The sequence below is a fragment of the Salvelinus namaycush genome, chromosome 26 (genome assembly GCF_016432855.1).
Source record: "Salvelinus namaycush isolate Seneca chromosome 26, SaNama_1.0, whole genome shotgun sequence".
Taxonomy (NCBI): Eukaryota; Metazoa; Chordata; class Actinopteri; order Salmoniformes; family Salmonidae; genus Salvelinus; species Salvelinus namaycush.
The window spans coordinates 7,039,828-7,111,916 of NC_052332.1; the positions used below are offsets into that span (position 1 = coordinate 7,039,828).

Sequence of the window (72,089 nt, forward strand, 5' to 3'; positions counted from 1 at the left end):
TCGCATATCAGAAGAGCCAAATCTATTTATAAAAATAAAATACAAATTAAGATATGAATAATCAAAAGATTTAAATGAATAGAATTAACTAATTCAAAAAATGAAAACATTTATAAAATAATATAGGCCTAAAAGCTCAAGCGCACACACACACATTCGTTCTGACTGTTGTTAAAAGATTTTATCAAGGTTGAAGATAAATGATTAAATAATTCTACCCGGGAAACTTAACCATTAGGGATTAGAGGTTATGTAGCATAGACAAGGAGTAATTAAAGCTGATAAACATAAGTCCAAATAGGTTGGACTGGGGAAGAGAGGAATGTATGTGTGTGCCGAAAGAAAGCAAAGAGACTCCTTAACCTATGTTTGAACCGACCCGGCTATAACTGTGGGGAGATAAGATAGGACAGGGAGAATCCCTCCAGGTTTCCCTTATCTGGGGGGGACTGGAACTGTCAGCTGGGTAGTGATCAACTGTGGTGAGAATTGTAGAGACCAAGAAAGCTCTCCTAATGTTAGTGTGTATGTATGTGCGTATGTTAGGAGAAGGTTATAAAAGGAACGTCTTTGTATATGCACAGGAGAGCTCTCGTAAATAAACTTGGATTTGATCAATTGTGAGCTGGGAATTCTGTCTGTTTCATTTAAAACCAGAACTTTACAACCTCTGGGTTGCAGACCGATTAAGATCATTTAAATTTATGAACATTGATTACAAAATTCTATAACACTGTCTACTCAGACTAACAGCCTCACCTGTTGTTCCTATCAATCAGACACGCAATGTCAACCAATGAACCAAAGGTACGTGAGGGAGGGCTGAGCCAACTCACTAAAAGTCACACACTTAGCAGCCGAGGAGAGACAGGAAGGACAGCTGTGAAAACAACAGCTGGAAAATGAGTCGGAAGCACAGTAGCATTTGGATGAATTTTAATAATGTAGACAGTGTTAGAGCACAGTGTAGAATTTGCCAAAACAAAATCTCATATAAAGTCGGTTCTACGCACAACCTACACCGGCATATGCGAACTGTGCACCCAACTGTAAAGCTAGCTGTAGCGGAGCTTCGAGAAACTAGCGGGCCTGCTAGTGATAGTGGTGGAGCCAGCACCTCCACACGTGGAGATGTATCCACTCAGTCAAGTAGGCCTACTCCATGACCCACAGCAACGCAGTCCTCTATGGACCAGTTTATGCCAAAGTCTATGTCTGTAGCAAAACAAGGCCAAATTGATATTATATTAGCTAAAATGATTGCCACCAATTTCCAGCCATTTTCGATCGTGGAGGACAGAGGTTTTTAGACATGATATCAATAGTCTAAATATACACAATTCCAGGCAGGAAAACCCTTTCAAAATCACTTATTCCACAACTGTACGAGAGCACACAGGCCACAGTTTGCCTTACCACTGACTGCTGGACATCAAGGGTAACCACTTCTTACATGTCGGTTACATGTCACTTCATTGAAGAGTTTTAGATGTCTAGCTGTCTTCTGGAGTGCTTTGAGTTCAGCGACAAGACACACCTTAGAGAAGTTAGCAGAGGAACTGTTGAGAGTGGCCAGAGAATGGCAAGTAGATGAAAAAGTGGTCTGTTGTGTTAGCGACAATGCAGCTAACATAACCAAAGCTATGACATTTTTTAAATGAACCCATCATCTATGTCTTGCCCACACAATCAACCTGATTGTAAGAGCTGCTCTGATAGTGATGAAGCCCACTGTGGACAAAGTGAAAGCAGCTGTGGAATACTTCCACAGGAGCACAGTAGGTGCTGAAAAACTAAAGTCTACACAATGCCAGATGGGGATGCCTGAGCTGAGGCTTAAACAAGACTGCACTACAAGGTGGAATTCAACATTTTATAAGTTGAAGCGGTTTCTTGAGGCAAAGGATGCCATCATCTCTACCCTGGCCATTGTCAATGCACCTGCTGATGCTCTGACCCAAGAGGAATGGGAGATGGTGGAGGAGGTGTGCAGAGTCCTGGAACCCTTTGAGCAGGTAACTGTGGAGATCAGTGGAAGAGGTACAGTAAGCAGTTATTACCAATTAATTGTTTTACAAGTCACAAGTAAGTCTCAAGTCTTAGCACAGAAGTCCCAGGTCAAGACAGGAAAGTCAGAGTCAAGACCGACAAGTCTCAAGTCCTAAACTTTGAGTTTCGATTCCTGAACAAGTCATAATGTTCTCTTCGCCAAATGTAATACCATTTTATATCGCCCAAACTATTTTCTCTCTCTCTCTCTCTCTCTCTCGTAGGCTAACGTATGTCAATGGTTTTTGGAACAGCGGTAACATCAGGCAGGATTTAGGCTACCAACTGCCTAGCCAGTTGTAGCTCAATCTTGGGTACAAAGTTCACGTTCCCGCACTCACTGATTGTGTGGAGGCTCATTGATTTAACGTTACATTAGCCTACATGCTACACTAGCAAAGATATCAATTATATAGCTGTCGGCTCTATTAGCCACGACTTACCATTCTTTGTGCTGCTTCAAATGTCGAACAAAGTTGGAAATTGTTGCGCCTCCATCTGTAATTTTCTTCCAGCATGTTTTGGAAGTTGCAATCCATTTTCTGTTGATACAGTGTAGTCTTTATATCCGAAAATAATAATTTGGGGTATCATCTTTCCAAGGGCTCCATCTGAATTCACCCGCCGACGTTCCTCTGCACTGCCACGCGCAACTTTTTCTCAGCAGGCACAATTTGATTGGCTGCTGTCCGATTCAAAATGTAATCCGTTAAATGAAGAGTTGATGCGCTGTACACTTTTTTTAATAGCATCATTTTTAATATCTGGGCTTAGGGAGGGTATCAAGTCAGTTCGAGTCATAAGGCTCAAGTCCACGTTAAGTCACGAGTCATTGGTGTTAAAGTCACTTCATCGGGATAGGGGGCAGCATTTCGACTTTGAACAAATTGCGTGCCCAAACGGAATTTCCTCCTACTCTGTCCCAGAAGGTAATACATGCATATTATTATTACTATTGTATAGAAAACACTCTGAAGTTTCTAAAACTGTTTGAATTATGTCTGTAAGTTTAACAGAACTCATTTGGCAGACAAAAACCTGAGAAGAGGTCAAAACAGGAAGTGAGAACTCGATTTTCAAAACAGTGTCAAATGATACCACTTCTAGTTATGGATGAGCAAACACTTCCTAGGGCTTCCACTAGATGTCACCGTCTTTAGATTTTAGTTATATGATTCTACTATAAAAGAGGGGCTCATAGGAGCTATTTTACTGAGTGGTCGTCAGAAACTTTCAGTCTCTTTTGGCGCGCTCACGAGAGAGAGTGCTCTCGTTCCAATGCTCTTTCTTCAGACAATGAAATTCTCCGGTTGGATCCTTATTGATGATTAATGTAAAACACATACTAAATATGGATTGCATACATCATTTGACCTGTTTCTATGACCTGTAACGGAACTTTTTGAGTTTTTGTCTGGAGGGATTGCTCGTGCGTCATGAAAATGGATTCCTGGGCTGAACATGCTAACAACAAGTGGCTAAATGATGGGCTTTATGGAACTTTTCAGTCATTTATTGTCGATCTGGGAATCCTGGGAGTGCCTTCTGATGAAGTTATTCGAAGGTAAGTGCATATTTATAGTGTTTTTGTAGCTTTTGTTGACGCCAAAATGGCGACTATTTCTTTGGCTGGATTGTGCTCTGAGCGCCGTTCTCAGATTAATCTTTTTCTGTAAAGTTTATTTTGAAATCTGACACAGCGGTTGCATAGAGGATAAGTTTATCTTTAATTATGTGAATAACACTTGCATCTTTTATCAATGTTTATTATGAGTATTTCTGCAAAATCACCGGATGTTTTGGAATCAAAACATTACTGCACGTAACGCGCCAATGTAAACTGAGATTTTGTTTATATGCACATTATCGAACAAAACATAAATGTATTGTGTAACATGATGTTATATGACTCATCTGATGAAGATGTTCAAAGGTTAGTGATTAATTTTATCTCTATTTGTGGGTTTGGTGAAAGCTACCTTTGCTGTGAAAGAAATGCTTGTGCTTTTTTGGACTTGGTGGTGAGCTAACATAAATATATGTGGTGTTTTCGCTGTAAAACATAAAAAAAATCGGACATGTTGGCTGGATTCACAAGATGTTTATTTTTCATTTGCTGTATTGGACTTGTGTGAAGTTAAATATTTCTCAAAAATATTTTTGAATTTCCCGCGCTGCCTTTTCAGCGGAACCCCAGTCCTAGACAGGTTAAAGTCAAAGTCGAGTTACAAGTCATCATATTTGTGACTCGAGTCTGACTCGAGTCCAAGTCATGTGACTCGAGTCCACACCTCTGGTTATTACTACATCATTATGTAATCCAGTATTATACATGTATATGAGCAGTAGATGAGAATGTAGTATCAGTAGACAAAACACGAACCTGAACTAATAAGTTACTGTTCTCTCTTTTCAGCTATGTGTGTATGGGTCTGCAGCGAATCACAGCCAGCCGCCAGAGAGAAGCAAATGTAACCACAGGACATGTGACAGAGTTGATGGACACCCTATGTTCATCAATGGACAGAAAGTTCCACAGAATGGAATATAATCACGTGCTATCAGAAACGACTGCACTTGACCCCAGGTTTCAGAAGTTAGCCTTCCGTGATGCCAGAGCGATTGATGAGGCTCTTCAAAGCATAACCTCAGCAGCAGGGAGGGACAGCCCCAGCAGTCAGTTGGCTCAGGCACCAGGGCAACAGGAAGAAGAGCAGTAGCAGTAGTGCCACAACGAGAGAAGAAACCGCATCAGCCCCTCAAAAGTGAGGCAGCTTGCATTTCTGAATGCAAATCTCTCATAAAAGCAAAATATGGTCAGCATTGCTGTGTGCTGTTGGTTATAACATGGCAATAAAGAAGAAAAGAGGGACCAGTTTAATGTTTTAAGTGGGATGCTGCAGTTTTGCACATTGTTATTTATTTTTCTTTGATATTGTCACGCCCTGGCCTTAGTATTCTTTGTTTTCTTTATTATTTTTAGTTAGGTCAGGGTGTGACATGGGGAAGGTATGTGTTTTTGTATTGTCTAGGGTGGTTGTATGGTTTAGGGGGTTAAGTAGAGTAGATGGGTTTGTGTTTAGTGTAGGTGTCTAGCTGTGTCTATGGTTGCCTGAATGGTTCTCAATCAGAGACAGATGTCATTAATTGTCTCTGATTGGGAGCCATATTTAAGACAGCCATAGGCACTAGGTTAATGTGGGTAATTGTCTATGTTGTACGTTTGTAGCGTGTGTGTGCACTTACGTTTATAGCTTCACGATCGTTTGTTGTTTTGTTTCGTTTTGTTATAGTGTTCGTTGCGTGTTTTTTCCCTTCTCGAAATAAAAGAGAATGTATTTTGCACACGCTGCGCCTTGGTCCTCTCTCTCACCCATTGACGATCGTGACAGATATGGTGCAATATTCTAATATTATGTTGTTCAGATTGGATTCGTTTTGAATGGTTAGATTCATATGCACTTTGTTTATATACATTAAAAAGTTATACTTTAAATGCAAATGGTTAATAGCATTCTTTTTCATAACAAAACAATGCATTTTTATATACATTGTGGTTACGGTAGAGTATGATTTCATTTAATGATTTAATTAGAATTGTTTTAACACCAATCATAGTTAAACGATCGCAAACTGTTTGACTTGAAAAAATACAAAAACATATCTTTTTTTAAAAGAGCTGTTTGGGAGTCAAAAGAGCCGGCTCTTTTTCGTGAGCTGAGCAGAACGAGCCGGCTCACTGAAAGAGCAGGAATGCCCATCACTATCAAACACTATTAGAAAATAGAAAAAAGGGAGTACGCTGTCAACTGGGCCTGTCAGATTGAAACAGACAAAATAAGAGGTTTGGAAAACACTGGTTTAGAAGACTAGGGACTCTACTCAACCCGTATCGGGGATGTTTAGCATTACAGTGTGATTGAAATACACTACGTGACTAAAAGTATGTGGACACCTGCTCGTCAAACATCTCATTCCAAAATCATGGGCATTAATATGAAGTTGGTCCCCCTTTTGCTGCTATAACAGCCTCCACTCTTCTGGGAAGGCTTTCCACTAGATGTTGGAACATTGCTGCGGGGACTTGCTTCCATTCAGCCACAAGAGCATTAGTGAGGTCGGGCACTGGCTCACAGTTGCCGTTCCAATTCATCCCAAAGGTGTGTCGTTGAATATTCTAATCAAGTGAGAGAGACTGTCATTTCTTCAAACAATCATCTTTATTTAATATGTATTATTTATTGCAAAAATGAGACTAGGCAACCCAACACTCTTGACTGTTGGGCCGAGCAGCCTCACCTTTACAGAAAATGTTGTTTCTTATATTGCTGACGCTAAGAATGCTTAGTCATGGCTGGTTCCACTCCCCTCATGCAGATTGGGTGGCACCATATGCCACTTTGGGTTCATCTCCTGGTTATCTGCCTCTGGTGTTGTTTCTCAGATGCAAGAATGATTAGACATAATAAGGGTTTTATTCTATTCCTCCAGGCTCTCTATCTCGGTTACACCCACCACATCTTATCTATGGAATGCCAGCTGTAGGTTTTTGAGCTCCTCTCAGTTCACACAGACATAGATGAGAGTACTCATCAAAGCTATTATAATCTAATCTTGTAATTTTCCCACCATAGGTGTTCGATGGGGTTGAGGTCAGGGCTCTGTGCAGGCCAGTCAAGTTCTTCCACACCGATCGCAACAAACCATTTCTGTATGGACCTCGCTTTGTGCACGGGGGCATTATCATGCTGAAACAGGAAAGGGCCTTCCCCAAACTGTTGCCACAAAGTTGGAAGCACAGAATCATTTAGAATATCATTGTATGCTGTAGCATTAAGATTTCCTTTCACTGGAACTAAGGGGCCTAGCCCGAACCATGAAAAACTTTACAGTTGGCGCTATGCATTGGAGCAGGTAGGGTTCTCCTGGCATCCGCCAAACCCAGATTCGTCCGTCAGACTGCCAGATGGTGACGCGTGATTCATCACTCCTGAGAACACGTTTCCACTGCTCCAGAGTCCAATGGCAGTGAGCTTTACACCACTCCAGCCGACACTTGGCATTGCGTATGGTGATCTTATGCTTGTGTACGACTGCTTGGCCATGGAAACCCATTTCACGAAGAAGCCGACGAACAGTTCTTGTGCTGATGTTGCTTCTAGAGGTAGTTTGAATCTCAGTATTGAGTGTTGCAACCGAGGACAGACAATTTTTACGCGCCAAGCACTTCAGCTCTCGGCGGTCCCGTTCTGTGAGCTTGTGTGGCCTACCTCTACGCGGCTGAGCCGTTATTTCTCCTAGACTTTTCCACTTCACAATAACAGCACTTACAGTTGACCGGGGCAGCTCTAGCAGGGTAGAAAGTTGATGAACTGACTTGTTGGAAAAGTGGCATCCTATGACGATGTCACGTTGAAAGTCACTGAGCTCTTCAGTAAGGCCATTCTACTGCCAATGTTTGTCTATTTTTTTGTTATTTTTTATTTCACCTTTATTTAACCAGGTAGGCTAGTTGAGAACAAGTTCTCATTTACAACTGCGACCTGGCCAAGATAAAGCAAAGCAGTGCGACACAAACAACAACAGAGTTACACATGGAATAAACAAACATACAGTCAATAACACAATAGAGAAAAAGTCTACATAGAGTGTGTGCAAATGAGGTAAGATAAGGGAGGTAAGGCAATAATTAGGCCAATAGTGGCAAAATAATTACAATATAGCAATTAAACACTGGAGCAATAGATGTGCAGAAGTAGAGATACTGGGGTGCATAGGAGCAACAACAAAAAATAACAGTATGGGGATGAGGTAGTTGGATGGGCTATTTACAGATGGGCTATGTACAGTGATCTGTGAGCTGCTCTGACAGCTGGTGCTTAAAGTTAGTGAGGGGTCAGGACGTGACATCAAGGGCAGTCAGGTCTGGAGTGAAACCACGGGCTATATCTGTTCCTGGTTCTACATTTTTTGAATGGGGCATGCTTATTTAAGATGGAGATTGCACGGCTTTGTGCTCGATTTTACACTCCTGTCAGCAACCAGTGTGGCTGAAATAGCCAAAACCACTAATTTGAAGAGGTGTCCACATACTTTTGAATAGTGTATGTCGGCTCAATTGGAAATGACTTTAACATTTCTATTGCTAAATCTGTAACGCTTCAGCGATATAGATTCAATAGAGACATTTTTTTTATGCGCTGGCTATATAGTGGCCCGAAGACACTTTGGGTTATTTTATATCTTGTATTTATGCTGCAGTAGTTTATGTGTCGGGGGGCTAGGGTCAGTTGGTTATATCTGGAGTACCTCTCCTGTCTTATCCAGTGTCCTGTGTGAATTTAAGTATGCTCTCTCTAATTCTCTCCTTCTCTCTTTCTTTCTCTCTCTCGGAGAACCTGAGCCCTAGGACCATACGTCAGGACTACCGGGCATGATGACTCCTTGCTGTCCCCAGTCCACCTGGCCTTGCTGCTGTTCCAGTTTCAACTGTTCTGCCTGCGGTTATGGAACCCCTACCTGTCCCAGACCTGCTGCTTTCAACTCTTAATGATCGGCTATGAAAAGCCAACTGACATTTATTCCTGATTATTATTTGACCATGCTTGTCATTTATGAACATTTTGAACATCTTGGCCATGTTCTGTTATAATCTCCACCCGGCACAGCCAGAAGAGGACTGGCCACCCCTCATAGCCTGGTTCCTCTCTAGGTTTCTTCCTAGGTTATGGCCTTTCTAGGGAGTTTTTCCTAGCCACCGTGCTTCTACACCTGCATTGCTTGCTGTTTGGGGTTTTAGGCTGGGTTTCTGTACAGCACTTCGAGATATTAGCTGATGTACGAAGGACTATATAAAATAAACTTGATTGAAACTTGATATCTTGCTAGTTGGGTCACTCAGTTGGGTTATTGAGCGATGATCCACCGGATCAGGTCAGAAGACGGAGGTGTGGCTTAGTAGGGGTGTGACTTTCGGATTGTTATTTTTTGCCACCCGTGAGAGCAAATGTCATTCTGGTTCATTTTCTTCTGTTGAAAATGAACCATGTATAGATAAATCATTGACACTTGTATTATAATAAAGTTTACTTTAGAGTTTCTGAGATGCATATGTGTATTCTGGTGATGTGCTAGTTACCACTTTGTTATGATAAAATAATAACTATATTGTCTATTAAAAGATGAATGTATGTGTTTTTCCAAAACATTGCAGTTGAAAATGTGGCTTGCTTTTCTATATTAAAATATGTGCCAAAAACATCGAGGGGAATTCAAATTTGCAGAGTACAGACATAACATCATGCTCACCAATGATATTTACTCTCACAGGTGGAAAAAAATACCTATCTGAAATCCATGCCCCCAATAGGCCATGCCTCTGGAAAATAACCTATGGCTTACCTAGAAAAAGACCCTGGGTCAACCCACATGAAAGTGAATACAAACCCAACTGATGGTTATTTGAGTAATTTTCACCCCTTTTTCCTGATATACAATTGGCAGTTTTGTCCAATCACTGCAACTCCCGTACGGACTCGGGAGAGGCGAAGGCCGAGAGACATGCGTCCCCCGAAACACGACCATGCAAAGCTACAATCTTGACACACTGCTCGCTTAACCCGGAAGCCAGCTGCAACAATGTGTCAGAGGAAACACCGTACAGCTGGCAACCAAAGTCAGCGTGCATGCACCCGGCCGGCCACAAGGACTCGCTAGAGCGTGATGGGCCAAACCCTCCCCTAACCTGGTTGATGCTGGCCCAATGGTGCGCCGCCTCATGGGTCTCCCGGTCGACACAACCCGGGATTGAACCCGGGATCGAAGTGCCTTTGACCACTGTGCCACTCGGGAGGCCCAACTGATGGTTAATTTAACCCATGTTTGGTTAATCCAAAAAGGCTTGGCCTTTTGGGGGTGTGGCTTTCAATACAAGTGGTAACTACCCCAACAATGTGCTATGCATAGGAAACTTATACTCATGTGTAAGCCTTACATGCTGACCACACCGCTTGCATCGCGTACGTGAGCGTTGCAAAATAAATGTACACATACATGTTATTCAATCATTGCACCCACACTGCTCGCGCGCGCCAGCGAGTGTCTGCATTGCCAAGCGCTAAAATAGAAGTCAGTTCTATTTGTGACGCTGAACGCAGTGCAAGTCCTGCCTCTCCAAACTCCTCATTGGTTTATAGAAGCAGATATCCAACTGCCATCTCCTCATTAGTTATACCCACGTGGGTGATTGAAAGATTAACTGAGGTCGGTCAGTCGTGGTAATACACCTATGAAAGTTAGATGCCAATCGCCATATAAAGTCCAAAGAAGAAAAAGCCTGGAAGGAGGAGAGATGACTAGAAATGATTCGGTCGACCGTTTTATGTGTGGATGAATTGTCGGAGTAGAGGACCTTGTGCATTTCAGGTAAAATGACAACTCAACGTTTATATCCAAGGACAAATTAGCTAGCAACAGCAAGCTAGCTAAATAGGACAAATTAGCTAGCAAGTGCAAGCTAGCTAGCTAAATTGCCATAAATGTTTAATGCTTTTCAACCTGTTCCCAAATTAATATAATTGATTCAGAGTTTGTATTGATATTTGAACCTGCGTGTCGTGATGGCGTTTGGTGTGGTGGGAACAAAATCAATTTGGGCACGATGGCGCACGCGTGCGTCCGGTTTGGGCATGGCGTTATTCAAGCTGAAAAAGTGTCAGTGGTCAACCTTAGCATGAGTTGACAATACAACAGAACAGATTAACTAGAACTACATTTACTCTCATTTGTGGCTAAGTTATCTGAAAGCCATGCCCCTACAAAGCCATGCATTGAGTCTTCTGATCTGACCCGGTGGATAATAGCTCAAGAACCCAGCATCAACAACCCAACTTAAAGAAAACATTGCGGTTGTTTGTGACCCAACTGGCTGTTTTTTTAACTCAGCATTTTTTTAAAGTGTAGGGCATCATGAGAGGGCATGCCTGAACCGTGATGCGGGAGCTCTCCATTCAACACCTTGGACAGCGACCTCTGACAAGGCACCAATGTCCTTCTCATTTTCAGCACCATGGACAGCCCTGTAGAAGCACATGCGCACGTGCGCACGCACGCACGCATGCACAAACACACACACACACACACACACACACACACACACACACACACACACACACACACACACACACACAGACACAGACACACACACACACACACACAGACACACACACACACACACACACACACACACACACACACACACACACAAGTGTCTCTGTCCTTGGGGGTGATCTACCTTGCTGTTGACCCAAACAAGGGCATACAGGCCACAGTCATTGTGTCCTTCACCTCGCCTCTGCTTCCACTCTGGTCTGCTTTGTGTGATTGCACTCCTGGTAAAGTCACAACGGACACCTGATGCTTCTCATTTGTGGCAGGCTTCATTATTACTGTTGCTAAATAATTAGCCAGCGGCATAGCTAGAGGAATCTGGAATACACAAGACAATAGACACAGGAAACAAACATTATGCAGCATGATGAAATTAAATGCAACTGTCAGGGGGTATGTTGTGTGTGGTGGCGGGAGATAGTTGCAGCAGTGTGTGTGTGCGTGTATGTGTGTGTGAGAAATGGGGAGTAGAGGATGTTGGGGGTAGTTGTAGGGGTGTTGTGCGTCTCAGTGTGCCTGCCAATCACATTCTTAAACATGGTAATGTATTCGGTGCATTGCAACACACAGTCAGAGACCTCGTTCAGAACATGTTTTATCTTACTTCTTATTATTTTTGTTTCTCTTTCTTTCTCTTTTTCTCAATCGCAACAACTTTCCTTGTGGAGAACAAGGACGCATGTGCTGGCCAAGCACTCTCACTAAAAATAGAACCAATCATTTATTCATCGATTGAAACATCAGAGGACGAGAGAGAGAGCGAGAGAGAGAGAGATATGTCTGTCTGGCCTAAAGAGCAGGAACACAGACTTCATCAAAGAAATTGGAAATACAGACATTGTCATCCTACAAGAAACATGGTATAAAGGAGACAGGCCCACTGGTTGCTCTCTAGGTTACAGAGAGCTGATAGTCCCATCCAGCAAACTACCAGGTGTGAAACAGGGAAGAGACTCAGGGGGTAAGCTAATTTGATATAGAGCAGACCTAACCCACTCTATTAAATTAGTCTAAACAGGAACATTTTACATCTGGCTAGAAATCAATATGGACATGATTTCAACAAAGAAAAACGTCCTCATGTGTGCAACCTATATCCATCCCCCTTAGTAGAATCCCCGTACTTTAACGGTGACAGCTTCTCCATCCTAGAGGGGGAAATCAACCATTTCCAGTACTAGTCTGTGGTGACCTAACTGCCAGAACTGGAAAAGAACCTGACACCCTCAGCACACAGGGGGACAAACACATACCTGGAGTTGACAGCATTCCCTGCTACCTGGAGGTGACAGCATACCCACCTAGACATAACTACGACAACATAACCAACAAAAACGTGTCACAACTCCTGTGGCTCTGTCGGACACTGGGCATGTACATAGTCAATGGTAGGCTTCGAGGGGACTCCTATGGAAGGCACACCTATAGCTCATCTCATGGCAGTAGTACTGTAGACTACTTTATCACTGACCTCAACCCAGAGTCTCTTAAGGGTGTCAGTGGACTGACTGTGAACACTATCAGATCATAGCAAAATCAACCTACTTGAACAGAGCTTTGCTCAATCATGAGGCATCAAAGCCAAAGGAACTGAATAATATTAAGACATGCTGTAGATAGAAGGAAAGTAGTGTGGAAATCTAACAAAAAACAATTAGGCAACAACAAATTCAATGCCTCTAGACAATTTCCTGGACAAAATGTTCCACTGTAATAGTGAAGGTGTAAACTTGGCAGTAGAAAGCCTAAACAGTGTATTTGACCCCTTGGCTTCCTTATCAAATCTAAAAATATCAAGCAGGCTACCTAAGAAAATTAACAACAATGACAAATGGTTTGATGAAGAATTCAAAAACCTAAGAAAGAAATTGAGAAACCTATCCAACCAAAAACATAGAGAGCAAGAAAACCTGAGCCTATGCCTTCACTGTGGTGAATCACTAAAACAATACAGAAACACACTACGGAAAAAGAAGGAATAGTGTGTCAGAAATCAACTCAATGTAATTGAATAATCCATAGAATATAACCACTTCTGGGAAAATTAGAAAACTGAGAGATGTATGGATAAACCACTTTTCCAATCTTTTTGGCTCTATAACAAAGAACAAACAGCAAAATCATATACATGATCAAATACAAATCTTAGAACTATTAAAGACTACCAGAACACACTGGATTCTCCAATTAAATTAAATTAACTACATGACAAAGTACAAACCCTCAAACCCAAAAAAGGCCTGTGGAGCTGATGGTATCCTAAATGAAATTATAAAATATACAGACCACAAATTCCAATTGGCTTTATTTAAATTATTTAACATCATCCTCAGCTCTGGCATCTTCCTCAATATTTGGAACCAAGGACTGATCACCCCAATCCACAAAAGTGGAGACAAATTTGACCCCACTAACTACCGTGGGATATGCGTCAACAGCAACCTTAGGAAAATCCTCTGCATTATCATTAACAGCAGACTCGTACATTTCCTCAGAGAAAACAATGTACTGAGCAAATGTCAAATTGGCTTTTTACCAAATTACCTTACGACAGACCATGTATTCACCCTGCACACCCTAATTGACAAACAAACAAAGTCTTCTCATGCTTTGTTGATTTCCAAAAAGTTTTCGACTCAATTTGGCATGAGGGCCTGCTATACAAATTGATGGAAAGTGGTATGGGGAAAAAATATACATTATAAAATCCATGTACACAAACAACAAGTGTGCGGTTAAAATCAGTTATAGAACCCATTGCAGTTTATGGTTTTGAGGTCTGGGTTCCGCTCACCATCCAAGAATTCACAAAATGGGACACACACCAAATTGAGACTCTGCATGCGCAATTCTGTAAAAATATCCTTTGTGTTGTCACGCCCTGACCATAGTTTGCTTTGTATGTTTCTATGTTTTGTTTGGTCAGGGTGTGATCTGAGTGTGCATTCTATGTTGTATGTCTAGTTTGTCTATTTCTATGTGTTTGGCCTGATACGGTTCTCAATCAGAGGCAGGTGTTTGTCGTTGTCTCTGATTGGGAACCATATTTAGGTAGCCTGTTTTGTATTGTGGGTTGTGGGTGATTGTTCCTGTTTCTGTGTCTTTTTTGTATATCACCATACGGGACTGTTGCGTTTTCTTTCGTTTGTCCGTTTATTGTTTTGTTCTTTGTTTTCACGTTTTCTAATTAAAATGGATAATCATCACGCTGCATTTTGGTCCTCCGATCCTTCTTACTACTCCTCCTCAGATGAGGAGGACGACGAACGTGACATGTGTACAATGTAAAACACCAAATAATGCATGCAGAGCAGAATTAGTCCGATACCAGCAAATTATCAAAATCCAGAAAAGAGCCGTTAAATTCTACCAGCACCTAAAAGGAAGCGAATCCCAAACCTTCCATAACAAAGCCATCACCTACAGAGAAATGAACCTGGAGAAGAGCTCCCTAAGCAAGCTGGTCCTGGGGCTCTGTTCACAAACACAAACACACCCCACTGAGCCCCAGGACAGAAACACAATTAGACCCAACAAAATCATGAGAAAACAAAAAGATAATTACTTGACACATTGGAAAAGAATTTACAAAAAAACACAGCAAACTAGAATGCTATTTTGCCCTAAACCGAGAGTACACAGTGGCAGAATACCTGACCTCTTTGACTGACCCAAACTGAAGGAAATTACTATGTACAGACTCAGTGAGCATAGCCTTGCTATTGAGAAAGGCCGCCGAAGTCAGACCTGACTCTCAAGAGAAGACAGGCTATGTGCACACTGCCCACAAAATGAGGTGGAAACTGAGCTGCACAGTGTGCAATCACAGCAGCAAGATTTGTGACCTGTTGCCACAAGAAAAGGGCAACCAGTGAAGAACATACACAATTGTAAATACAACCCATATTTATGTTTACTTATTTTCCCTTTTGTACTTTAATTATTTGCACATAATTACAACACTGTACAGTACAGTCGTGGCCAAAAGTTTTGAGAATGTCACAAATATACATTTTCACAAAGTCTGCTGCCTCAGTGTCTTTAGATATTTTTGTCAGATGTTACTATGGAATACTGAAGTATAATTACAAGCATTTCATAAGTGTCAAAGGCTTTTATTGACAATTACATGAAGTTGATGCAGAGTCAATATTTGCAGTGTTGACGCTTCTTTTTCAAGACCTCTGCAATCCACCCTGGCATGCTGTCAATTAACTTCTGGGCCACATCCTGACTGATGGCAGCCCATTCTTGCATAATCAATGCTTGGAGTTTGTCAGAATTTGTGGGTTTTTGTTTGTCCACCCGCCTCTTGAGGATTGACCACAAGTTCTCAATGGGATTAAGGTCTGGGGAGTTTCCTGGCCATGGACCCAAAATATTAATGTTTTGTTCCCCGAGCCACTTAGTTATCACTTTTGCCTTATGGCAAGGTTCTCCATCATGCTGGAAAAGGCATTGTTCGTCACCAAACTGTTCCTGGATGGTTGGGAGAAGTTGCTCTCGGAGGATGTGTTGGTACCATTCTTTATTCATGGCTGTGTTCTTAGGAAAAATTGTGAGTGAGCCCACTCCCTTGGCTGAGAAGCAACCCCACACATGAATGGTCTCAGGATGCTTTACTGTTGGCATGACACAGGACTGATGGTAGCGCTCACTTGTCTTCTCCGGACAAGCTTTCTTCCGGATGCCCTAAACAATCGGAAAGGGGATTCATCATAGAAAATGACTTTACCCCAGTCCTCAGCAGTCCAATCCCTGTACATTTTGCAGAATATCTGTCTGTCCCTGATGTTTTTCCTGGAGAGAAGTGGCTTCTTTGCTGCCCTTCTTGACACCAGGTCATCCTCCAAAAGTCTTCGCCTCACTGTGCGTGCAGATGCACTCACACCTGCCTGCTGCCATTCCTGAGCAAGCTCTGTACTGGTGGTGCCCCGATCCCGCAGCTAAATCAACTTTAGGAGACGGTTCTGGTCCTTGCTGGACTTTCTTGGGTGCCCTGAAGCCTTCTTCACAACAAATGAACCACTCTCCTTGAAGTTCATGATGATCCGATAAATGGTTGATTTAGGTGCAATCTTATTGGCAGCAATATCCTTGCCTGCCCTTTTGGTGCAAAGCAATGATGACGGCACGTGTTTCCTTGCAGGTAACCATGGTTGACAGAGGAAGAACAATGATTCCAAGCACCACCCTCCTTTTGAAGCTTCCAGTCTGTTATTCAAACTCAATCAGCATGACAGAGTGATCTCCAGCCTTGTCCTCGTCAACAACCTCTAACACCTCCCAAACCCGGATCCGGGATCCCCCCCATCACAAAAGCTGACTAGCATAGCCTAGCCTAAAGCCACAGGGATATCATATAATAAAATGTTCATGAAATCACAAGTCCAAGACACCAAATGAAAGATACACATCTTGTGAATAAAGCCATCATTTCTGATTTTTAAAATGTTTTACAGGGAAGACAAAATATGTAAATCTATTAGCTAACCACGTTAGCAAAAGACACCACTCCCATACTCCACCATTTTCTTACTGCATCAGTAGCTATCACAAATTCGACCAAATAAAGATATAAATAGCCACTAACCAAGAAACAACCTCATCAGATGACAGTCTGATAACATATTTATTGTATAGCATAGGTTTTGTTAGAAAAATGTGCATATTTCAGGTATAAATCATAGTTTACAATTGCAGCCCCCATCACAACTCTCACTAAAATGACTAGAATAACTACAGAGACCATCGTGTATTAGCAAATTACTCATCATAAAACATTTCTTAAAAATACACAGCGTACAGCAATTGAAAGACACAGATCTTGTGAATCAAGACAATATTTCAGATTTTCTAAGTGTTTTACAGCGAAAACACAATATATCGTTATATTAGCTTACCACAATAGCAAACCAGACAACAGCATTGATTCCAGCCAAACATAGCGATAACGTATTCACCACCAAAATAAATTAATTTTTCACTAACCTTCTCAGAATTCTTCAGATGACAGTCCTATAACATCATATTACACAATCCATATAGGTTTTGTTCGAAAATGTGCATATTTAGCAGCACAAATCGTGGTTATACAATGTGATCAGTGGCAACAGGTCATGCATTCTGGCCGGCGCCATCTTGGAAAGGCACCTAATCTAATCAATAAATAATCGTAAACTTGACTAAAAAATACAGGTTGGACATCAAATGAAAGATGCATTAGTTATTAATGCAACCGCTGAGTTAGATTTTTAAAATTAACGTTACTAGACATACAGTGTGCGTTACAGCCAGACTAGTGCCGCAATAATGGCGGACAAATCCGTTTACATTTTTCCACATAAATACGGAATAACATCATAAATAGCTCTTACTTTTGGACGAGCTTCCATCAGAATCTTGGGCAAGTGGTCCTTTGTCAAAAATAATCGTTGCTTGGTTGTAAAACGTCGTCTTCAACTTCGGAATTAGCAGCTAACAATAGCTATGTGGCCACAACATGCCCAAATCCTCAAAACGCAATACTAAGGAAATTCCGAAAATAGCAATATACTCGCATAAACTGATATAACTCGGTTTAAAATAACTTCGTTATGATGTTTCTAACACCTATATCGAATTAAATTAGACGGATATATCTAAGGTCGATAACTGAGCGTTTCAAAATGCCATCCTGAGGTCTTGCTTTGCGTAATGACGAACGTCGAAAAGAGAGCTCCCCTCGTTCCTTGGCCTTTTATAAACTCTGAGAACTACGTAGAAACTCCATTCCACTTCTCATTGGTTACTGACATCCAGGGGAAGGCGGGTGCAGTTCATGTCGACCCATAGGATACATACAGAGCTTTAAACTGATCTGAGAACAGAGCCTCGTTTTCAGACCTTCGCAGTTCCTGTCATGGATTTCGCTGCAGAAAGAGTTCTGTTTCACCCACAGACATAATTCAAACGGTTTTAGAAACTAGAGAGTGTTTTCTATCCAATAGTAATAATAATATGCATATTGTACGAGCAAGAATTGAGTACGAGGCAGTTTAATTTGGATACGAATTTGTGCTATGTCGAAATGGCACCCCCCTAGTGGCAAGAAGTTTTAACAAGAGAATCACTGACATGAAGTCAGTTGGTCCTTTGTGGCAGGGCTGAAATGCAGTGGAAATGTTTTTGGGGGATTCAGTTCATTTGCGTGGCAAAGAGGGTCTTTGCAATTAATTGCAATTCATCTGATCACTCTTCATAACATTCTGGAGTATATGCAAATTGCCATCATACAAACTGAGGCAGCAGACTTTGTGAAAATTAATATTTGTGTCATTCTCAAAACTTTTGGCCACGACTGTAATATAGACATTTGAAATTACTTTATTCTTTTGGAACTTTTGTAAGTGTAATATTTACTGTTGATTTTTTATTGGATATTTCACTTTTGTTTATTATCTATTTCACTTGCTTTGGCAATGTAAACATATGTAAACAAGAATGGCTGAAGGATGGAGAGGGGAAAGAGTGGACAGGAAGAGGGAGGGGAGAGAGAATGGCTGAAGGATGGAGAGGGGAAAGAGTGGACAGGAAGAGGGAGGGGAGATAGAATGGCTGAAGGATGGAGAGGGGAGAGAGTGGACAGGAAGAGGAAGGGGAGAGAGAAAGAGGGTTAAACAGGGAGAGGGGAGAGAAAGGGTTGGAGGCAAAATACAGAAGGAGGTAGAGAAAGAGGAGCTATATGGAGACGGGCAGAGAAATCAAACAAGATCGGGAGAGTGAGAGGAGTTTGATAGAGAGAGGGAAAGAGAGCAATAGAGGCAGAGAGTGAGAATGGTAGACTTGGATAACTTTACACCAAAGTCACTTTACACCAAAGTATTTTATCTCCACAAGAGATTTGATTTGACCCATTTTAAGGAGACTCAACAGATTGTTGAGAAATACTTATGCTGAGGAAGGAAACATGAACAATCCTTACCAGTCCCTGTGAACGTTTGATCTCCTAGCAAGAATCACTCTCATTTATTATTGCAACAATGTGGAAACGAATAATAATTCGTAATAATTTCTTATTACAAATGTAAAAATTTAAAAATGGTAAGCTACTATGAAAGGGAGCAGGCTTTTTAGCTATCTGGAATGGCTGGGAGCCCACTGTGAAATAAAAAAAGATGCTTAAAATAAATACTCTTTTTAATGGGTTACATTGTGCTTTGTGATGTTTGATGTTAGACGTCTGATAACTTAATTATGACACTTAACGGTAATGATGTTTGGGAGATTAGCATTTTAAGGGACTAGTGTTCTCCCACAGTGTTGTGATTGTGACCTACAGGCAAGCAGATAGTGCACAGGAAGTCTAATCCGCCATTCTGAACCCGTGCTGGGGAAGCTACTCTGAAAATATAGTTTACCAAGCTACCAATTACTTCAAACGGGAAGACGTCGAGATACACCCTTATGAAAAATATAGTTTAATTAATTTAACTAAAGTTACTTTGAAAAAGTAGTTCAGTACATCAAAGCTACTTTGTGAAAAATGTTCATATCTTCAGTGGGCATCAATGTATTCACCCCCCTTGGATTTCTTTACATTTAATTTGATTAAAATGGAGGTCATTCTCATTTTTTTTGTCAATGATCAACACAAAATACTCTGTAATGTGAAAGTGGAAGAAAAAAAAAAAAGAAAAAAAAAGTGAATTAAAAATAAAACACAAATATACTTGGATTACATAATTATTCAACCCCCTGAGTAAATATATGTTAGAATCACCTTTGGAAGCAATTACAGCTGTGTGTATTCTTGGGTAAGTCTCTAAGAGCTTTGCAGACCGGGATTATTCAATATTTGCCCATTATTCTTTTCTTAATTCTTCAAGCTCTGTCAAGGTGTTTGGGATCATGTGTAGACAGCTAATTTCAAGCAGATTTAAGTCAAAACTGTAACTTACTTGGCCACTCAGGAACATTCACTGTCTTCTTGGTTAGCAATGCCAATGTAGATTTGGCCTTGTGTTGTAGGTTATTATCCTGCTGAAAGGTGAATTCGTCTCCCAGTGTCTGGTGGAAAGCAGATTGAAGCAAGTTTCACTTTTGGATTTTGCCTGTGCTTAGCTCTACCCCATGAATTTTTATCCTGAAAAACTCCTGTCTTTGCCCATATAAAGTATACCCATACCATGATGCATCTACCACCTTGAAAATAAGGAGGCAGTTAGTCACTGATGTATTGTGTTGGATTTGCCCGAAACATAAAGCTTTGTATTTAGGCCAAAAAGTGTATTCCTTTCCCTGTTTTTTTTCAGAGTTGTTTTAGTGCCTTATTGCATACAGGATGCATTTATTTGAGTATTTTTTATTCTGTATATTTGTATTCTTCTTTTCACAGAGTCATTTAGGTCATGTTTGAGATGTCACTACAATGTTGTGGATCCATCCTCAGTTTTATCCCATCACACCCATTGAACTCCGTAGCTGTTTTAAAATCATGGTGACATCCTTGAGCTGTTTCCTTCCTGTCCTGCAGCTCAGTTCAGAAAGACGACTGTATCTTTGATGTGTCTGGGTGGTTTAATACATAATCGAAAGCATAATTATTAACTTGACCTCTGCTTAAACAGATGGTCAATGTCTGATTTGTTATTGTTACCCATCTACCAATCACTGCCCTTCATTATGAGCCTTTTGAAAGATTACTGGTCTTTGTAGTTGAATCTATGCTTGAAATGCAATGATTGACCGAGGTACCTTAAAGATGTTGTATGCATGGGGGACAGAGGAAGGGTTAGTCATTCAAAAATCATGTCAACCCCTATTATTTCACAGAGCCCAAATTTTACTCGTGAACTTATTTAGGCTTACCTAAACAAGGGGGGTGAATACTTATGCAACACCTATATTTAGTTGTATAATTTTTATTCATTTGTAAAAATGTGTAGAATTGTCTTTTTTGGGTAGATCAAATGAAAAAAAAATCGCTAATCTATTTCAATCCCACTTTGTAATGCAACGAAATGTTTAAAAAAAATGTCAGACTACAATTTGCAAGAACAGTTCACTCTGGAGTCAGATGGTTACAGAATGGGTAATGTAGTCTATTAAACACAAAAACAATGTTTCAGTGAGTATAAGGCAGTTCTTACTTTCTTTTTTTTCTGCAAAAAAAGTACTTTGTAGTTCCAGTAGTTAAGTACACCGCTAACATGGCAGAAAAGTAGTCAACTACTGAAAACACTAACATGATTTGAATGTAGTTCAACTACCACCAAGCTACTGCAAAATGTAGTTAAATTACTAGTTGAACTACATGTGGTTCACTACTCCTCACCACTGATTCTGAAAACCTGTCCACATACAGGAAATTATATACTGTAAATGATCTACATTTAGGGAATCATCTTTCTTTAACTTTTATCTGAAGCAGAATACACTCAAAAAACATGACTTTAGAGTAAGACCCATGAGGTGGTCTTGCAGTCAGTCACCTGCACAGAAACAGCAGCCATAACCTGGGGTCTGCAACCTGTGGTTCTGTGTGGCTCTTCAATTCCCCCTTTGTGGCTCCATGGCGATCAATAATTTGTCATTCAAACTGTGTGAGGCATCAGCTCGGAACAAAGATTCTCTGTTTATTGACACAAATCATTAACTATCTCATCTCAGGTACAACACACGTCCAGCAAAAGCGCAAAAAGAGTGAAAAGCCATTGTCCTCTGCGATGTGATTTACATTTAAACAGCATTATTCTTTGCTAGGTGGGTGGGAGGGGAGATATACATTTAACATCATTACCCTCGACTAAGAGGGATACTTCAAACAATAGGCTAATGATGATTAAGTTGAAGCCATAGGACTGAGCACAGGTCTCCTGGATATATTACGTGATACATTCTATAATTTTCTAATCTTCTGAAATATATAAACTGGATATGAGCTAGGGTTCTCCCACGCATGTTCCAACTAAACACAGACAGAGAAGCAAAGCCGGTGCCAACAGTTAGGGGGTGATACAACAACATTACCCCCCCCCGGAAAAAATTCTCTGATTGGAAGAAAAAAATACATTCTAAAAACAAACAAGTGAAAAAGCAAACAGCTTTGTAACTCCCCTCCCCTGAAATCCCAAATCCTTCTATAGGTATAGCATAATACAGCAAAACGACATTCAGAAGGTAGCAGACCAGAATGGTAAAAAAAAACACGCATGCAAATCAAGGCTGTTTCACACGGAGTCACAAACACAGGAGAGTCTTCAAACGGGATTCAATCCAATAGGCGCGTCTTAGCGCAGTCGACAATTCGGCGTTTAAAGGCAAAGTTCGCGGCGATTGCGTCTACGTAAACGCTGCAGATGTTGGCTCAATCAATTTACCTTTAAATGTCAAGTGCGTTACTACACGGCTCTGATTGAATCCCGGCCTTCTTCTTGTACAATACAACAGTTCGCCCCAGCAGTCAGTGCTTTCAGGGACTGTATTCAAAAAGTGAGTGCTGATTTCGGATCAGATTTGCCCTTCAAACATGACGCATAAGAGAGGGGACCTGATCCTAGATCAGCACTCCTACTCCGAGACTCTTGGTGAATACAGGCCCAGGTCTTCTCATGGATGTTGATGTTGTTGTTGTTTACTTGTTTACAGACTTCTTTATTTGCTACTGAATGGATAAAAGTGTGTGTGACAGACTGTGGTCATAGGCTCAGTGGTCTTCTGGACATAATATCCTGGTTCTTCCCACAGTTCTCCAAATAATGTCCTAGTTCTAACCATTTGACCAGGTTCTCCTCTGTTTTCCCCTTATCTGTTCGAGGGGCGAGGTTCTCCCTCTCTGTCTGAGGGGCCAGGGGGTCCTGGTTGGCAAACAGTTAATAACCAATCCCATAGTCCATTGCTAGGACCTCCCTGACCCTGAGATAAGTCCAGGAAGGAGGAAGGAGGTACAGTACATCCAGAGACAGACACAGAGCCACAAAGACAATCTTCTACGATAGTTACTATTCATTATTAAAAAAGGCGTGATGTTTATTTGGCATCTGTTCTTTCCAGTCCAATATATCATTTTGAACTCTAGATGTATCATGTTCCTTTCCTTTTTAGCAAACAGTTATCTTTTTAATTCCAATAGACTATAGCACATTCATCTACGTTGCAGTTCCAGTCATGTTTAATCGAATCTCTCGTAGTACAGTCTTACGATATACTATATATGATACTCTTTCCATAAAGTCTCTCATAGATATATGTTCATATATAGGATGATCTCTCTCTTTCTATTGTGTGGATATATTATGTTGTATATAGTCCTGCCTCTGTGGTTACAGTTCCTGTGAGCTGATGACGTGGAACAGTGTGACGTTGTACAGAACCTGGTGTCCGTTGTTCCAGGCGTAGAGCGCACGGTCCCGAGGGTTGTAGTCAAGCATGGAGATATGGGAGTACTTGTTCTGGAAGGCGATGTCTATGTACTCGTACGTGGAGGAGTTAGTGCTGTAGGCGTAGTACACCTTGGTCCCTCCAGAGTAGCCGTTGGTGACATAGAGAGTACCGCAGATCATGAAGGCTTCGCCGGCGCTCCTCTTGGGGTGGTTGGTGGTCCAGCTCTTGATGATCTGCAGCGTGCTGGGATTCAGCTTGCTGATCACGATGTTCCCTGCGTTCTGGTTGGTGGCGTAGACGGCCCACAGCCCGCCCTCGTCCACCATGAGGTCGATGTCGGAGTGGCCGCCCCAGGCGTAGTGATACATGTTGTTGTAGCCGGCATTGTCCAGCTGCCGGGACTTGCTGATGGTGGAGGTTTTGAAGTCGAACTTGATGATGACGTGGCTCTGGAACTTGTTGAAGTAGATGGAGCCGTTGTAGACCACCTGACCTGTACCGGACCATGGGTGGGGGAGACGGTGAGACGTGAAGTTGTCCGTCGTCATGAAGTCCGCCATGGACTTGTACTCCCGCACAAAGCGGTTGTTGTGGTAACCATCCATGTACCACACCTAACAGACAGAACAGATGAGAAGGAAGAACAGGGGAAACATTAACGCAGAGTCAGAAGCAACCTTATAATACAAACAAGATAAAACACACCCTGCAGTCCTTTTAAAACCCTCATATCAAACTCCTCAGTGCACCATTATGTAGATGGGAGCCATATAAACGTGTGGCTCACAGAAAGCCTCATTAAATCGGAGCCTCAGTTCCGAGCGGAGCGGGAAGCAGTGTTCCTGTCTCCTGATGGAGCAGACCAAGACGAGATTGTGAATACAAACAGTCAGGAATGACAGGCAGCTGCAGGCGGCGTCAGGGATTGGGAATGAGCCTCTTGGGAATAATGCGGATCATTCCGGATAAAATGCTCGTCTCAGCTGCATTCTCCCTATGGCTCTTGGAGAAGAGAGAGAAAGAAAGAACAAAAGAAAGAACAAAAGAAAGAAAAAGAAAGAAAGGACCTCTCTGTTGTGATCAATCACATCTAATCTGTCTTCCTGGTACTATTAGAACACATTACACGTGGTCTCACAGATGTAAACGATACATAGTACATATTTTCCGGTCCCACAGCTACTTTATCTTGCCTTACTGTCTCATACACTCTCACACCACCTTGCCACTCACAAGCAGCACATTGTAAAATTACTGGAATGTTTGTGGAATTTTCCAACCCTACTTGCAGGCCTGATACAGCCTATAGACTATGAGTTTCTGGCCACTGTATAGAGCCTTATGATACATGTAATGATTCAATAATAATGATACCATTAGCCTACAAACTCACTTAGTGAAGGCCACAGGATTGAACATTTTCGAATTCAACAACCATGTTACTATCACTAACAAATGCATTCATGGGTTGTATCTCTACAATTCAATAGAAAAGGCAAGGCACACTGGGAAATTATTGGAGGTGTGGCTTAGTGGGGGCGTTACATTTAAGTATACCTTACTCAAAAAACTGCATTTGCTTTACTCATATGAAAGTAGTACTACTCACTTCAGCTATTTAAGTTTCTTAACTTATTTTTGTTTGGTTGTCATGGAAATTCTAATCAATAATGAGGAGAGACAAGGTCAATCACCAATGAGGATATTACTTTATTCAAACCTTATTAATAAGGGAGCATAGAGTAATTGCTTCTACAATAATGAGGCTGGTCGACTCAACGCCCTTGAGTGTTGTGGAGAGTAGCTCTGACATACAAAGTATGCAAAATATGTTTTCTAGCAGATACACCCTCTTAGTCTACATGACAAACAACAGATGTATGTAATGGGTCACAAGGTGAGAAAGGAGTACCCCCCAGCCAGATAGCATTTGTTATGAAGACTATTTTTAATGTACAGAGTTGGGCTCCTAAGATCTCGTCCCTGGTACTTCACAGTCCAGAAACACCAACTCATTCTATGGAATAAATCAATTGTAATGTCCTGAGGTGAGTGAGCCTCTGGGTCATACACTATCCCAGGATAGGTGCAACATCAGAGATGACGTACAATGGTTCCAGACACTACCCCATACATCTTGTCTCAGACCTTATCTCCCCCAAGGCCAAAGGAGGAAGTGACTGGCGCACAGACATTGCGGAGACAAGTAATTGGTTCCCCATGAATCAAGCCATCCCTTCACATGGTTTAAAATAGGTAAAGACATTCACACATGAAGACAATGTTCCCTCCTGTCCTCTTATCTTTCCGATATTCTGTATAGCACCAGGGACATGTGATAGACAAGCTTGACTCCTACCCTCTCTGGGCCCCAGGTGACTGAGGCCCATATGACGGAGGAAGTGCAACTGCCAACACCAGAGTCCGAAGGGATCCATTCTAATAACAAGAGTTCAACAGTTCAATTATATAAGCATATTATGCAGATAAGACATCTTAATTATCTATATTACCGAGTTAATTATGATTCCTCCACCACAAGATATTTGGTATCCTCAAAATGTTTGAGAAGCCAAAACTTATCCGGTTTTATAGTGCATGGTCCAACGTTACCAGGGTTGGGTAGGTAACTTTCTAAATGTAATCCGTTACAGTTACCTGTTCAAAATTGTAATCAGTAACGTAACCTTTGGATTACCCAAACTCAGTAACGTAATCAGATTACTTTCCCCTTAATTTAAAGTGGCAATCTTTAGTTGCTACATAAATTTTTTCACTTAAATATTAATGATATGTACCCATTGATTCCTGAAGAATATAACTTATAAATGCCCCATTAGCTTAGTTCAACTGTTGTACCCCATCAGAACCCCAAATATAAGCTTGTAAATGTAAACAAACACTTTATAGCCTCAAAACATGATTAAATATAACATTTTGTATCATGGATGGTCAGTCCTTGAATCCATAGCTCCTGCATTCATTGCGCTGGACTACAATATCACAGAGGAGTTTAGAGGGGAGGAACTTTTATTCCACAGGCTGGGATCTGCGAGATCACATTTCTCACTGCCGGTCCACTGGTTGCAGTTTAAACTTCGTACATTTAATACACATATACATTTGTGAACAGCCATCCACAACAACCAAAATCCGTAAATCGCAGATGAGAGAGAAGCGGTGTGATTCATGTAAATATCAATAATAAGCCATCCGTATTGCCAGTACGCTACACCACTGCTCTAGTCCATATCTTCAAGCGTTTATTCAAGTTGGATGTATTATCTTTGAACGCTGACAGCAGTCACATCATTTGAAAACATACTGTAGCTTGGACTGTAGCCTACAAAAGCCGATTCCTGCTCTTTTCCTGTGATCCATCAAAACACATTTGGTTTGTCATCATAGTGGTCTCTGATTTGTGGTCAGACTCGCTCAGGTGGAACAAATTTAAACTCGGCCATTTTTACCAATGCTGATTTGAATGTCATTGAGAAAACAAAAAGGTGTCAAAATATTTGGTTTTCGCAAACATCGTTTCTGAATTTAAAAGTAAATCTAGAAGCAATCGTATCGTTTTTCAAAAGTATCTGTAATCTGATTACAATATTTTTGCTGGTAACGTAATGGATTATCTTTTGAATTTTTGTAATCAGTTACATGTGACGGATTACATGTAATCTGTTACTCCCCAACCCTAAACAATACACAGAAAAACCATGGGTAAAGAGCAATAGCAAGGATACCCACATATGACTTAATAATGTAATGTGCAAATCACATTGATGTACACATGAATAAAACTATGAAAGAATCATGTGTATGTTTTAAAGAAAACATCTTGGCTGACATACTGTATAAACATCTTCGCTGACACCCTCCCTTCATTAGTGACCTAGCCGTCTGGGCTAAGGTGAAAACCACACAGATGTATCCTCTGCATTTGAATTTGAATGTGTTTCAGTAATGAATGTCTCGCCTTTTTATTTTTTCAACAGATGACCAGCCCAGGAGAGCTTAGTAGAAGAACAACAGACCGACTGACTGACAGACAGACAGACAGGTGTGTGGGTGTGTCAGGGCTTTCAACAGCCTGGCCACCTCAACTCAGCGACATTAATGATGTCATCTGAGTGAGGGTAATGAAGTGTGTGTGTGTTTTTGGTTTTACTATCCTTGTGGGGATCAGAAGTCCTCACAAGGATAGTAAAACAAGGAAAATCTGGACAAGTGGGGACATTTTGCCTGTCCCCAAAAGGAAAAATGCAATTTTTGGCTTGGGAGTTAGGGTTCGGGTTAGGTTTAGGGTTATAGTTATGGTTAGGGGTTTGGCGTTAAGGTTAGGTTAAGAATCAGGATTAGGATTAGGATTGCAAAATACATTTAGAAATCTACATTATTCAATTATTGCACCCACACTGCTCGCGCGCGCCAACGAGCGTCTGCGTTACCAAGCGCTAAAATAGAAAGTCAGTTCTATTTGTGACGCAGATTGCGCTGCAAGTCGTGCCTCTCCCATCTCCTCATTGGTTTATAGAAGCAGGTACCCACGTGCCATATCCTCATTGGTTATACCCACGTGGGTGACTGAAAGACGAACGAGGTCGGTGGCGGTAATGCACCTAATTTATGAAAGTTGCCAATCGCAATATAAAGTCCAGAGAAGAAAAAGCCTAGAAGGAGGAGAGATGACTAGAAACGATTCGGTTGACCGTTTTATGTGTGGATTAATTGTCGGAGTAGAGGACCTTGTGCATTTCAGGTAAAATAACAACTCAATGTTTATATCCCAGGACAAATTAGCTAGCAACAGCAATCTAGCTAAATAGGACAAATTAGCTAGCAAGTGCAAGCTAGCTAGCTAAATTGCCATAAATGTTTCATGCTTTTCGACCTGTCCCCAAATTAATGTAATTGTTTCAGAGTTTGTTTTGATATTTTAACCTGCGTGTTGTGATCCCGCTTGGTGTGGGGGGACAAAATAAATTGATGCACGATGGTGCACGATGGTGCACACGTGCAGCCGGTTTTTGTTTCGTGTTAGGTTTAGGGAAAATAGGCTTTTGAATAGGAATCAATTGTTTGGTCCCCACAAGGATAGTAAAACAAACGTGTGTGTGTGCATGATCTGAGTGAGGGTAATGCAATGTTGTCAAGCACTTAGTCTGATCTTCCAGTAGCAACAGGAGTGAAACACAGTACCAAGGTCATGAAATCATTACCTTAATGGAGCTGGACTTTCCATGTTGATGGATGGCTGAAGTGTGTGTGTGTTTGTGTGTGTGTGTGTGTGTATATATACTATATGTTTGTGCCTGTGTCTGTGTGTGTGTGTCTGTATGTGTTTGTGTGTGTGTGTGTGTCTCAGCCAGTATTGTGTCGAGACCACCTAAAGCGAGACCGAGTCAAGACCGAGACCAGAAAAATGCGAGTCCAATTCAAGACCATGATTGTTATTTTGTCCAATCAGCACATAATAAGAGTTAAAAATGTCCAGTATTGCTGTGTTCATATTTCAGAACAACATATGGATTCTTCAGACATTCAGAATAGTGAACAAATGCATGCTGAGGGGAAATAGAGCCACTCTACAAATTATTACTAACCCAAACACAGTGGGGAACAATGGGCCTTCTGCGCATTCAGAGAAGGGCTAAGGATTTATAAATTAATGATTATAATAATAATCAATAATTATAATAATTATAATATTATTTTCAATAACGCTCTGATTTAATCTCTTCAGTTTTTGCTGGAAAGGAAAGGGTTAACACTGCTGGTCTCTGGGGAGATAAATCTAGCTAGCTAAGTCAACCATTGGCTAGTCCATCAGAAGCTATGTTTGTGAAACATTGTTGCATTTTAAGTGAAACTGAAAGCAGTTTAGCAACATTAAATCTTTTTAAAATGTTCATATACAGTACACTCCCAGGAAGAATATGACACTTTAAAAACATTTTCTGATAAGCGATCACTTAAATATGGTCATTTTCACGATTTCATAAATTCATAGAATTTTTAGGAATGATGTATACTAAGGCATTTGTGAAAATTCTATAGTATCATAGAGTGGGAAAGCGGCCTTGCGTTTGGACAATTAATAGACACTGCAGTAAATAAAACCAAATAAAAACATCTGTCTTGTCCAGGACCCAGAGTTTACACAGGCAGGTGCGCAATAGCCAATCAGAGCTACAGTAGGCCTTTATACAAAAAAGCCAATTGTCACATCTGCCATCATTCACTTTGAACTGGACTGTGTGTTTACAGGCAGTTACAACAGTGTGACTTTAGATCAATAGAACGCATTCACTAAAAGCCACAAAATACACGTGAATGGATTTCTGCAAATACTGTATGTAAACACCACAGGAGTCCTCTAACATTTGGGAATTTTACAGTCCTATTGATCAAACAACCATGAAATGGTAGTCTCTCTCTCTCTCTCTCTCTCTGTTATGCACATCATCAACAACAACAAGATCAATAACTAATGCTAGCCAGAGCAAGATGAGCGAAATCTAACGAAGGAACATTAGATAAACCCTCTCAAACTTTTTCAGCTAGCTGACCGCCAAAATTCCAATTATAAACAATGGGAAATTGTAGCCTCCTCGTCCTTCTGCAGCTTGCCTGCCGATGCCTTCTTGTCCCCAACCAAGCACCCAAGCTAACTGGCTAAAGTTGTCTAGCTTGCTAGCTAGCTACTTCCAGACACCTTACTGACTATTTTACTCATCTTAGCAGAGCTGGTTAGGCTGTTTACATGTTATCTGGAGCGTTCTTGACAACAACAAAAAGAAATTTGCAGATGTTTATTGACACCGGTCATACTCAGTGGATGTTGCGTGTTCGAAAATTAACCAGTTGTTCTGCGCTCTGGCACACTCAGACGAGAGTGCTCTGAAATCGGAGTAGATAGCCACAGTGAATTTGCGAACGCAAGAGATATGCTAACTGGATAACAGTCGTTCAAATTCTTGCTAGCTAACAAAATGACACCTGCATCTCTAGCTGTGTATAGCCACCAAAAAACAAGGGGGGGGGGGAAAGTCAGTCACTCACCCACTCCTCCAATGGCATGAATTCCTCCTAGCAGCTAGCTAGCTATCTACAGTAGCTAACATTAAGCTCCGTGTTTTTAGTTTGCTACATAAACTCAGCAAAAAAAAAACGTCCTCTCACTGTCAACTGTGTTTATTTTCAGCAAACTCAACATGTGTAAATATTTGCATGAACATAACAAGACTCAACAACTGAGACATAAACTGAACAAGTTCCACAGACATGTGACTAACAGAAATGGAGTAATGTGTCCCTGAACAAAGGGGGGGGTCAAAATCAAAAGTAACAGTCAGTATGCCAAGCCGCACTGTTTCTTGACTCACTGCTCGCTTAACCCGGAAGCCAGCCGCAACAACGTGTCGGAGGAAACACCATCCAACTGGCGGCCAGGCCCGCCACAGGAGCCGCTAGAACATGATGGGATAAGGACATCCCAGCCGGCCAAACCCTCCCCTAACCCAGACGACACACAGCCAATTGTGCGCTGCCTCATGGGTCTCCCGGTCGCGGCCGGCTGCGACACAACCTGGGATCGAACCCGGATCTGTGGTGGCGCCTCTAGCACTGCTGTGCTACTCAGGAGGCCGTCCACTTTAAACTTTAGTTCACTGGTTACTTTGTGTGCTAAAAGTGAAATGTGTTTTTTGCAATGGTAAGTAATAGTTGTACATTTAGATTGGGAAATACTTAATGGTTGTGTTTTTGTATTCTTATGATTGCGACCTACTGGCTTATTATGTTGAGGTTTATGGACTGCTTATCCTTTAACATCATGCTGTGTGTGACTGTCTTTCCATCGGCCCTATGCAGTGGTGTAGTGGTGCCTGGAGAAGTGGGTATACTCTAATTTTGCCAGAAAATTCCCAAACAGCCCGCCCAGCAATGGAAAGGCACCCTGTGTGAAAGATCCTATGTTTTCCTATGGTTTTTTTGTTTGTCTTTCTATAGATTTTTCAGATTTTCAAAAAATGTTGATGGTCTAAGTCCACAACAATGCTTAAACCACATCAATCTGATTGGGTGGGGCAGTAAAGGCCTGGCTCCCCAGTTGGTGGGCCTCTATCCACCCAGGCCCATCCATGTCTACACCCCTGATGCAAACAGTGCATCAGGACAATTGCGCATCACAAATAGCCTACTAATCAACACTTCGGACTAAACTTTTTCAATACCTGGTTGCATATCCATTGTTGCCTTAGTTAGCATTTACTGGTAGATATCATATATTGAAATGTCTTTCCTACCCTACCGGCTTTCTAAATAAATTTGATTGATTGTCTGTGTCTTACCCGTGTATCTCCCTCCGGTGCTGCAGGGTCGGTCATCCAGGATCCGAACCTGGATCCAGACGTCTTGATGGTGACAGGATCGCTGATGCCCGTCAACTTCCCACATGCTGTGAAGGAATAGCGGACATAGAAATACCTCTCATAGATACAACATCTACTTCTCATAGATTCAGCATTCACGGGCACATCTGTATGATTTCTATTGTCTAGCGTGCCGTAATAAAGAAAGCACGTTGTACTTGCACATTATAACATCCTTTACAAAACATGCAACTGTAGCCTTCATTCACAAAAGGAGAATGGAATGTGTGTATTTTATTGCTGTGTGTGTGTCTCTATGTTGGTTCCCTCCATCTGCCTGCCATCCTGAGAGAATAAAGGTACTGTAATGGTCTTTGGTATTCTGTGCTTATGTTTGTGTTTGTGTCTGAGGGATGGAGAGAGAGAGATTTCATTGTTATTCAAGTCGTGTAGGAGTGTGTTGTTGCTCCTGCTTCTATTTGTTCTAAGCTGTGTGAGCTGAGCATATCGTTAATTAGGCTTGATTGAGGTGTTAATTAATGTGAAGTTGACATATCTAGCTCTGAACGCTTCGGCTGTGCCTCCCTCCCTGATGACAGCCAGGTAGTTGGACTAATGGGCTGTTATTTTGAAACAGATGGGGAACAACCTCGATTCTGTGGTTAGATCTTAATGTCAGCTAACGAGCAAACAGCTCAAACACACTGACATTATTGTTTCTTAATTTGAAAGGCAATATTTTGTTAAATTGACTTAACACTTTGCTTCGACGAGGCAAAGGTGAATTCGATCTTTTTTTTTTTTAAATGAGTTTATTTATATCACTGAACTTTTTTGTATGCTAATGGGTAACAAAAAAAATCTATACATTTAAAAGGTCTCGTTTTCTCTATATATCTTTATTTTTGCTATCGGGTCCCGTCCCCAACTATACACTCTCTTTTTCTCTCTCTCCTTCTCTTGCCCTCTATACCTTTATCCCTCTCTCTCCCTCCTTTTCCCATTCTCTCTCTGGCAATAAAGTGGTTGTGAAATGCAATTTATAGGACGGAGTCATAGAATCCAGATCAGATTTCTGCTCCTCCTTTTCCTTTTACTTTCACCCTCCCATGACCATCGTCATCTCTCACAATTTCTGCGACAACTCTGTTCCCTTTTTCACAGTCACACTTTGAATGTTTTTGATGTGAAAACTGGATCCTTTGTGTGTTTTAGCACATTGGTTACATAAAACAAAACAGTTCACATATCAAGTAGAGAGGTTTGCGTACAACGTGCACATTCCTGTGTGTTCCCTGCGTGTGTGTGTGAGTGTGTGTGTGTGTGTGTGTGTGTGTGTGTGCTCCTGTATATATGTATTATTTGTTCATGCCCTCACGTGTATGACTGCTGTGACTATGACACCTCAGCATCTGCAGCAGCGAGATAAACACGGCATCACATGAGCAAACAAGCACCACTACCATCAGCCCCTTACATAACACTTCAGTGGGAGTACCAGACTATAGTAATAATCTGGACCTTTATTTCTTTATTCATTTCCTCTAATCCTTCCTATCTTTAGATGACCTTTTGGTCTGGACCTCTGGGAGAAATATGCACATCAGGTCAAATCTAATCCCCTCTTGGCCTGAATATGGCTCCAGCCAACCAGAGCTAGACTAGGGGAAATCTAATGGAAATCACTACTAGACTATAACATTGAAATAACCCAAACACCATCAGTCAGTCATTGTGGAATGGAATGATGATTTGAGGATTATCGAATCAGTGAATGAACGTGGACACATAAAAGAGGGAACAGCCTGATCCTAGTGTGAAGGGAACAGAGATATTTCAGAGAGAGAGAGAGAAGACTGGTTTTATCACCTTTAGGTTTTATATAGTGAGCTGGGGTCAGAAAGACGGACTATAGGAGAGAGTAGGAGGATTGTCTACTGAGACAGAGAGAAATAACAGAAGGCGAGAAAGAGAAAGGACAGCAGTGATAAAGAGGAAGATATAGCAATGATGTAATGTTTACACTTAGAAAAAAGGGTACCAAATGGATATTCGGCTGTCCCCATAGGATAATCCTTTTCGATTCCAGGTAGAACCCATTTTTGGTTCCAGGTTGAACCCTTTTGGGTTGCATGTAGAACCTTCTGTGGAAAGAGTTCTACCTGGAACCAAATAGGGTTCTTAAAAGTGTTCTCCTATGGGGACAGACGAAGGACCCTTTTAGGTTGTAGATAGCACCTTTTTTTCTAAGAGTGTAAATATAGAGACAATAGAAAAGAGAGTGTGAGAGAGAGAGGGAGGGAGAAGGAGCGTGATAGAGAAAGATGTAAGTGTCTGGGGGCTATGTGAAGCAGTGATAGGGGGCGAGATGTAGGTATATCCGGGCTAGGTGTAGCAGTGAATGAGCGAGAGAGAGCTGTCGGTGCCTGGGGACCTAGGTGAGATTGCCTTTCTGCTCTATCCATCACTATGTGATGGTGTCGTTCCACTCCCTGTGATGTCACACACGGGAGTCAGACCTGGGTTCAGATACTATTTAAAATCTTTCACCCAAAAATAGTGTTTGCTTTAGCCTGCATGGGGTGCCAGATGGGCGGGGTTTGCACTTTGGCAACTACTCTAGCTCAATCAAGCCCAGCTAAAGAATTTTAAATTATATCAACTAGTATTTAAACCCAGGTCTGACAAGAGCTACTGCACGTTCGCCCTGTCCTGCAGAACAAGGGACCTCACCGGCCCAACCAGAGCCAGGAGCCCAGAGCACTACAGGATGATTTATTTATTTGATTATATCCCTGTGAGATGCCATGTCCCCGTGATGGATGGCCATTGTGTCGCCAACGTCACAGTACTGTTACTCTATCTGCCACAAAACAGCCTGAAGGAAAGGCCTTCAGCGATCCATTCTCTTTATCTCACTCTCTCTCTCTCTTTCTCTCTGTCTCTCTCTCTATTGCACTCTATATAGCTCTAACTCTCCTTCTCTCTCTCTCTCTCTCTCTCACTCTATATAGCTCTAACTCACCTTCCCTCTCTCTCTCTCTAGCTCTCTCTCTCTCCCTTTACCACTCTCCTTCAATATTTCTCCATGCTCACTCATTCCCTATGCCCCTCTCCATCACTCCCTCATGTCTCTTCTTTCCGGAGTTGCTCTCTCTCTTTGTCAGTCGCTCTATTATTTAGTATTTTTATTTATCTCTTATTCTCTCCCCTCTCTCTCTGTTGTTTACCCTGCTCAGGGTCAGTCCCAATGAGTATGAGTGTCCTGTGTTTCCTGGGAGTGGCTGCAAAATGCGTTCAGTGCCTGTGTGTGTGTCTGTGTGTGTGTGTGTGTGTGTGTGTGTGTGTGTGTGTGTGTGTGTGTGTGTGTGTGTGTGTGTGTGTGTGTGTGTGTGTGTGTGTGTGTGTGTGTGTGTGTGTGTGTGTAAAAGTGCTTGTGCTTATGTGATGATGAAAGTGATAACCACTCTTTATACTACTGTATCAGTCCCATGCTGACTGACCTGTCATAAGTGTTGAGCAATTAACCAACATATATATATTTTTTGTTGGGGGAGGTCATTAAACAACTAATTGACCAACTTCGGTTCATTTACTTAAATTCCATTTAGTTATGTTTTTTTCTGAGCTGAACGCGCTGTTTCTCTAGAGAGAAATCGAATCATTCACGAGAGAGTGGGACACTGGTCTGGTCATTATGCAAATATTCAGCCTAGTTCAGCGCAAAAACATGGCATTTAACTACATTGACCATAACCCATTGCGCTTGTTGTTTTTTTACACTAGTGATGTACATTCCGAGTCTTTTCGGTGAGCCGGCTCATTTGGCACCGTTCACATAAAAGAGACAGCTCATTAGGCTCTTTGTAAAAAAAAAAACGATCTAGAACAATCAAAAAAAATGCAAATCTCCATTGTAAAGCCCAAAAGGTAGGCTACCATTATGTCAGATCATGAAATGCAAGTAAACTTCTTTTTACCTGGCCAAATTATTAGACGGCCTGTTTTTAGGCACTGACAAAATCGGCGTGGACCAGATTGATGCGCTCTCCCTACTATTTATTGTTTCTGCAGTGAGGATTCACACTCTTTATTGAATTCTTTTGTAACTTATCTGAAGAAAAACATTGTTCTGAGTTCAAAAAGCAGTAGTAAGTATGGAAATCAGGGAGCCAAATGATCGGCTCTTTCACGGAAGGGATTCGGTTCCCAACGTTCACCAAAAAGATCCGTTCAAAAAGAGCCGTTCGCGACCGAACAACCCATCACTAGGATACACTTTTACGCCTGCTACGTTACGTTGGATACACACAGACCGCATGAGAGAGGAAAGTACACAACACCATGAAGAGAGAGCGTGACGGAGACAGTTTGTGGAAAGTATGCCTGATCTACTTTGAAGAACTAGTCAAATGATTTCGGCAGACAGCTCTGCAGCATACTTAGGCAGGCTAGCCTAGCGTACTTAGGCAGGCTAGCCTAGCGTACTTAGGCAGGCTAGCCTAGCGTACTTAGGCAGGCTAGCCTAGCTAAATAAGATGACTAAAGACAGTAGGCCTACAGTATAGGGAGCAGAGAGAACATTGTCTGGCTGTTTGTCTGCTACTGCCTGAGCAGAGATCAGACTATTGACTTTTAAGGAATGAAAAATAACCGTCATCAAATAAAAAACGAAGTAATATAGATCCTATCTTTCTATTGATGTCTACCCAATGTGGGCCTGACAGAGATAGTGGAATATTTTACAATGTTTTAGCAATTTAATGTTTTAGCAATTTTTGTCATTTCCTTTTGTGTCCCAAATAGCACACTATTCCCAATATAGTGCACTACTTTGACCAGAGAGCCCTTAGAGCTCTGGTCGAAAGTAGCGCACTATAGGTGTTACAGGAAAAGGGAGCCCTTTGAGGACACAACCTGTGAGTGACGACACCACGACCGGTGCTCGAATAATCATGTGCTGGAAGTAAGCAGGGGGCCATCACTGTCAAATAAAGGGGGGGAGATAGGGAACATGAAATAGAAAATGAGGGAGAGTGAGAGTGTGTATGTTGCAGAGAGTAATGTGTGTGTGTTTAGCACATGTGTGACAGAATATGTTTATGAATAAGTGAATCACACTTTAAATTGGGTGTAGGTTGTGCATACAACTCACCTATGTTGTCAATCAAATGCACCTATACCACGTTGGCTAAACAGAGGCTAGATTGAGGCAAACATATGGGATCATGTTTTCTTTCTCAGTGAGATTAAACAAAGGTGGGCCTATAGAATGTTGAGAAACAGTTGTTTTGAAACTCCTGTGTGGAAGATCGATATAATGCACAGATAAAATGTTTGTACTAGTTTGTCTGCTCATGAGATCTCCAAAGAAGCTAAGGTGTGTTCCAATGTGTTAAAAAAAAAGGATTATGTGTTTCTTTTCAGGTGTATCCATTGCGTACATCGTGCGCCTTGATGTTGAACGTTTCTGAGGTGTGTACTATATGTGCCTGACGCTCTCACTTTAGTCTAAAACTATAAAGAACTTGTCCATGAACAATGGAAGTGTGCAAAGGCTGTTTACACAGACAGCCCAATTCTGATATTTCGCCCAATTATTGGCAAAAGAGCTGATCTGATTGGTCAAAAGACCCATTATTGGCAAAAGATCTGAATTGGTCTGCCTGTGTAAACGCAGCCATAGCGTGTGAGTGTGTGTCAGAAACTTTCTCCGCCTACCTAATTTTTGCATGCATGCTCGGAGTCTCTCCTCAAGATTTGACACTCTGGTGTGGAGTTCCTCGTAGTCATAGGCTCCCATCTCCTCCTGGAGCTCGCTTAGAACTGACGTCAGATTCTGGACTTCTTCCTTAAACTGCAATACCAATTTGGCATCGGCCTTGTACTCCTCCAACACTGGTATCAACGGCCTAAGCTCCTCCATTTTCGCTTTTATGGCCTGAAAGGATTAAAATAAGCTGGGTTCAGTGTCATGCTTGGCGACAAAAAAAGAAGAGACTCCAAAAGAGCAACAAAAAACACCTATCTGACCCTGACTACTCTAGCCTTGCCTATCTTTACTCTCTGACAATACACAACTCTGTAACAGCACCCTGTTTGTTAGTGTGTGTGGGTGTACAGTGTTTGTACCTGTGTGTGTGTGTGGGAACAAACCCAGTGTGTGTTCCACCGTATGGGCGAGATAGCAGAGGCTCCGTCCTAATGGAGACGAGCCGTTGCGTTAAACACAAGCTCTCGGTACACCAGGAAACAATTGGGAAAGCGCTTTATTGGTCATCACCGTTTAAAATGCAACATCTTTAAAAGGTTACATGCTTTTACATGTCACACACAACAAAGTGTTTTGGGTTTTATTATCACTAATGTTTATAAGTACGTTGTAGTCTTTAGTAAATATACATAGACAAAAAACGAAAGTAAAATAGCAATAATCATAAAAATAACAATATCAATAATTGTGAATAATTAAATGTTTACTTTTGAAAAAGCTTTTGGATGGAAAACATTGTAACAGTAACATGCAGGAAGTGATCAGTGGTAGGTAGATAGGTAGGTAGACTGGCTGGTTGGGAAAGGCGGTAGGTGGGGTTTCTTGGTAGTAGTACTAATGGTGCTAAAGGTAAATGATAAACTATTTGATGCTCAGTACTGTGGTAGCCCAGTTCAGGTGGAACATGGGATTGACCTGCCTCTTCTTCTCTCTTTACATGTCCTAAAGTTAGCCCTGCAAGCAAGAAAATAACACACTGTTGACATCTAGCTCACTAACCTATCTAACAGACACAGAACAACACACAGTAATGCACACACTGGATTAGAGAGCATGTTAAACAGGCTTTGATTATTTTGCATTCGTGATATGAAGGTGGGGGGGCATGCATTGGAAATGCACACACTCCGAAAGGAACGCAGGGGTTGGAAAATGTTGTTTCGCAAATTGTCACCGACACCGCTGTTTATGTTGAGGTGTTCAATATGTACAAAATATGTTTTGTGAGTGCCAGGAAAGTAACGTCAGTGTGCAGGTGTAGCTTATGATTATGTGGTTTAAAAAGGTGTAGTTGGTTAGCTATGACCTTACTGGTGGATCTACTCTGTCATTGATTAGTCAAATCAATCAATAAAAAAATGCGTGGTGCTAAACTTGCATTGTTGATCGTCATTTAAAAGGAAGCAGAGGGAAGGAAGGAAGGAAGGAAGGAAGGAAGGAAGGAAGGAAGGAAGGAAGGAGAGCTAAGCAATGAATTAATATCTGGTTGATGATAGTTTTTGCATGTGCCCACTGAATGTTCTGGAATCCCCCCAGTACCAGCTCATACACTATAATTCATTATCGTTACTAGTATTAGTAGTACTAGTATTAGTGGCAGTGGTAGTTGTTGTGATAATGGTTATTGTTGTGGAGGAAGAAGACTGTTTCTCGGTAAGAGAGAATCCCAAATGTTCCTATTCAAAAGTCTTAAATCCCAACACGGTTCCTTTTGATACATACTGATGCATTCAATTCTGAGAGCTTTTCCTAGCGAATGTGAAAAGAACTCCAGACGAACTATAGAAGAAGGAGATATGCAGCGCTCCAATGGTTCAATATCAATACTCGTTCGTCAAACACGGGTCATAGATAAGTATTGGAATGACATTTTTGGGAGTGCTCTCCATTTGATTATCTGTGAGGATCCAGCACATCCACGGCTTTTTGATTGAGAATGTCGCTGTTTATCATCTGATGCTGGACCATATCCAGAGTGGGCAGTGGGCACACACATAAACCAATCCATGGTGGATGGAGGTGGTTTTTATCAGATGAGTGGTGATGGTGATGATGATAGCCCCTATAACCCCAGCAGGGTGGGTTAAGGTGTACTGGTCTGCTGCTGTACCTTGTATTGCTTGGCAATGTTCTGCTTGTGGTTCTCCTCCACCTGTCTGAACTTGGTCTCCAGACCTCTCAGCTGCACCTCCATTTTCTCCACGTACTGCAGGTCTCTCTGTGTCCGCTGGTCCAGCACCTGGATTGACTGGGTCATGTTCTGGACCTACATAGGGGAGAACAGGGAAGACATGGAGATGGGTATGCCTACACTCAATACGGCCACCGATTCTTCCATCACAGAACATTGACTTGAATAGGATGCCCATTCTAGCAATTCTATTTCTATGGTCTGGGCTCAGAGTCTGACTTCTGCAGAACACATCTTAGCTTTGTGGGAAATCATTGATTGGTACAAACTGGTGGCACAAGGAAGTGCCTGATCCTCTCTTGTATGTGATGTTGTTATGTCAAATTGTATTGTACTCTATTTCTATACTTGTCCATAATAATGTAATGTATTATTAGTTGCCTATTGTATGCCACAGACAACTCCACAGACGTGACTGGACAACACATCACTTAGTCTAAGGAAGAGAGATCTTTATGCGTCTGTCATACTTCTTGGCAGCTTGAGCAATACTATGGACACTCACCAACTGTTCTAATACACTCTGGGTTATTTAGAGATATGCTTTTACCCTTTGTTAGCCAAAACAGCACAAACCATGCATCATAAACACCACAACCATTTGACAATTGTTCCTTCTCTAAGCACTGTACTGCAGGGTTTTCCAAACGCTGTTGTGCCCCCCACGTTTTGTTTTTTACCCTGGCACTACACAACTGATTCAAATAATCAAAGATAGATGATGAGTTGGTTATTTGAATCAGCTGTGTAGTGCTAGGGCAAAAACCAAAACGTGCACCCAGGGGCCCCCAGGACTGAGTTCGTAAATCCCTGCTGTATGTGCATTGAGCTGGCTTGCATCATCTGTAGTGTTGTTTGGCTAGTGTGCGCTGATGTAATAGTGACTCCCATAATGCCTGCTTCTTTCCTGAGGTTTCCATGGAACTCATTAGTGGCTGACTGGCTCCCGGTTCCCATTCTTGTCTTATGAACAACAGGGTGGATGAGGATGGGGCCGCAGGTGGGTGTGGGTGACAACCATCTAAACGCAACTGAACACTTTTCTGGTCAAACTTTTTTTTGAAACACGTCAAGGCATTTCGAATTTCAATGAAAATGCATCACAGTGTTTAGATTGTCCATACCAGAACGTGTTAATTCGCTGTAACACTTTTTAAACACTAGAACATGTTTATTCTAAACAAGGTGTTTAGATTTTAAACACTTAACACTGGGGATGTTATTTTAACACTGTAGGTAGGGTGTAAAGCTGTATTTGCGTATTTCCCTGCATGCCTTTCGAATGAATGTAAGAAATACCCACCTACAATATGACCGTGTTTGTTACTGAGAGACACGCGGTTGTTACATTCAGAACCTTCTACCCCCGAAGCCTTCACCTGACTGCCTAAAGTGAAAGTATTTCAATTGAATGTAAAACCTTTATGACCATATTTAATACATTTCGTAAGGCAATCAGCTATCCTGGCCATTCGCATCTGAAAATCCTGACTCACAGGCTACATAAAACCAACAAGTCAGTGAAGCAGTAAGTATTTACTATCAGAATCAAACCAGTGGGAGAACATCCAACAACCTGATTATTTTATCACCCACAACCTGCACTCAGAATGACTGCTATGACGGCGGACATAACGAAGACGATTACAGTACCTAAACCATCTCAACTGGAACAACCATCTCAGCAATGGGTGCAATAAATCAAAACCCTTAGCGATTGGATTAGTTTAGAAAATGTTTAGTTATTTGTCTTTTGTATAGTATAAGATCTATAGATATTAAGACAAACTACTCTAAAAATGAACCTGCAACAAATCACGCTGGGAGATACATGATCATGACACCCCTCCCACGTCTTTTTCACTCCGAGAGAGTTAACGGACATTAATTCAACACAGTCGGGTAACAACGACACCATGCGATTGAAAAGATGTCTTGAATCAAATGTCCTATTCGCTTGTGCTGAAATGTAGGAAAGGTGACAGACATTCCTAACACTGATCTGAATAAAAGGCATGGAAAGTTCCATCAATTTCGAATCACTAAATGCACTGATGCATCTGTTGTGTTTTATTGTCAATGCATGTTCAAGAAAACAATGCTAAATAACCAATGTGTTATCAGGGTGCTGAAGTAGTGTGTTGTCTTGGACTGCTGCTGGTATGTGTGGGCTGTGGGTTGTGTGGTGGTGGGGTAGTTGAATAATCTCTTTGAAGTCTGTGAGGTAAGACTTGACAGGTCATTGGTTGGTGTTGCTTTGGACACAAAGTAATAATATAATGAACAAAAATATAATCGCAACATGTAAAGTGTTGGTCCCATGTTTCATGAGCTGAAATAAACGATCACAGACATTTTCTAAACGCACAAAAAGCATATCTCTCAAATTTTGTGAACAAATTTGTTTACATCCCTGTTAGTGAGCATAATCCTTCCACCTAACAGGTATAGCATATCAAGAAGCTGATTAAACAGCATGATCATTACACAGCTGCACTCAAAAATCTGCAGTTTTGTCACACAACACAATGCCACAGATGTCTCAAGTTTTGAGGGAGCACACAATTGGCATGCTGACTGCAGGAATGTCCACCAGAACTGTTGCCATAAAATGTCATGTTCATCTCTCTACCATAAGCCACCTCAAGTCATTTTAGAGAATTTGGCAGTACGTCCAACCGGCCTCACAACCACCGACCACGTGTAACCACGCCAGCCCAGGACCCCCACATCCGGCATCTTCACCGGCGGGATCGTCTGAAACCAGCCACATGGCACAACCCAAGAATTTCTGCACAAACTGACAGAAACCGTCTCAGGGAAGCTCATCTGCGTGATCGTCGTCCTCACCAGAGTCTTGATCTGATTGCAGTTCGGCGTTGTAATCGACTTTAGTTTGCAAATGCTCACCTTCGACGGCCACTGGAGAAGTGATGAATCCCGGTTTCAACTGTACCAGACAGATGGTAGACAGTGTGTATGGCGCTGTGTGTGAGCGGTTTGTCAACGTTGTGAACAGAGTTCCCAATGGTGCAGTGAGTTTATGGTATGGGCAGGCATAAACTACAGACAACGGACTCAATTTGAATGCACAGGGAAGCGCTGACAAGATCCTGAGGCCCATTGTCGTGCCATTCATTTCAGCATGATAATGCACGGCCCCATGTCGCAAGGATCTGTACACAATTCCTGGAAGCTGTCCCAGAAATGTCCCAGTTCTTCCATGGCCTGCATACTCACCAGACATGTCACCCATTGAGCCGCTTTGGGATGCTCTGGATCGACATGTACGACAGCGTGTTCCAGTTCCCGCCAATATCAATAGATTTTTGCACAGCCATTGAAGTGAGACAAAGTGAGACAAAATTCCATAGACCACGATCAACATCCTGAACAACTTTATGCGAAGGAGATGCGTCACACTGCATGAGGAAAATGGTGGTCACAGCAGATACTGACTGGTTTTCTGATCCACGCCACTACCTTCATTTTTTAAGGAATCTGTGCCCAACACAGGCATATCTGTATTCCCAGTCATGTGAAATCCATAGATTATGGCCTAATTTTTTTACTTCAATTGACTGATTTCCTTATATGAACTGTAACTCAGTAAAATCTTTGAAATTGTTGCATGTTGCGTTTATATTTTGTTCAGTGTAGTTACCTTCTCTAGCAGTTGCCTCAACTGTTTGGTGCGGGCATCTCGTGAACACATGGACTGCTGTGGTGCCACCACGGTGCACACACACCTCCCCTCACTGTCCTGGGCTGAACTGTACACCTGCCACGACTCCTCTGGGTTCGCTGGCAACACCTGGAAGAAAGAGAGAGAGAGATAGAGAGCGGGAGGGAGGGTGGGGGTTCGGGGAAAAAACTGGTGAGAATAACAAAAGCATCCATCCTATAATCCAATTGTCAGGGATTTGTTGAACAAATAACTTATTCTACCCCTTCCATCCTCGCCTGCTCTCTGACTGCGTTGGCTTAGCTTGGCCGCACATTTCAAACCTACACTGTAGGCTTGTGGTCACATATAGCACCATTTGAAGTGGTGGAGCTGTGTTAAACCCTCAGTACTTTGTGTTTATTTTCTCTCCACCGTGGCACTTACATCATGTCTCTCTGTGGGATGCACACGAACAAAGGATTAAGCACGGGGACATATGGCCATGACGAGAACTGTTAAACTCCTCCAACCTCCCACCCCGCTCCATCCAATCATCAAATGCAAACAGAGGGGAACAGCAGCCAATCGAACTGGCCGAGACGTTGAAATACTCATGTACGTATACCTTATCAAAGTTATTGGTGTCCAACTATTTAACAATACAAGGATGTGGTGTGAGATTGTCAAGATTAAACAATGAACACAGTTCAATCATGTTCGCATTGAGACAGGGCAAAGCTGGGTATGCAGAATCCTACAAAGCTTGAGAGGTCATCAATGAATACTGAATGTGGCGCTGATGCTGATCTCACAACCAATTGACCAGAATCTGATCGGGATCTGACAACGGTGTTGATTGACATGTCTCTATCCTTGTCCGTGAGTGATTGACAAGCTGAGGCCCACACTCAAAGAAATGCTGAGTTAAAAACAACCCAGTGTTGGGTAAATAGTGGACAGACAACACGTTGGGTTATTTTTGACCCAGCCTGTTGACTCACTTAGTTGGGTTACTGAGCTATGATCCACCGGGTCAGCGCAGAAGACTAGAGGCATGGCTTAGTCGGGGCATGACTTACGGATTGTACTTTTTTTTTAGTAAATGTCATTCCAGTTCATCTGTTCTGTTGTATAGTCAACACATGTTAAGGTTGAGCACGGACACTTTTGTAGGCTGACAGAACACTACCAAATCAACATCCCCTGTAACTCTCTGCAGAAAAAATTGTGTAATGCCAAGTAGTTCTCTGCAGCTGCCACCACAACGTGTATTTTCTGTGACTCGCGTTCCATATCTGCTGTGCAGTCGATAACCATGGCTGTCAGGTAAAAACTCGGCAGGACAGACAGTGTCTTCTCTGTTTCACCACGCTCTCCACGGGGTCTGCGTCGCACCAAATGGCGGGCGTCACATACCACCTGGAATCTTCCATTTCAGTTGATCCTCCTCAACACTTAACACCGTCACTCCTTTTAATGGCACCCTGCTCCAAAGAGCAAAGCAAGTCGTAGTTATTGTCCCAATGTGCGTGGTTGTGAGCGCCTGTGCCCTCTGGATGGAAGAAACGCAAAAAAAATCATCACGAGTCCACTTCAACTTACTTTCACTGACTCTTCTTCTTCTACTTTGGGATTGGGTTGGCGGTTGGCGTCCAACTTCTAGTTGCATACATCGCCACCTACTACTAACATCCGGTAATACAAAATTAGGGGAAAGGAAAATGACCCTGACAATTATTAGCCCTCACTAAAAAAAACACTACCCTATTCCATTATTTAACCCTATCTAATCATTCTCCAGGCCAAAGGTCTGGGAGGAAAAATACTACCACTCAACACCCCCTGCAAATCTTTTTTCAGTAAAACCTCACAATCCCAAGGACTTCTCTGCAGCTGCCACCACAACCTGCAATTTTCTGTGACTCACGTTGCATTTCTGCGGTTCAGTTGACAACCACGTCTATGAATGCTAAGAAACCCACCTTACTGAAGCGCATATTATTCCCATCCCTCTCTAATGGTCTCTTCCTACTCGCAGAAATCCTCTCAGGATCCCTCACGCTGTACCCACTCTCTTCACTGCTTCAGCATACAACACTTTCTGTACTACTCTGACCCTGGCAACCTCAACCTGCCTTTGTCTCACTGGAGGCCCGATCTCCAGCCCCATGGGCACCGCCACAGCTAACACACAACTTTCTCCACCGATACTACACATTCCTTCGTCTCATGCCCTCCTGCACACTTGTTACACGTAGGAATCTCCCTCATACACACTGCTGCAACATAAGCATAAGCTTGGGTCATAATACACTGCAGTGTTTTCAGAACAAAAGCTCTCACAGGATAAACATCCTAACTTGACCTTGTCAGGGTTAGACATATCAAAACTTTGCAGGACAGACAACGTCATCGCCACCGATTCACCACACTCTCCACCAAGTATTTTACTGACTGACTCAACCCTTATAATTCCTTGACAATACAACAGAATTTATTAACTGGAATGACATTCACTCTCACGGTTGGCCAGAAATAACTACCGGAAAGCCACGCCTCCAGTCTTCTTATCTGACCTTGGTGGTTCATAGCTCAACAACCCAATTTAAAGAAAATAATTGGTTGTTTGTGACTGGGTCAAAATAACCCAATGTGTGTTCTGTCCAATATTTACATAAATTGGGTTGTTTTAACACAGCATTTTTTAGAGTGCAGATAGCATAGAAATGAGTAATCACAAAACCTTTCAGCCAAAGACTCATGCTCCATATGTAAATGTATCTACAGTTCTGGTGGCACGAACATAGGAAATAGCCAATACATATCTGCATTGGTCATCTGAAACCGTTGCACTTCCATTCAGTCTCTCTACCTGGGCCATTACATATCTGCAGGACTAATCTGAAATCGTAGCACTTTCATTACTACTGTCACATAAAAGCTAACAGCGTCCTGATCCTGAATCCACACACTCATTCCACAATCCATCGTTTGACTGTACATCATGACCAGGGTGCAAGAGAAGCCTTATTCCAATAGTGAATATTAATCTGAGTCAAATGTCCGGTGGCCGGAGTACTGCTGAGAGTGAATTGGATAGTGCATGGATGCAGAGCCCTAAAGGGAACCAAAAAGGTCACCGACAATTAACTTAGTGTGGTAAATCAATTTGAATGTTTAAAGGCAACCTGGCAACCTTTCCATATTCACTTCACAGAGGCATTGGCTGAATATAATGAAAAGATGCTCAACTACACACAAGAAAAGAACAGTTCTAAATAATATCAGATAGGGGTTATTTGGCTTGTAACCATAGCGGGAACCCTTTTTTGAAGGTTCAATAAAGAACCATGCTAATAAGGTTCTAAATGGAACCTGTACGGTGATATAAAGAACATTTCTCAACATGAAAGGTCATTTGTAGATCCTTTCGAAAAACAATACCGTTTTTTAAAATTCCGGTCAGCCATATTATATTGTTAAAATTCCATAGGTGTTATTACTGTGTTAATCGACAAGTTGAATCAAGTGAGCTACCGCTGGAACAGATGGGGGTCCCTGAAGAAAAAATTGAGAACTGACTGATTTCATCAATCGTTCTCAATTAACAAGGCCATACACGAGTCTTTCACAAAACACTGCCACCGGCTAAAGTCAGATACTGGCCTAACACAACACATCAGACAAACTGGAATGACACTCTGACTCCCGGTTACACAACAATATTCTAATGAGCCGCGTCCCCTACATTTTAATTGTCACTAAATGAGTAAAGAACCCTTTTGTGAACTGTAAGGAACCGTTGAAGAGCTCAAAGGGTTATTTTAGTCATTATATACCTTTTAATTTTTTTTACATATAATTAAGCATTATGATTATGCCTCTAGACTACAAGAAAAAGCTATTTCAGGTGTTTGAAAAATGTCAAATTCTCCAACGTCACCCACCCCCCCAGCCGTTCTCATGTACTTTGTGCCCCCCTAGATTTTTTTTGTGCATGGTTAAGAGGAAGTTTTTTATATCAATAATCCCACAAGAGAACAGCTCAAAGTCAGAGCGCAAACACTCATGGATGTTATTACCAGAGCCATGTCTTATCTAAACACATGGCTCTGGTTATTACTATGTAATAACACAACATGTCAATCAGATCATCGTGTAATAAGCGAAAATTACTATGTAATATTGTAATATGTCGGCCCTTCATTACAGTGCAGCCTTTATATCGGACCAGATAGTATTGTTTTATGGTTTAATTATTGAAATGGTTTATGTTCTAATCAAACAGCTTTTTGCCAAAAATGTAAACCATTAAGGAGTGCGTTTTATTAATTATTTCTTACTCAACCTCATTGCGTAAAATCACATCGACATTTTTTTTTATATAGGTTTCAACATTTATTTCACAAAGTATTAGCCTATTTATGTTTAATAATAATGACATTTTCTTCGATTAACCAAAAGGTCAGATTGTGCTTGACAAAAATACAAAGAGGAGAAGCCTTCTGCCCCGAGTAATAACAGGACCCAATTATTTATCTGGTGCGCTTTTCATTCGATGATCAGAGAATCAGAGACCCCACAGAGGGTGCCTGAAATCCGGGGATAAATATGAACCCAGCTGCTTTCAGTGTAAAGGTCTGGCCGCGAAATTTCATTTTCACTCAATTTTCACCTTGCAGCGTTTTATCAATGACAGCATCCAAGTCCATTACCGCTCTCAGTTTCCACCGCGCGCCCTTGTTCTCCTCCACCTCTCAGCGCGCTCCCCCGCCTCACCTCGAAAATACAGTAACCTACAACTAGTCTCTCTCTCTCTCTCTCTCTCTCTCTCTCTCTCTCTCTCGAGTGATATCAAACTGAAAAAGGCGATATCAACCATGCCTCTGCAATTCCATTTGCTCTAAGATCTGAGAGCCAACCAAACGCTGGAAACAGACAGCACAGCATAAAAATACACTAGTAACCATGTCAAGCAACAACAAAAAAAGAGCTTAATACGAAGGGCTTTTATACGTTTAATAATTAATGAACCAATGAGAGCGAATAAAACAAAATAAGTAATAGTTGGGGAAATGATATGCAGCCGAAATTAAGCCGCGAGAAACGAAAAGTTGGGGTTGACACTTACTCCGGTGCTCCTGTCCGGGTAGCCTGCCCTCTCCGCGGTGATCTTGGTGGTGTTGAGCCCCACCAGCGACGGCAGCGTCTGCGACATCCAGTTAGTGATCATCGCCATGGTGCTCAGCACCACACCGATCTTCAGCAACGGTACCGACATCTCTTCACGCTGTGTTTTACCCAAATTAGCTGTATTCTATTTCAGCACAATCCGGTGAGAAACGAGCAAGGCAATCCATGTTGCCTGGTGAAGCCACAGCCTGCTGGTGTAACACCCGTAGCCCCGTTTCGGTCGGTCGTTTCTTGGACATCACTGGTGAATGGCGGAATGGTTCGGAGCTGGAAAAAGCTCGGAGGAGCAGGTATGGATCACGTTAATGAGAATAAACCCTCGATAACCAATCGGACAGACCCGAAAGTCGTGAGAAAGTGAGATTGAGGAGTGGGTTAGAGATGGAGAAATCTGGATGGACAGGCCTATCTCTTTCAATTCCAGTCAAAGGGCTTTCTCTCTCTGTGCTGTCCCGCGCTCTGGTGGCTTTCCCGTTCTCCCTTCCTCTTTCGTCCACGCCCTCAGTCCGCCTCCTGAATATAAGTGCGAGTGACTACACACAGGCTGTTCCAAAAGGAGAAGGGGGTGCCTGCAGATATATACACACAAAACAATGGATCTGTATACCGCCAGATAGGGGTTATTTGGCTTGTAACCGTAGTGGAAACCTTTTGGTGCAATATAAAACCATTTTTTTTCAAGATTCTAATTGGACCATGTACGGTGCTATGAAGACCCATTCAAATGTTTTCTAAATAGCACCAAAAAAGGGTTCCACTATGGTTCCAACTCTTTTCGGGGCTATATAGCACCCTTTATTACGGTTATTTATTTAACTTTGTGGATAATGGTTCCATAAAGAATCTTTCTCAGACTGAACGATTCTTTCTAGATCATTTTGAAGAACCGCCGTTTTAATTGTTTTATTCTTGTCAGCCATATCATATTGCTAACATTCCTTAGGTGTTGTTATTATTGTGTTAATTGACAAGGTGGATATGAAGTGAACTACCTCTGGAACAACTGCGGATCCCTGAGAACAATTGCGACCAACGGACAACCGTTCTCAATTCATACAAAAAACACCGTTGCCGGCCCTAGTTACATATAATGCCACAACATAACCGATTGCAAAACTGGAATGACACTCTCACTCACGGTTGCACAAAAATAACTATGCGCATACCATGACCCGACATATTCTGATGAGCCGTTTCACTATGTTTTAATGTTCACTAAAAGAGCAAAGACCCCTTTTGTGAACCGTAAAGAACCATTGAAGAGCTCTTTAAATCATTGTGGTTCCACATAGAACCATCACCTTTCCCAAAGTACCCTTGAGGAAACCACATTATTTCGGTGTCTGTTTGGCTGGTGTAATCTCGGATTGCGCGCCGTTATTGTCCTCAATCGCGCCCCCAGAGGAAATAGGGGAAAGAGCAGTTCCCGGTAAAATTGCCCCACTTGTTCGCTCGCAAGATGCTGAACGCTTCTATTACCAAGTTAAAAAAAAAAAAAAAAAAAGTGATCTCGAAAAAATACGAGGTCAAATCAGGAAGTAAGTGATCTTCAAGTCGGAAAGTTGAAGCTCTAGAAAGAGGCCCAAATTCCCGAGTTTGAATTCCGAGTTGGATGACCGTTCAAATCGATTTTTCTCAGTCAGGGATAATTTGTTTCTGAGTTCCCAGTTGTTTTGAACGCGGCAATTATCCCGGGCCGCAGCAGGTGACGTTTCTCACTTCCACACCCCCCATGGACCCCGAGATGTTAAGGTACCGATAATTACTCAAGTTGACCTTAATATAATGAACAACCTCATGCAATTAAAGTCCATTATGATTTGATTTAAATACTCCACCAGTTCAGAATTTGATCAGAAGTTGTGGTGGGCATATTAAGGTGGTGAGATAGGCAAATAAGGGTTGTACATATGCCTAATAGGGCACACAATAAGGATAACATGCAATTATTATCCAATAATGAAAAAAAGTGCATTAAAACACATCGACGATTTTAACACAAAACCAAGCTTAATTCAAAAATCCCCAAAGCACACAACTATCATTATCAACACTGCCTTTACAGTATAATCTAAAACGAATGATGTTGAAGACTCTGGCACCATCTTGTAGCTGCTTTTGGTGTTGCTGGTACTCCAAACTGTCCTTTAAAGGGACAGTAGTCATAAGGCAATACTGTTCTTCATTAAATAGCCGTGAAATATCACATACATGTCACAACCCAATTTAAATGTGCAAATGAATCACCCAACGGTTGGCGACTCATTTCGTGTTGGAATGTGTGCCTAATTTGCGTCACCAAACATTTTTTCTGAAGGTGTTACAGGCAAAAAAAACAAGCACAGCAGGGTTAGGCAAACCTGTCCCTGGGGTGCCGCAGGTACTGCCGGATTTTGTTCCAACTAGGCACCACACCTGACCAACAGAGCAAATTGATCAGTTCAGTGATTGCCTAAATTCAACACACCTGGTCTTCCAGGTCGTTTAAACAAAAAACATGAAGTGCCTGCAGCACTACAGGACCAGGGTTGCCTACCCCTGACATACAGGTTCAGGTGAATTGATTATCACTCACTCACACTCTCTCTTTCTCATTATTTGAATCAGCTCTGTAGTGATGGTTTTGGAAACTCTGCCATAGGCCATATATATATAGTATCAACCTTGTCAGAGTAGTAGAAGTACTGATTTAGGATCAGTTTTGCCTTCAAGCTCACAATGAATACGATTACAAGGGGGACTTGATCCTAAATCAGCACTCCTACTCCGAGAAGCGAGATTTGGTTTGGGACCCCCCCACTTTACGGGTAAAGCATTTTAGTGGTCCCCATTTTAGTGATGGGGAAGAGAACAAATTATGTTTTAAAGTTAATTTCCTGCAATTCTACACATTTTGCCATGGGGCATAGAGAAAATGTTGCAGTTTTAAGGGACATTTTCTGCAACATTTTGCCACAGGGCGGAAAGAAAATCTATCCGTTTTAAAACACATTTCATGCAATTCTACTCATTGTGCCATGGGGCTGAACAGAACATTTTCTTGTTTTAAAGCTAATTTCCTGCTATTCTACAAATTCTGCCACACGGTGGAGATATATTTTTGCAGTTTTATAGCTAATTTCCTGCAATTCTACACATTTTACCATGACTTATCCCATGTTCATTTGATACCTGAGTGAGAATGACTAACAAAATCAATGAGGGCCCCCTATAGGTCAGGGCCCCTAGGCACATGCCCCGTGTGCCTGGTCAGTAATTTGGACATGATTACTACAAGGTGTAGATAGATGGCTATCAATGTTTGCTGACATGGGCTAATTGAGTGGCTGTCAGTGACTGACATTACATGAGAAAAACTGCTGATACACTACCAAATTTCGATTATCGGCCGGGGCCCTAAGCAACCGCTTATGTTGCTTATGCCCAGGGCCGGCCCTACATACGGCCCCTGAACCACAGCCATATCCACAGCAGCAGGATGACACACCAGTACTGTAGGCCCCATACCTGTCTCCTTCTTTTATCCTATCACCTCTCTCCCATCACCTTGTGACTATTTTGAATCCTCACTTTAATAATTCCCTTAATATTACTCAATACATATTTTAATAACAGCGCTTTGGTTCATGTGACCGGAATGGTGTCACACTTTTTTTCCCATCCCTAGTAAACACAGCTGATTAGACCAATTGCATTCTAAACCAAAGATCATGATTCGATTATTATTGGATTCAGGTATGCTAGCTGGGTCTGGAGCAAAAGTGTGACACCAATCAGCACCCCGAGGACTGGACCAACCCTGAAGTAAAGAATCAAAGCACTGTGCAGAGCATCACCCTACCTGGGTAGTGCTCAACCTAAAGGTTTAGCTGTAACTGCAAGATATTACATCAAGAGCCAAAATATCCAGTGTTATATGGGCTATTTATGTCCTCTGAGTAATGCAGTATGCTGATATAAATAAGACTCAGTCTCCCATTCTCTCTCACCTTCAGTCTCTCCTTCCTTTTCCCTTTTCCTCTCCTCCCCCTCCTACTATGTATCTGTCTCTCCATCCCTCCCTCTCTCTTTGACCTTTCTCAGTGTACAGTACACAGCAGTTGTGACTCTACAGGACAGTGTGAGGTAGCAGAGGGGGTCAGCTCACCTCTGTGTGTGCCCTCTCCTACCCTGCCCATCCCAGCCCAACCCATCCAAGTCCTGTCCTGTCCTCTCCTGCCCAGCTCAGCTCTGCTCACCCCATCCCAGGGCCATCTCATCTCTGCCAGTCAGTTTGCATAGCAGTACTAAGCATTAATAATCTGCTTTAACTGGGTCGGATTCCCCAACACAAATTCAACCTAGTCCTTGAGCATGGTTTTTAGTCCATGACTAGGCTGAATTTGTGTATGGGAAACCGTCCCTATGACTATGCCCTGGACAGATCAGCAAATACGGGATAAACCACTGGAACAGATCAATCAGTGGAGGACTAGCTCGGGCTTGTCACGCTAGGCTGGCTTGACTGACCGATTCACAGAGAGTGGCAGAGAGGAAAGTAAGGAGTAAAATGAACATCACAGTAAGTATCATGCAGAAAGCCTGAGGTTCACACATCTCCAATTATGTCGCTCATTTAGTCGGACTAGAATATGTCATTTCACACGGCTATATTCTCCCATGTTATATGATCACTATGACCATATAGCATGTATAACTACTGCTGCTACTACTACATACACAACTGTGAATGTACAGTATGACATATGATCATCAATGATATTCTCCCATTGAGTCAGATGGAGCTGTGCCAATTAAAATGGACAACTTCTTTCACTCACACTGAATCAAATCCAAGATGTCAATCACATAATGCAATGCAGCTGCAGAGAGACTCCCTCTTTCTCTCCATATTTCTCACTCTCCCAAGAACTGAATTGATTATAGTGTAAACCCCCCCACTCTCGCTCTCTCTCCCTCTCTCTCTCACTCTCGCTCTCTATCTCTTGGATCCCTACATTTCTAGCTGGGTGAGAGATGTAGCTGAAGCTGAACAGCACACGGGACATAAGTGTTTGGAATTTTGTCTCTATAAATGAATGTCTTGTCTGCATGAGTGTGTTTGTGGATATGTGTACATTTGCTGAGGATTTATGTATGTGTTTAGTGAATGCATTTGAATGTGCTTTAGCGTGTAAGAAAGATGTGTCAACATCATGCAATTGTCTCTGGCCCCCTCCCAGTTAGGGGGAGTGATGAGCTCTACAACAGAGTCTCACTGTCACGACTTCCACCGAAGGTGGCTCCTCTCCCTGTTCGGGCGGCGCTCAGCGGTCGTCGTCGCCGGTCTACTAGCTGCCACCGATCCCTTTTCTTTTTCGTTTGGTTTTGTCTGTCTTGCTGCTCACCTGGTTCTAGTTTAGGTTATTAGTGGGGTATTTAATCTCGCCCTACCCTCTTGAGTTTGTGCGGGATTGTTCGTGTAGCTGTCATTTGTTTGGGTTGCGTTTTGGTTTGTTCTGTTGAACAGGTGTTTTTTTTTCCTGGACTGCGTTCCTGTTGTTTTGTGGCTACTGTTGTGGTCCTGATCCTGTTCTTTGGACTTGTAAATAAAACGCCCTTTCTTGCAATTTGCTCTCAACTGCGCATGACTCCACACCCACCTCTCCTAGGGAGAACCTGACAGAATCCCGCACCGGAATCATGGAGTCAGCAGGAGCGGACGCGCACTCCCCGTCCATGGAGGAACGTGTCCTCCAGCATACAGCCGTGCTACACCGTCTGGGGACGGCCATGGATCAAGTGTTGGCGAGAATGGAGAGATGGGAAAGGAGCGGCCTCCCTACCCCATCTTCAGCCACTCTCCAGCCTGCACCACCACCTTCTCCGGCGGCGTCCTGCCCCAGCGGGATTCGGCTCGCGCTCCCGAGGAGCCTGTGGTGATGGAGTGTGACCGCATTGCGGCCGTGCGTAATTGGCCGACCCCGACCACGGTAAAGGAGGTGCAGCGGTTTTTAGGGTTTGCCAATTACTACCGAGGGTTTATCCGGGGTTTTGGGCAGTGGGCTCCTCCCAATACCTCACTGCTGAAGGGGGGGGCTTTGCGGTGGTCGGCGGAAGTGGACAGGGCTTTTGGTCGTCTGAAGGCGTTGTTTACCGATGCTCCCATATTGGCGCATCCGGACCCCTCTTTGGCATTCATAGTGGAGGTGGACGCGTCCGAGGCTGGTGTTGGAGCCGTGCTATCACAGCGCTCGGGTACGCCCCTGAAGCTTCGCCCCTGCGCTTTCTTTTCGAGGAAGCTCAGACCGGCGGAGCGAAACTATGATGTGGGGGACCGGGAGTTGCTGGCTGTGGTAAAAGCTCTGAAGGTGTGGAGACATTGGCTTGAGGGGGCGCAACACTCTTTTCTCATCTGGACTGACCACCGTAATTTGGTCCCGTGTGGCTCAGTTGGTAGAGCATGGCGCTTGCAACGCCAGGGTTGTGGGTTCATTTCCCACGGGGGGACCAGGATGAATATGTATGAACTTTCCAATTTGTAAGTCGCTCTGGATAAGAGCGTCTGCTAAATGACTTAAATGTAAATGTAAATGAGTACATCCGGGCGGCGAGGAGACTGAATCCTCGTCAGGCAAGGTAGGCGATGTTTTTCACCAGATTTCGTTTCACCATCTCTTATAGACCAGGTTCCCGTAACGCTAAGGCCGACGCACTGTCCCGTCTCTACGATACCGAGGAGCGGTCCATCGATCCCACCCCCATACTTCCGGCCTCTTGTCTGGTGGCACTGGTGGTATGGGAGATGGACGCGGACATCGAGCGGGCGTCACGGTTAGAACCCACTCCACCACAGTGTCCAGCTGCTCGGAGGTACGTCCCACTTGGTGTTCGCAATAGATTGATCAGGTGGGCTCACATGCTACCCTCCTCTGGTCATCCGGGGATCGATAGGACGGTGCGGGGTCTTATGGGGAAGTACTGGTGGCCCACCTTGACCAAGGACGTGAGGGTTTATGTTTCCTCCTGTTCGGTGTACGCCCAGTGTAAGGCTCCTAGACACCTGCCTAGAGGGAAGTTACAGCCCCTTCCCGTTCCACAGTGGCCTTGGTCACACCTGTCGGTGGACTTCCTCACTGATCTTCCTCTGTCACGGGAACACCACAATCCTGGTTGTTGTGGATCGGTTTTCTAAGTCCTGCCGTCTCCTCCCTTTGCCCGGTCTCCCTACGGCCCTACAGACTGCGGAGGCCCTGTTTACACACGTCTTCCGGCACTACGAGGTGCCTGAGGACATAGTTTCTGATCGGGTCCCCAGTTCACGTCCAGGGTCTGGAGAGCGTTCATGGAACGTCTGAGGGTCTCGGTCAGCCTCACCTCGGGTTTTCACCCCGAGAGTAATGGGCAGGTGGAGAGAGTGAACCAGGATGTGGGCAGGTTTCTGCCGTCGTATTGCCAGGACCGGCCAGGAGAGTGGGCGAGGTTCGTCCCATCGGCCGAGATGGCTCAAAATTCACTCTGCCACTCCTCCACGGACCTGTCGCCGTTTCAGTGCGTGTTGGGCTATCAGCCGGTCCTGGTACCGTGGCATCAGAGCCAGACCGAGGCTTTTGCGGTGGAGGAAAGGGTGCAGAGCTCAAAAGAGACCTGGAGAGCCGTCCAGGAATCCCTGAAACGGGCCGGTGGGTGGCAGAAGGAAAGCGGTGACCGCCACCGCAGTGAGGCCCCCGTGTTCGCACCGGGGGACCGGGTCTGGCTCTCGACCCGAAACCTGCCCCTCCGCCTGCCCTGCCGGAAGCTGGGCCCGCGGTTTGTGGGGCCATTTAAAGTCCTGAGGAGAATAAACAAGGTGTGTTATAGGTTACAGCTCCCCCTTACTATCGTATTAACCCCTCGTTTCATGTCTCTCTCCTCAGGCCGGTGGTAGCTGGTCCATTGCAGGACGTTGAGGTGCGGGAGGTCCCTCCGCGGCGCGCTGCGGGAGCCACGCGTCAAGGGGGGGGGGGGGGTACTGTCACAACTTCCACCGAAGGTGGCTCCTCTCCCTGTTCGGGCGGCGCTCGGCGGTCGTCGCCGCCGGTCTACTAGCTGCCACCGATCCCTTTTCTTCACACCCACCTCTCCTAGGGAGAACCTGACACTCAAAACTCAATCACTGGTTGAAAACTGTTTTCTGCCCCTCCCAAAATATAGAATTTGTAGACAATAGGCCCTCTTTCTGGGACTCACCCTCAAACAGGACCACGCCTGGCCTGCTGAGGAGTGACGGACTCCTTCCTAGCTGGAGGGGTGCTCTCATCTTATCTATCAACATAGACAGGGCTATAACTCCTCTAGCTAAACAATGAGATACGGTGCAGGCGAGGCAGCAGGCTGTTAGCCAGCCTGCCAGCTTAGTGGAGTCTCAGCTATCCACATTGAGACCATGTCTGTTCCTCGATCTAGGTTGGGCAAAACTAAACATGGCGGTGTTTGCCTTAGTAATCTCACTGAAATAAAGACCTCCTCCATTCCTGTCATTATTGAAAGAGATTGTGATATCTCACATCTCAAAATAGGGCTACTTAATGTTAGATCCCTCATTTCCAAGGCAGGCATAGTCAATGAACTAATCACTGATCATAACCTTGATGTGATTGGCCTGACTGAAACATGGCTCAAGCCTGATGAATTTACTCTGTTAAATGAGGCCTCTCCTTCTGGTTAAGATGGAGGTGTTCCTAACATTTACGACAGCACATTTTAATGTACCAACAAAAAAAAAGACTGTTTTCATCTTTTGAGCTTCTTGTCATGGAATCTATGCAGCCTACTCAAATACTTTTCATAGTAACTGTTTACAGGCTTCGTGGGCCATATACAGCGTTCCTCACTGAGTATCTTGCATTCCTATCAGACCTTGTAGTCATGGCAGATAATATTCACATTTTTGGTAACTTCAATATTCACATGGAAAAGTTCACAGACCTACTCCAAAAAGGCTTTCGGAACCATCATACACTCAGTGGGTTTTGTCCAACATGTCTCCGGACCTACAGTAACAGCCAAACGTTTGGACACACCTACTCATTCAAGGGTTTTCCTTAATTTTTACAATTTTGTACATTGTACAATAATAGTGAAGTCATCAAAACTAGGAAATAACACATATGGAATCATGTAGTAACCAAAAAAGTGTTTAACAAATCAAAAAATATTTTATATTTGAGATTCTTCAAAGCAGCAACCCTTTGCCTTGATGACAGCTTTACACACGCTTCACATTCTCTCAACTAGCTTCATGAGATAGTTACCTGGAATGCATTTCAATTAACAGGTGTGCCTTGTTAAAAGTTAATTTGTGGAATTTCTTTCCTTCTTAATGTGTTTGATACAATCAGTTGTGTTGTGACAAGGTAGGGATAGTATATAGAAGATAGCCCTATTTGTTAAAAGACCAAGTCCATAGTATGGCAAGAACAGCTCAAATAAGCAAAGAGAAACAACAGTCCATCACTACTTTAAGACATGAAGGTCTATCAATCTGGAAAATTTGAAGAACTTTTAAAGTTTATTCAAGTGCAGTCGCAAAACCATCAAGCGCTATGATGTAACTGGTTCTCATGAGGACCGACACAGGAAAGAATGACCCAGAGTTAACTCTGCTGCAGAGGATAAGTTCATTAGCGTTAACTGCACCTCAGATTGCAGTCCAAATAAATGATTCACAGAGTTCAAGTAACAGACACATCTCAACATCAGCTGTTCAGAGGAGACTGCGTGAATCAGGCCTTCGTGGTTGAATTGCTGCAAAGAAATACTACTAAAGGACAACAATAAGAAGAAGAGACTAACTTGGGCCAAGAAACACGAGCAATGGACATTAGACCGGTGGAAATATGTCCACAGGTCTGATGAATCCAAATTTGAGATTTTTGGTTCCAACCGTGTCTTTGTGAGATGCAGAGTAGGTGAACGGATGATCTCCGCATGTGTGGTTCCCACCATGAAGCATGGAGGAGGAAGTGTGATGGTGTGGGGGTGCTTTGCTAGTGACACTGTTAGTGATTTATTTAGAATTCAAGGCACACTTAACCAGCATGGCTACAATAGCATTCTGCAGCAATACGCCATCCCATATGGTTTGCGCTTAGTGGTACTAGTATTTGTTTTTCAATAGGACAATGACCCAGAACACACCTCCTGGGTGTGTAAGGGCGATTTGACCAAGATGAAGATCGTTTGGGATGAGTTGGACCGCAGAGTTGAAGGAAAAGCAGCCAACAAGTGCTCAGCATATGTGGGAACTCCATCAAGACTGTTGGAAAACATTAATTTGCCTGCAGCAAAGCACCCCCATAACATGATGCTGCCACCCCCGTGCTTCACGGTTGGGATGAGGTTCTTCGGCTTGCAAGCCTCCACCTTTTTCCTACAAACATAACTATGGTCATTATGGCCAAACAGTTCTATTTTTGTTTTACCAGACCAGAGGACATTTCTCCAAAAAGTAAGATCTTTGTCCCCATGTGCAGTTGCAAACCGTAGTCTGGATTTTTTATGGCAGTTTTGGAGCAGTGGCTTCTTCCTTGCTGAGCGGCCTTTCAGGTTATGTCGATATAGGACTCGTTTTACTGTGGATATAGATACTTTTGTACCTGTTTCCTCCAGCATCTTTACAAGGTCCTTTGCTGTTGTTCTGGGATTGATTTGCACATTTCGCACCAAAGTACGTTCATCTCCAGGAGACAGAAGGCGCCTCCTTCCTGAGCGGTATGACGGCTGCGTGGTCCCATGGTGTTTATACTTGCGTACTATTGTTTGTACAGATGAACGTGGTACCTTCAGGTGTTTGGAAATTGCTCCCAAGGATGAGCCAGACTTGTGGAGGTCTACAATCGTTTTTCTGAGGTCTTGGCTGATTTCTTCTGATTTTCCCATGATGTCAAGCAAAGAGGCACTGAGTTTAAAGGTAGGCCTTGAAATACATCCACAGGTACACCTCCAATTGACTCAAATTATGTCAATTAGCTTATCAGAAGCTTCTAAAGCCATGACATCAAGCTGTTTAAAGGCACAGTCAACTTAGCGTATGTAAACTTCTGACCCACTGGAATTGTGATACGGTGAATTATAAGTGAAATAATCTGTCTGTAAACAATTGTTGGAAAAATTACTTGTGTTATGCACAAAGTAGATGTCCTTAACCGACTTGCCAAAACTATAGCTTGTTAACAAGACATTTGTGGAGTGGTTGAAAAACTAGTTTTAATGACTCCAACCTAAGTGTATGTAAACTTCCGACTTGAACTCTACCTACACGTATGCTATGATCACAAGATGCAGGCCTCCTTACTGTCCCTAGAATTTCGAAGCAAACAGCTGGAGGCAGGGCTTTTCCTATAGAGCAAAATTTTATGGAATGGTCTGCCTATCCATGTGAGAGATGCAAACTCGGCCTCGACCTTTAACTCTTTACTTAAGACTCATCTCTTCAGTAGATCCTATGATTGAGTGTAGTCGGTCCCAGGGATGCGACGGAGAACAGCAAGGCAGTGGAGCAACTAAACGCCCTTGCTGTCTCTGCCTGGCCTGCTCCCCTCTCTTCACTGGGATTCTCTGCCTCTGACTGTATTACGGGGGCTGAGTCACTGGCTTACTAGTGCTCTCCCATGCACTCCCTAGGAGGGGTGCATCACTTAAGTGGGTTGCATCACTGACGTAATCTTTCTGTCCGGTTTGCGTCCCCTTGGGCTCAGCGTTGGATGAGATCTTCATGGGCTATACTCAGCCTTGTCTCAGGGTAGTAAGTTTGTGGTTTGTTGATATTCCTCTAGTGGTGTAAGGGCTATGCTTTGGCAAAGTGGGTGGGGTTATATCCTGCCTAGTTGGCCCTGTCCGGGGGTATCGTCCACAATGTCCCCCGACTCCCCCATCTCAGCCTTCAGTAACTATGCTGCAATAGTCTGTGTCGGGTGGCTAGGAGCAGTCTGTTATGTCTGGTGTCCTGTGAGAATTGTAGTATGCTCCCTCTAATTCTCTTTCTCTCCCTCCCCTCCCAGAGGACCTGAGCCCTAGGACCATGCCTTAGGACAACCTGGCCTGATGAGTCCTGGCTGTCCCCAGTCCACCTGGTTGTGATGTTGAATATTTGAACATATTGTGGCCACGTACTCTTATAGTCTCCACCCGGAACAGCCAGAAGAGGACTACCCCCCCCCCCCCCCCCCCAGAGCCTGGTTCCTCTTGAAGGGGTTAGGGTCCCAAAGACCCTTCACATTATTGATTAATAAGGGGACCTTAAGGTTCATATGTTTTTCTGCAGGCCTTATAATAGATACGGTTGCTATGTGCCTAAAAACTCTTCCACTATACGTTCCTCAAGTCATCTATTTTAGTCTTTGTGGTTATACCCTAGCTGTTGCAAGAGCTTGCTTGCAGGCTAGGTCTGAGTCAGACCGAAACTAGATAAAGAGAAGTAACCACTGTCTGATTTTGACATTTTGATCTTGTGTGACAGTGGACAATGCTAATGAATTCAGAGAATCTACTATAATAGTTTACCTTATAAGGTAACCTCAGCATATTGCCGTATACATACGTTGACGTAGGTGATCATACCACTAGGGAGTGATCACATGTATAAAATCAGCTGCGCCCTTAGGTGGGGTGCAGAACTTACTCTGAAACATACGTGCTGTGTTTCCGTTGTCAACTTCTGTCTGCAATTGCATTAATAAAGGTTTGATTGATTTACTTAAAGAAGATATTGTCTGATTGCTGATTTTACCAATAAGCCAATGATTGACAAGGAACAAGGAACCTACCCCTAGGTTTCTTCTTAGGTTCCTGCCTTTCTAGGGAGTTTTTCCTAGCCACCGTTCTTCTACATCTGCACTGCTTGCTGTTTGGGGTTTCAGAATGGGTTTCTGTATAACACTTTGTGACATCTGCTGATGTGAAAAGGGCTTCATAAATAAATTTAATTTGATCTATGAGGGAGTCCACATGTGTTTACATTAGTGGGAGTATGTTACATATCACTCTGAGTTAGCCTGTAACTGTGTGCGGGTTTGTATTTGTTTGTAGGCGTGTGACAATATGTAGAGGTTTGCACTTTGCTGCAGATTGTAGGTGTGTGATATGTAGCATGGAAATGTAGGCCTGAAACCTTAAGGTTTATAGAGGAGGGGGCTGGTATATTACTGTAACAGCAGCATACCTGGGTTCAAATAATAATTGAATACATGAAAAATATACTTTGATCTAGCCTGCATAGAGTGCCAAATGTGGGTTTACAGTTTTGGGACTACTATATCGGTCAATTAAGCCAGACAAGTTCAATCAAGCACAGATAAAGTATTTTAAATTATTTCAAATAGTATTTAGAAATCATTTCAAATTGTATTTGAACCTAGGTCTGAACATCAGGCCTTTGTAAGAATGCAGGAAGAAAAAGGTGGAGGTAGAGTGGACCTGAAACATTGAAAGTTACCTGGATTCAAATACTATTCAAAATAATTTCAAATACTGGGCTTGACTGAGCATTCAGGTGCAGTGGAAACAACAGAAAAATCTCAAACGTGCAAACTGCGCCCATCTGACACTCCAAGCGCTGTAAGTTTTTGAAAGATTTCAAATAACATTTGAACCCAAGTCAGAACAGCAGGCCTCTGTAAGAATGTACATTTATTTTTATTTAAACATTATTTAACTAGGCAAGTCAGTTAAGAACAAATTGTGGCCTACCAGAATGCAAAAGGCCTCCTGCGGGGACAGGGGCTGTGATTAAAAAATATATATATATATGGGACATAACACACATCACGACAAGAGAGACACCAAAACACTACATAAAGAGAGACGTAAGACAACAACATAGCATGGCAGAAACACATGAAAACACATTGGTAGCAACACAAAACATGGTACAAACATTATTGGACACAGACAACAGCACAAAGGGCAAGAAGGTAGAGACAACAATACATCACGCGAAGCAGCCACAACTGTCAGTAAGAGTGTCCATGATTTGAGTCTTTGAATGAAGAGATGGAGACAAAACGGTCCAGTTTGAGTGTTTTTTGCAGCTCGTTCCAGTCGCTATGGTGAAAAAGGAGCGATTACGATAGAGGAAACCAAGTCTAGATTTAGTCTTTGCCTGCAGCTTTGATATGTGCTGAGAGAAGGACAGTGTACCGTCTAGCCATACACCCAAGTACTTGTATGAGGTGACTACCTCAAGCTCTAAAACTTCAGAGGTAGTAATCACACCGGTGGGGAAAGGGGCATTCTTCTTACCAAACCACATGACCCTTGTTTTGGAGGTGTTCAAGACAAGGTTAAGGGCAGAGAAAGCTTGTTGGACACTAAGAAAACATTGTTCTATTGTGTACAACACAACATCTGGGGAGGTGCCAGCAGAGTATAAGACTGTATAACCTGCACATAAATGGATGAGAGAGCTTCCTACTGCTGGAGCTCTGTTGTTGATGTAAATTGTGAAGAGTGTGGGGCCTAGGATTGAGCCTTGGGGTACCCCCTTGGTGACAGGCAGTGGCTGAGACAGCAGATGTTCTGACTTTATACACTGCACTCTTTGAGAAAGGTAGTTAGCAAAGCAGGCCAAAGACCCCTCAGAGACACCAATACTCCTTAGCCAGCCCACAAGAATGGAATGGTCTACCATATCAAAAGCTTTGGCCAAGGTGACATCATTTAGGACCTTTAAGGTTGCAGTGACACATCGATACCCTGAGCGGAAACGAGACTGCATACCCGAGAGAATACTATAGACATCAATAAAGCCAGTCAGTTGATTATTGACAAGTTTTTCCAACACTTTTGATAAATAGGGCAAAAAATGTATTGGCCTATAACAGTTAGGATCAGTTTGATATCCCCCTTTAAATAAAAGACGCACCGTGGCTGCCTTCCAAGCAATGGGAACCTCCCCAAAGAGGAGGGACCGGTTAAAAAGGTCAGAGATAGGCTTGACAATTATATGGGCAGTAACCTTAAAGAAGAAAGGGTCTAAACCATCTGAACCAGATGTTAATTGGGGGTTACGTTTAAGGAGCTCCTTTAGCACCTCGGACTCAGAAACCGCCTACAGGGAGATACTTTGTAGTGGGGCAGGGGAAAAAGAGGGAGGAGCATAGTCACATTAGAAGGGGTGGGAGATGAGGAAATGTTGGACGGGCAAGGAGACATGGCATAGTCAAACAGGAATCCTGACTTATTGGAGTGGTGATTAAAGAGCACAGCCATGTGCTCCTTGTCAGCAGCAACCACTTCATCAACGTTAACCTCACTAGGGTAGGGGGCACTATTTTCACCTCCGGATGAAAAGCGTGACCTAAGTAAACTGCCTGCTACTCAGGCCCAGAAGCTACGATATGCATATAATTGGTAGATTTGGATAGAAAACTCTAAAGTTTCCAAAACTGTTAAAATAATGTCAGTGAGTACAACATAACTGATATGGCAGGCAAAAACCTGAGTTTTTTATTTTATGTTGTAGTTTTCTATTGAATGCCATTACAGTATCCATTGACTTAGGACTCAAATTGCACTTCCTATGGCTTCCACTGGATGTCAACAGTCTTTAGAAATTGTTTCAGGCTTGTATTCTGAAAAATGAGGGAGTAAGACCACTCTGAATGAGTGGATCACTGCAGTGTCCCAGAGGTTTTTCATGCACACGACCGAGAGCGCACCTTTCTTGTTTTCCTTTTATATTGACAAAGCTATTGTCCAGTTGAAATGTTATTGATTATTATGACTAAAAACAACCTGAGGATTGATTATAAACATCTATCGACATATTTCTACGAACTTTACTGATACTTTTCGGATTTTTCGTCTGTCTGTTGTGACTGCGGAATACTGAACAAAACGCGCAAACAAAACGGAGGTTTTTGGATATAAAGAGGGACTTTATCGAACAAAACAAACATTTATTGAGTAAATGGGAGTCTTGTGAGTGCAACCATATGAAGATCAAAGGTAAGTGATTAATTATATCACTATTTCTGACTTGTGTAACTCCTCTACTTGGCTGGTAACTGTTTGTAATGATTTGTCTGCTGGGCGCTGTTCTCAGATAATCGCATGGTATGCAAATGGTGATGGTGAAATGGTGAACAGATCGCCAGGTAGAATCCAAGCAGCAGTGCAGCAGGTAATGGGAGTAGGTGTCAGACCCACTTGGGAGAAGCTATTTTTGGGAGGCAGATTCCTTGTAGAAAATCCCAGCTAACGTAGCTAATATGTCTCTGTCCATCTTTCCCACGTGGAAAACGAGGTCGTTAGCTAGCTTTATCTTGTCAGTGTTTTGGCGAATGGTCCTTTACGACGTCCAAACAAAGTTGTCCTGTGGCTGTTGTATTTTGGGGATTCTGTATTTTGGGGATTCTCTGCACAGATGGAGAGGGAGAGGCTGTGAAACTCTCCTGCATTTTTTTAGTTTTCACACCTCTCACTCCACACTTCAGTGCTAATTTCAGTCAGATTATTTCCTAGCAGATGAGTAGGCATATTTATTAAGCTTCATATAACAAAATTACCTCGAGATTGTCTTTTACTTTTTGGCTTCAGAAAGTAGGTTCAGTCTGAACATTACTCACACAATTTTGTGTTGGATGGTATTTCCAGGTTCCGTTGTGTTTCTTCTGCAGGTCTTGGATTGTTAGAAGTATTTTTCCTTGATAGTACTCAGTAGTAAATAGTCCATTCAGGTAATTTTGTCCAAAATCAAGGTTTTAGGTATGGAATTGTGAATTGCAACAAACGCTGACACTAATCCAGGTTATCCAAGTATATCGGACCAAATTATGAAAGACAAGCGTTGTAATTTTGAATTCCGTAAAGTCAGTGGGGAAGAGGAAAATACTATTGTTGTCTATCAACAATGACAAGGCACCGGGGTCTGGCAATCTGGATGGAAATTTACTGAGGACAATAGCAGACGATATTGCCACTTCTATTTGCCACATCTTCAATTTAAGCCTACTAGAAAGTGTGTGCCCTCAGACCTGGAGGGAAACTAAAGTCATTCCGCTACCCAAAAATAGTAAAGCCCCCTTTACTGGCTCAAATAGCTGGCCAATCAGCCTGTTACCAACCCATAGTAAACTTCTGTAAAAAAAAATGGTGTTTGCTCAGATAAAATGCTATTTCACAGTACACAAATTGACGACTTTCAGCACGCTTATAGGGAAGGACACTCAACAAGCACAGCAATTACACAAATGACTGATGATTGGCTGAGAGAAATTGGTGATAAAAGGATTGTGGGGGCTGTCTTGTTAGACTTCAGTGCAGATTTTGACATTATCGATCATTGTCAGCTGCTGGAAAAACACATGTGTTATGGCTTTACAACCCCTGCTATAATGTGGATAAAGAATTACTTGTCTAACAGAACACAGAGGGTGTTCTTTAATGGAGCCTCTCAAACATAATCCAAGTCGAATCAGGAATTCCCCAGGGTAGCTGTTTAGGCCTCTTGCTTTTTTCAATCTTTACTAACGACATGCCACTGACTTAGAGTAAAGCCAGAGTGTCTATGTATGCGGATGACTCAACACTATACACGTAAGCTACCACAGCGACTGAAATGACTGCAACACTTAACAAAGAGTTGCAGTTAGTTTCAGAGTGGGTGGCAAGGAATTTGTTAGCCCTAAATATTTCTAAAACTAAAAGCATTGTATTTGGGACAAATCATTCACTAAACCCTGAACCTCAACTAAATCTTGTAATAAATAATGTGGAAATTGAGCAAGTTGAGATGACTAAACTGCTTGGAGTAACCCTGGATTGTAAACTGTCATGGTCAAAGCGTATTGATACAACAGTAGCTAAGATGGGGAGAGATCTGTCCATAATAAATATGCACACTCTGCCATTTTAACAACACTATCAACAAGGCAGGTCCTACAAGCCCTAGTTTTGTCGCACCTGGACTACTGTTCAGTCGTGTGGTCAGGTGCCACAAAGAGAGCAGCACGGCTTGCCCTTGGATGTACACAGAGAGATAACATTAATAAGATGCATGTCAATCTCACCTGGCTCAAAGTGGAGGAGAGATTGACTTCATCACTACTTGTATTTATGAGAGGTATTGACATTGTAACGATGTACGCTGAGAGTTGGGAAGCAAGCTCAGGGAGTGAATACATTTAATTAATGAATAAATGAATAAAACAAGACACACAAACAGCGCACCGACATGAAACAGGAATAATGACGACTGGGGAAGAAACCAAAGGGAGTGACATATAAAGGGCAGGTAATCAAGGAGGTGATGGAGTCCAGGTGTGTGTCATTATGCGCGTACCGCTGGTGACAGGTGTGCGCCATAATGAGCAGCCTGGTGACCTAGAGGCCGGAGTGGGAGCACACGTGACAGACATGTTGAATGCACCGAGCTGTCTGTTTGAACTACTGGCACACAGCTCAGACACACATGCATACCCCACAAGACATGCCACAAGAGGTCTCTTCACAGTACCCAAGTCCAGAGCAGACTATGGGAGGCGCACGGTACTACATAGAGCCATGACTACATGGAATTCTATTCCACATCAAGTAACTGATGCAAACAGTAAAATTATATTTAAAAAAACAGATCAAAAACACATTACGGAACAGCGGGTACTGTGAAGCAACACACACATAGGCACAGACACATGCATACACACACAAGATAACATACACACTATACACACACATACACATTGATTTAGAACTGTAGATGTGGTAGAATAGGGGCCTAAGGGCACACAGTGTGTTGTAAAATCTGTGAATGTATTGTAATGTTTTTTTAAATTGTCTAAACTGCCTTAATTTCGCTGGACCCCAGGAAGAGTTACTGCTGCCAGCAGCTAATGGGGATCCGTAATAAATACAAAAAGGTTTTGATGTTGAGGTTAGTATCCTGTATAAGTCCTTACAAATAAAATCTAGTTTAACTACATTTATCCAACTCTAATTCCATATTTTTGCAGAAGAACTCATGGGCCCATGCTCGCTGTTTTACTTTGTAAATCACTTCATAAAGCTGGAGGGAGAGGTGGGCCTGAATCCTTGAGGGTTACAGAGGGTTGTTATATTACTATAACAGCAGCAGCTGCTTTTCAGGTCTCTGTGAGAGGGCAGGCAGGGAGAGGGGTCTAAAACTGCCATGCAGGGAGATGTAGTGGGCCTAAAGCCTTGAGGGAACTGCCAGGTGAACAGCTGGCCTTTCACTGCATGACTGAAAACCTGAACCAACAACAACAAATACTGCCCTCACTATCTATTCTAAAAACATGTTAATTAAGGAATTCTGGAATGCATACTGCCCACATACTAGCTATGCTCTGAGTACATCTTCATTAAGGAACTATGGGATATGTAGTGCTCTAGGGGAGGAGTACGCAACTACATTTGGCCGAAGGAAGCTTTTTGTCAGAGAGAAAATAATGATTAAAACAATTAGTTGTGAGGCCGATTGCATGTACTGCCAAATTCTCTAAAATGGAGGTGGCTTATGGTAAAGAAATGGACAGTCAATTCTCTGGCAACAGCTACAATAACATTCAAAAGCACCGTTTTTTGACCATTAAAATAACATCAAATTGATCAGAAATACAGCGTAGACATTGTTAATGTTGTAAATGACTATTGTAGCTGGAAATGGCTGATTTTTTATGGAATATCTACATAGGCGTACAGCGGTCCATTATCAGCAACCATCACTCCTGTGTTCCATGGCACGTTGTGTTAGCTAATCCAAGTTTATCATTTTAAAAGGCTAATTGGTCATTAGAAAACCCTTTTGCAATTATGTTAGCACAGCTGAAAACTGTTGTTCTAATTAAAAGAAGCAATAAAACTGGCCTTCTTTAGACTAGTTGAGTATCTGGAGCATCAGCATTTGTGGGTTCAATTACAGGCTCAAAATGGCTAGAAACAAAGAACTTTCTTCTGAAACTCATCAGTCTATTCTTGTTCTGAGAAATTAAGGCTATTCCATGTGAGAAATTGCCAAGAAACTGAAGATCTCGTACAACGCTGTGTACTACTCCCTTTACAGAACAACGCAAACTGGCTCTAACCAGAATAGAAACGGGGGTGGGAGGCCCCGGTGCACAACTGAGCAAGAGGACAAGTACATTAGAGTGTCTAGTTTGAGAAACAGACGCCTCACAAGTCCTCAACTGGCAGCTTCATTAAATAGTACCCGCAAAACACCAGTCTCAGCGTCAACAGTGAAGAGATGCTGAGATGCTCCGAGATGCTGGCCTTCTAGGCAGAGTTCCTCTATCCCGTGTCTGTGTTATTTTGCCTATCTTTTCTTTTTATTGGTCAGTCTGAGATATGGCTTTTTCTTTGCAACTTTGCCGAGAAGGCCAGCATCCCGGAGTCGCCTCTTCACTGTTGACGTTGAGACTGGTGTTTTGCGGGTACTATTTAATTAAGCTGCCAATTGAGGACTGATTCCCACGTAAAATAGCCTTTAGAGTGAATAAAAAGTCACCCATAATATTTGTTTTGGATAGAAATGCTCAAAATTAGAGAAAAAGTGATTTTTATCTCATTGCTAATTACCAGGAAGTTTGAAAAGACAGGCTGAGTGGGCAGGGAGCTTATATTTATGAGCTTGCCTTGACTGACAGCTCTTTGAAATGCCTATGTCAAGAAACTTGGATGCAGTGAGCAGTGTTGCAGTAAAATCATCTCAATCAAATTTGGTGATACACAAAGAAACTCATACAACATCAAAACTGCTTCAATGAGGTCCGGTTAAAAAAATATCTATGTGTTTTTATATACACAGTAACTTCGGAAAGTATTCAGACCCCTTGACTTCTTCCACATTTTATTACGTTCCAAATTCCTCACCAATCTACACAGAATACTCCATAATGACAAAATGAAAACAGGTTTTTAGAAATGTTAGCAAATGTATTCAAAATAAAAAACAAAAATACCTTATTTACATAAGTATTCAGACCCTATGCTATGAGACTCGAAATTGAGCTCAGGTGCTTCCAGTTTCCATTGATCATCCTTGAGATTGGAGTCCAGTTATTGGAGTCCACCTGCGGTAAATGAAATTGATTGGACATGATTTGGAAAGGCACACACCTGTCTATATAAGGTCCCACAGTTGACAGTGCATGTCAGAGCAAAAACCAAGCCATGAGGTTGAAGGAATTGTCCGGAGAGCTCCTAAACAGGATTGCATTGAGGCACAGATCTGGGGAAGGGTACCAAAAACATTTCTGCAGCATTGAATGTCCCCAAAAACACAGTGGCTTCCATCATTCTTAAATGGAAGATGTTCGGAACCACCAAGACTCTTCCTAGAGCTGGCCGCCAGACCAAACTGAGCAATCGGGGGAGAAGGGCCTTGGTCAGGGAGGAGACCAAGAACCTGACGGTCACTCTGACAGAGCTCTAGAGTTCCTCTGTGGAGATGGGAGAACCTTCCAGAAAGACAAGCATCTCTGCAGCACTCCACCAATCAGGCTTTATGGTACAGTAACCAGAAGGAAGCCACTCCTCAGTGAAAGGCACATTACATCCCGCTTGGAGGTTGCCAAAAGGCACCTAAAGACACTCAGACCATGAGAAACAAGATTCTCTGGTCTGATGAAACCAATGAATGACAAGCGTTACGTATGGAGGAAACCTGGCACCATCCCTACGGTGAAGCACAGTGGTGAAAGCATCATTATGTGGGGGATGTTTTTCAGCAGCAGGGACTGGGTGACTAATCAGGATCGAGGAAAAGATTAATGGAACAAAGTACAGAGAGATCCATGATGAAAACCTGCTCAGGACCTCAGACTGGGGGCGAAGGTTCACCTTCCAACAGGACAATCACCCTAAGCACACAGCCAAGACAACGCAGGACTGACTTCCAGACAAGTCTCTGAATGTCCTTGAGTGGCCCAGCCAGAGTCCGGACTTGAACCCGATCAAACATCTCTGGCAAGACCTGAAAAAACCTGTGCAGCAACGCTCCCCAACCGACCTGACAGTGCCTGCAGAGAATGGGAGAAATTCCCCAAATACAGGTGTGCCAAGCTTGTAGTGTCATACCTAAGAAGATTTGATGCTGTAATCACTGCCAAAGGTGCCTCAACAAAGTACTGAGTAAAAAGTCTGAATACTTATGTAAATGTGATATTTCAGTTTTGTATTTTTAATAAATTAGCAACAATGTCTAAACCTGTTTTTGCTTTGTCAATAATGGGTATTAAGTTGAGATTCAGTTAATGTCAGAATAAGGCTGTAATATAACATAATTGGGGAAAAAGTCAAGGGGTCTGAATACTTCTCAAAGGCACTGCATTTCCCATTTGGGCATGTCTCTTGTGATGTTATCACAGCAACACTGATTGATGTGTTGACTTGACAACTGTGTCAGTTTTGAACAACCCTCCCCACTTTTGTTCCATGCTAGCTGAAGACCTAGCTAGCCAGTAACTAGCGAACACCAGACACAGATGAAAGGGGAAACCTATACGCATCTTTTCCATAGATGAACTTGGTCAACTTTTAATTATGCACTATTTGCAGAGACACTACAGTCAAATGTGGGCACCAGTAGAGTAGCTCCTAGCTATATAAACCATGACCCTCTCCAAACACGCCTTCTCTGATGTAGGTTACAAGGTGGTACTTATTGACATTTCTCAAACCTGAAAAGTTCTCTGTAGATCCTTTTGAAGAACCATACATGTTTTTTTTCATTCTGGTCAGCCATGTCATATTGTTAAAATTCCATAGGTGTTATTGTGTTAATTGACAAGCTGAATCAAGAGAGCTAGCTCCGGAACAGCTGGGGGTCCCCGAGGAGAGAGTAAAGAAATACATTTAAAAACAACCATTCTCAATTGACAGAAGCCCATACATGAGTGTTTCGCACAACCCTATCACTAACCATAGACGTAATATCCAATGGCATAACACAACACATTGGATGAACTGTAATGACCTAACTCACAGTTGTACAAAAAGAGCTGTGCACATACCACACAACAAAATATCTTAATGAGCCACCTCCCCTACATTTCAATTATCACTAAAAGAGCAAAGAACCCTTATGTGAACTGTAAAGAACCATTGAAGAGCTCAAAGGGTTCTTCAGTCATTATGGTTCCACATAGAACCAGCACCCTTCCCAAAGAACTCTTGAAGAACCCTCATATTTGTTTTGTCTGTACACCGTCCTATCTCCCTAGGCATGAACAAGTTGACAACTGGTTAACAAGCAGAATGGACATTAGTTCAACATAATAATCCTGTCAACATGAATACATTATGACATCATGCAAAAATCAGAAGAAATCA

The 72,089-nt window shown here is 42.6% G+C and overlaps 1 protein-coding gene across 2 annotated transcripts; it reads right to left on the reverse strand.

Moving 5' to 3' along the window:
* Window positions 1-22,389: 22,389 nt before the first annotated feature.
* LOC120021667 (noelin-like) lies at window positions 22,390-49,197 on the reverse strand. 2 transcript variants are annotated; one of them, XM_038965487.1, is made up of 6 exons: window positions 48,718-49,197; window positions 43,584-43,733; window positions 39,839-39,994; window positions 37,677-37,896; window positions 31,935-32,041; window positions 22,390-24,194 (listed from the first exon to the last, which is right to left on the reverse strand). In XM_038965487.1, the coding sequence occupies exons 1-6, from the start codon at window positions 48,865-48,867 to the stop codon at window positions 23,520-23,522; spliced, it is 1,458 nt and encodes a 485-aa protein (XP_038821415.1). In that variant the 5' UTR covers window positions 48,868-49,197; the 3' UTR covers window positions 22,390-23,519. The 2 variants fall into 2 exon arrangements, with proteins under 2 accessions (XP_038821415.1, XP_038821416.1); XM_038965488.1 differs by having other exon boundaries at window positions 43,584-43,723; window positions 48,714-49,197.
* Between the last annotated feature and the right edge of the window lie 22,892 nt (window positions 49,198-72,089).

Excerpts from the sequence above, each read along its gene's own strand:
- LOC120021667 (XM_038965487.1), bottom strand. The coding sequence starts at position 48,867 with ATGTCGGTACCGTTGCTGAAGATCGGTGTGGTGCTGAGCACCATGGCG. Across the intron at positions 43,734-48,717 it reads ACCCGGACAGGAGCACCGGA|GTGTTGCCAGCGAACCCAGA; the intron begins GTAAGTGTCAAC and ends TCTTTCTTCCAG. Across the intron at positions 37,897-39,838 it reads ACATTGCCAAGCAATACAAG|GCCATAAAAGCGAAAATGGA; the intron begins GTACAGCAGCAG and ends TAATCCTTTCAG.